At 42.1% G+C, this 72,089-nt stretch overlaps 1 protein-coding gene across 1 annotated transcript; it reads right to left on the bottom strand.

The window, feature by feature from the left end:
• Positions 1-31,487: 31,487 nt before the first annotated feature.
• LOC148435844 (homeobox protein EMX1-like) lies at positions 31,488-67,129 on the bottom strand. The gene is made up of 3 exons (XM_088465443.1): positions 66,376-67,129; positions 34,553-34,737; positions 31,488-32,138 (listed from the first exon to the last, which is right to left on the bottom strand). The coding sequence occupies exons 1-3, from the start codon at positions 66,662-66,664 to the stop codon at positions 31,971-31,973; spliced, it is 642 nt and encodes a 213-aa protein (XP_088321569.1). The 5' UTR covers positions 66,665-67,129; the 3' UTR covers positions 31,488-31,970.
• Positions 67,130-72,089: the final 4,960 nt, after the last annotated feature.

The following is a 72,089-nucleotide window of genomic DNA, read 5'->3' as shown; positions in this document are numbered from 1 at the left end:
ATATACTCTGGCACCATTATCCCATTGTCACATAATATATACAGGTACCATTCTCCCCTTGTCACATAATATACACCGTTACCATTCTCCCCTTGTCACATATACTCTGGTACCATTCTCCCCTTGTCACATATACTCTGGTACCATTCTCCCCTTGTCACATATACTCTGGGACCATTCTCCCCTTGTCACATATACTCTGGCACCATTCTCCACTTGTCACCTAATATACACCTGTACCATTCTCCTCTTGTCACATATACACCGGTACCATTCTCCCCTTGTAACATAATATACATCGTTACCATTCTCCCCTTGTCACATATACTCTGGTACCATTCTCCCCTTGTCACATATGCTCTACTATCAATCTCCCCTTGTCACATAATATATATTGGTATCAATCTCTACTTCTTACATATACTCTGGCACCATTCTCCCCTTGTCACATAAAATACACCGTTACCATTCTCCCCTTGTCACAAATACTGTACTCTGGTACCATTTTCCCCTTGTCACATATACTCTGGCACCATTTTCCTCTTGTCACATATACACCTGTACCATTCTCCCCTTGTCACATAATATACACCTGTACCATTCTCCACTTGTCACATATACACCGGTACCATTCTCCCCTTGTCACATAATATACACCGTTACCATTCTCCCCTTGTCACATATACTCTGGCACCATTCTCCCTTGTCACATAATATGCTCCGGTACCATTCTCCCCTTGTCACATATACACATGTACCATTCTCCCCTTGTCACACAATATGCACCGTTACCATTCTCCCCTTGTCAAATATACTCTGGAACCATTCTCCCCTTGTCACATAATGTACACCGGTATCATTCTCCCCTTGTTACATAATATACTCTGGCACCATTCTCCCCTTGTCACATATACACCGGTACCATTCTCCCCTTGTCACATAATATACACTGTTACCATTCTCCCCTTGTCACAAATACTCTGGTACCATTCTCCCCTTGTCACATATACTCTGGCACCATTCTCTCCTTGTCACATAATATACACCTGTACCATTCTCCCCTTGTCGCATATACTCTGGCACCATTCTCCTCTTGTCACATATATACCACTACCATTCTCCCCTTGTCACATAATATACATCGGTACTATTTTCCCTTCTCATGTAAACTCTGGTACCATTCTCCCCTTCTCACATATACTCAACTATCAATCTCCCCTTGTCACATAATATATATTGGTATCAATCTCTCCTTCTCACATATACTCTGGCACCATTCTCCGTTTGTCACATAGTATACCACGTTACCATTCTCCCCTTGTCACATATACTCTGGTACCATTCGCCCCTTGTCACATATACTCTGGCACCATTCTCCCCTTGTCACATATACACCGTTACCTTTCTCCCCTTGTCACATAATATACACCGTTACCATTCTCCCCTTGTCACATATACTCTAGTACCATTCTCCCCTTGTCACATAAAATACACCTGTACCATTCTCCCCTTGTCACATATACTCTGGCACCATTCTCCCCTTGTCACATAATATACACCGGTACCATTCTCCCCTTGTCACATAATATACACCGTTACCATTCTCCCCTTGTCACATATATTCTGGTACCATTCTCCCCTTGTCACATATACTCTGGCACCATTCTCCCCTTGTCATTTAATATACACGTGTACCATTCTCCCCTTGTCACATATACACCGGTACCATTCATCCCTTGACACATAATATACACCGTTACCATTCTCCCCTTGTCACATATACTCTGGCACCATTCTCCCCTTGTCTCATAATATACATCGGTACCATTCTCCCCTTGTCACATATACTCTGGCACCATTATCCCCTTGTCACATAATATACACCGGTACCATTCTCCCCTTGTCACATATACTCTGGCACCATTCTCCCATTGTCACATATACACCGGTACCATTCTCCCCTTGTCACATAATATACACTGTTACCATTCTCCCCTTGTCACATATACTCTGGTACCATTCTCCCCTTGTCACATATACTTTGGTACCATTCTGCCCTTATCACATAATATACACCGGTACCATTCTCCTCTTGTCACATATACTGTGGCACCATTCTCCCATTGTCACATATACACCTGTACCATTCTCCCCTTGTCACATAATATGCACCGTTACCATTGCCCCCTTGTCACATATACTCTGGTACCATTCTCCCCTTGTCACATATACTCTGGCACCATTCTCCCCTTGTCACATAATATACACCTGTATCATTCTACCCTTGTCACATATACTCTGGCACCATTCTCCCCTTGTCACATATACACCGGTACAATTCTCCCCTTGTCACATAATATACACCGTTACCATTCTCTCCTTGTCACATATACTCTGGCACCATTCTCCCCTTGTCACATAATATACACCAGTACCATTCTCCCCTTGTCACATAATATACACCGTTACCATTCTCCCCTTGTCACATATACTCTGGCACCATTCTCCCCTTGTCCCATAATATACACCTGTATCATTCTCCTCTTGTCACATATACTCTGGCACCATTCTCCCCTTGTCACATATACACAGGGACCATTCTCCCCTTGTCACATAATATACACCGGTACCAATCTCCCCTTATCACATATACTCTGGTACCATTCTCCCCTTGTCACATATACTCTGGTACCATTCTCCACTTGTCACATAATATACACCGATACCATTCTCCCCTTGTCACGTATACTCTGGTACCATTCTCCCCTTGTCACATATACTCTGGTACCATTCTCCCCCTGTCACATAATATACACCGTTACCATTCTCCCCTTTTCACAAGTACTCTGGTACTACTCTCCCTGTCACATAATATACACCGGTACCATTCTCCCCTTGTCACATATACTCTGGCACCATTCTCCCATTGTCACATTTACACTGGTACCATTCTCCCCTTGTCACATAATATACACCGTTACCATTCTCCCCTTGTCACATATACTCTGGTACCATTCTCCCCTTGTCACATATACTCTGGCACCATTCTCCCTTGTCATATAATATACACTTGTACCATTCTCCCCTTGTCACATATACACCGGTACCATTCTCCCCTTGTCACATAATATACACCGTTACCATTCTCCCCTTGTCACATATACTCTGGCACCATTCTCCCTTGTCATATAATATACACTTGTACCATTCTCCCCTTGTCACATATACACCGGTACCATTCTCCCCTTGTCACATAATATACACCGTTACCATTCTCCCCTTGTCACATAATATACACCGTTACCATTCTCCCCTTCTCACATATACTCTGGCACCATTCTCCCCTTGTCACATAATATACACCGGTACCATTCTCCCCTTGTCACATATACTCTGGCACCATTCTCCCCTTGTCACATAATATACACCGTTACCATTCTTCCCTTGTCACATATACTCTGGCACCATTCTCCCCTTGTCGCATAATATACACCGGTACCATTCTCCCCTTTTCACATATACTCTGGCACCATTCTCCCCTTGTCACATAATATACACCGGTACCATTCTCCCCTTGTCACATATACTCTGGTACCATTCTCCCCCTGTCACATATACTCTGGAACCATTCTGCCCTTGTCACATAATATACACCGGTACCATTCTCCTCTTGTCACATATACTCTGGCACCATTCTCCCCTTGTCACATATACACCTGTACCATTCTCCCCTTGTCACATAATATGCACCGTTACAATTCTCCCCTTGTCACATATACTCTGGTACCATTCTCCCCTTGTCACATACACTCTGGCATTATTCTCCCCTGTCACATAATATACACCTGTATCATTCTCCCCTTGTCACAAATACTCTGGCACCATTCTCCCCTTGTCACATATACTCTGGCACCATTCTCCCATTGTCACATATACACCGGTACCATTCTCCCCTTGTCACATAATATACACCGTTACCATTCTCCCCTTGTCACATATACTCTGGCACCATTCTCCCCTTGTCCCATAATATACACCTGTATCATTCTCCTCTTGTCACATATACTCTGGCACCATTCTCCCCTTGTCACATATACACAGGGACCATTCTCCCCTTGTCACATAATATACACCGGTACCAATCTCCCCTTATCACATATACTCTGGTACCATTCTCCCCTTGTCACATATACTCTGGTACCATTCTCCCCTTGTCACATATACTCTGGCACCATTCTCCCTTGTCATATAATATACACTTGTACCATTCTCCCCTTGTCACATATACACCGGTACCATTCTCCCCTTGTCACATAATATACACCGTTACCATTCTCCCCTTGTCACATATACTCTGGCACCATTCTCCCTTGTCATATAATATACACTTGTACCATTCTCCCCTTGTCACATATACACCGGTACCATTCTCCCCTTGTCACATAATATACACCGTTACCATTCTCCCCTTGTCACATAATATACACCGTTACCATTCTCCCCTTCTCACATATACTCTGGCACCATTCTCCCCTTGTCACATAATATACACCGGTACCATTCTCCCCTTGTCACATATACTCTGGCACCATTCTCCCCTTGTCACATAATATACACCGTTACCATTCTTCCCTTGTCACATATACTCTGGCACCATTCTCCCCTTGTCGCATAATATACACCGGTACCATTCTCCCCTTGTCACATATACTCTGGCACCATTCTCCCCTTGTCACATAATATACACCGGTACCATTCTCCCCTTGTCACATATACTCTGGTACCATTCTCCCCCTGTCACATATACTCTGGAACCATTCTGCCCTTGTCACATAATATACACCGGTACCATTCTCCTCTTGTCACATATACTCTGGCACCATTCTCCCCTTGTCACATATACACCTGTACCATTCTCCCCTTGTCACATAATATGCACCGTTACAATTCTCCCCTTGTCACATATACTCTGGTACCATTCTCCCCTTGTCACATACACTCTGGCATTATTCTCCCCTGTCACATAATATACACCTGTATCATTCTCCCCTTGTCACAAATACTCTGGCACCATTCTCCCCTTGTCACATATACTCTGGCACCATTCTCCCATTGTCACATATACACCGGTACCATTCTCCCCTTGTCACATAATATACACCGTTACCATTCTCCCCTTGTCACATATACTCTGGTACCATTCTCCCCTTGTCACATATACTCTGGCACCATTCTCCCTTGTCATATAATATACACTTGTACCATTCTCCCCTTGTCACATATACACCGGTACCATTCTCCCCTTGTCACATAATATACACCGTTACCATTCTCCCCTTGTCACATAATATACACCGTTACCATTCTCCCCTTCTCACATATACTCTGGCACCATTCTCCCCTTGTCGCATAATATACACCGGTACCATTCTCCCCTTGTCACATATACTCTGGCACCATTCTCCCCTTGTCACATAATATACACCGGTACCATTCTCCCCTTGTCACATATACTCTGGTACCATTCTCCCCCTGTCACATATACTCTGGAACCATTCTGCCCTTGTCACATAATATACACCGGTACCATTCTCCTCTTGTCACATATACTCTGGCACCATTCTCCCCTTGTCACATATACACCTGTACCATTCTCCCCTTGTCACATAATATGCACCGTTACAATTCTCCCCTTGTCACATATACTCTGGTACCATTCTCCCCTTGTCACATACACTCTGGCATTATTCTCCCCTGTCACATAATATACACCTGTATCATTCTCCCCTTGTCACAAATACTCTGGCACCATTCTCCCCTTGTCACATATACACCGGTACAATTCTCCCCTTGTCACATAATATACACCGTTACCATTCTCCCCATGTCACATATACTCTGGTACCATTCCACCCTTGTCACATATACTCTGGCACCATTCTCCCCTTGTCACATAATATACACCGGTACCATTCTCCCCTTGTCACATATACTCTGGCACCATTCTCCCCTTGTCACATAATATACACCGGTACCATTCTCCCTTTGACACATAATATACACCGTTACCATTCTCCCCTTGTCACATATACTCTGGCACCATTCTCCCCTTGTCACATAATATACACCTGTATCATTCTCCTCTTGTCACATATACTCTGGCACCATTCTCCCCTTGTCACATAAACACAGGGACCATTCTCCCCTTGTCACATAATATACACCGGTACCATTCTCCCCTTGTCACATATACTCTGGTACAATCCTCCCCTTGTCACATAATATAAACCGATACCATTCTCCCCTTGTCACATATACTCTGGTACCATTCTCCCCTTGTCACATATACTCTGGTACCATTCTCCCCCTGTCACATAATATACACCGTTACCATTCTCCCCTTGTCACATATACTCTGGTACCATTCTCCCCTTGTCACATATACTCTGGCACCATTCTCCCCTTGTCATTTAATATACACCATTACCATTCTCCCCTTGTCACATATACTCTGGCACCATTCTCCCCTTGTCACATATACACAGGGACCATTCTCCCCTTGTCACATAATATACACTGGTACCATTCTCCCCTTGTCACATATACTCTGGTACAATTCTCCCCTTTTCACATATACTCTGGCACCATTCTCCCCTTGTCACAAAATATACACCGTTACCATTTTCCCCTTGTCACATATACTCTGGCACCATTCTCCCCTTGTCACATAATATACACCGGTACCATTCTCCCTTTGTCACATATACTCTGGCACCATTCTCCCCTTGTCACATAATATACACCGGTACCATTCTCCCTTTGTCACATTATATACACCGTTACCATTCTACCCTTGTCACATATACTCTAGTACCATTCTCCCCTTGTCACATATACTCTGGTACCATTCTCCGCTTGTCACATAATATACACCGGTACCATTCTCCTCTTGTCACATATACTCTGGCACCATTCTCCCCATGTCAAATATACCCTGGCATCATTCTCCCCTTCTCACATATACACCTGTACCATTCTCCCCTTGTTACATAATATGCACCGTTACCATTCTCCCCTTGTCACATTTACTCTGGGACCATTCTCCCCTTTTCACATAATATACATCGGTACCATTTTCCCTTCTCATGTATACTCTGGTACCATTCTCCCCTTGTCACATATACTCTGGTACCATTCTCCCTTTGTCACATATAAACCATTACCATTCTCCCCTTGTCACATATACTCTGGCACCATTCTCCCCTTGTCACATATACACCAGTACCATTCTCCCCATGTCACATAATACACACCGTTACCATTCTCCACTTGTCACATATACTCTGGCACCATTCTCTCCCTGTCACATATGCACCATTACCATTCTCCCCTTGTCACATATACTCTGGCACCATTCTCCCCTTGTCACATATACACCGGTACCATTCTCCCCTTGTCACATAATATACACCGTTACCATTCTCCTCTTGTCACATATACACCGGTACCATTCTCCCCTTGTCACATAATATACACCAGTACCATTCTCCCCTTGTCACATATACTCTGGTACCATTCTCCACTTGTCACATAATATACACCGATACCATTCTCCCCTTGTCACGTATACTCTGGTACCATTCTCCCCTTGTCACATATACTCTGGTACCATTCTCCCCCTGTCACATAATATACACCGTTACCATTCTCCCCTTTTCACAAGTACTCTGGTACTACTCTCCCTGTCACATAATATACACCGGTACCATTCTCCCCTTGTCACATATACTCTGGCACCATTCTCCCATTGTCACATTTACACTGGTACCATTCTCCCCTTGTCACATAATATACACCGTTACCATTCTCCCCTTGTCACATATACTCTGGTACCATTCTCCCCTTGTCACATATACTCTAGCACCATTCTCCCTTGTCATATAATATACACTTGTACCATTCTCCCCTTGTCACATATACACCGGTACCATTCTCCCCTTGTCACATAATATACACCGTTACCATTCTCCCCTTGTCACATATACTCTGGCACCATTCTCCCTTGTCATATAATATACACTTGTACCATTCTCCCCTTGTCACATATACACCGGTACCATTCTCCCCTTGTCACATAATATACACCGTTACCATTCTCCCCTTGTCACATAATATACACCGTTACCATTCTCCCCTTCTCACATATACTCTGGCACCATTCTCCCCTTGTCACATAATATACACCGGTACCATTCTCCCCTTGTCACATATACTCTGGCACCATTCTCCCCTTGTCACATAATATACACCGTTACCATTCTTCCCTTGTCACATATACTCTGGCACCATTCTCCCCTTGTCGCATAATATACACCGGTACCATTCTCCCCTTTTCACATATACTCTGGCACCATTCTCCCCTTGTCACATAATATACACCGGTACCATTCTCCCCTTGTCACATATACTCTGGTACCATTCTCCCCCTGTCACATATACTCTGGAACCATTCTGCCCTTGTCACATAATATACACCGGTACCATTCTCCTCTTGTCACATATACTCTGGCACCATTCTCCCCTTGTCACATATACACCTGTACCATTCTCCCCTTGTCACATAATATGCACCGTTACAATTCTCCCCTTGTCACATATACTCTGGTACCATTCTCCCCTTGTCACATACACTCTGGCATTATTCTCCCCTGTCACATAATATACACCTGTATCATTCTCCCCTTGTCACAAATACTCTGGCACCATTCTCCCCTTGTCACATATACTCTGGCACCATTCTCCCATTGTCACATATACACCGGTACCATTCTCCCCTTGTCACATAATATACACCGTTACCATTCTCCCCTTGTCACATATACTCTGGCACCATTCTCCCCTTGTCCCATAATATACACCTGTATCATTCTCCTCTTGTCACATATACTCTGGCACCATTCTCCCCTTGTCACATATACACAGGGACCATTCTCCCCTTGTCACATAATATACACCGGTACCAATCTCCCCTTATCACATATACTCTGGTACCATTCTCCCCTTGTCACATATACTCTGGTACCATTCTCCCCTTGTCACATATACTCTGGCACCATTCTCCCTTGTCATATAATATACACTTGTACCATTCTCCCCTTGTCACATATACACCGGTACCATTCTCCCCTTGTCACATAATATACACCGTTACCATTCTCCCCTTGTCACATATACTCTGGCACCATTCTCCCTTGTCATATAATATACACTTGTACCATTCTCCCCTTGTCACATATACACCGGTACCATTCTCCCCTTGTCACATAATATACACCGTTACCATTCTCCCCTTGTCACATAATATACACCGTTACCATTCTCCCCTTCTCACATATACTCTGGCACCATTCTCCCCTTGTCACATAATATACACCGGTACCATTCTCCCCTTGTCACATATACTCTGGCACCATTCTCCCCTTGTCACATAATATACACCGTTACCATTCTTCCCTTGTCACATATACTCTGGCACCATTCTCCCCTTGTCGCATAATATACACCGGTACCATTCTCCCCTTGTCACATATACTCTGGCACCATTCTCCCCTTGTCACATAATATACACCGGTACCATTCTCCCCTTGTCACATATACTCTGGTACCATTCTCCCCCTGTCACATATACTCTGGAACCATTCTGCCCTTGTCACATAATATACACCGGTACCATTCTCCTCTTGTCACATATACTCTGGCACCATTCTCCCCTTGTCACATATACACCTGTACCATTCTCCCCTTGTCACATAATATGCACCGTTACAATTCTCCCCTTGTCACATATACTCTGGTACCATTCTCCCCTTGTCACATACACTCTGGCATTATTCTCCCCTGTCACATAATATACACCTGTATCATTCTCCCCTTGTCACAAATACTCTGGCACCATTCTCCCCTTGTCACATATACTCTGGCACCATTCTCCCATTGTCACATATACACCGGTACCATTCTCCCCTTGTCACATAATATACACCGTTACCATTCTCCCCTTGTCACATATACTCTGGTACCATTCTCCCCTTGTCACATATACTCTGGCACCATTCTCCCTTGTCATATAATATACACTTGTACCATTCTCCCCTTGTCACATATACACCGGTACCATTCTCCCCTTGTCACATAATATACACCGTTACCATTCTCCCCTTGTCACATAATATACACCGTTACCATTCTCCCCTTCTCACATATACTCTGGCACCATTCTCCCCTTGTCGCATAATATACACCGGTACCATTCTCCCCTTGTCACATATACTCTGGCACCATTCTCCCCTTGTCACATAATATACACCGGTACCATTCTCCCCTTGTCACATATACTCTGGTACCATTCTCCCCCTGTCACATATACTCTGGAACCATTCTGCCCTTGTCACATAATATACACCGGTACCATTCTCCTCTTGTCACATATACTCTGGCACCATTCTCCCCTTGTCACATATACACCTGTACCATTCTCCCCTTGTCACATAATATGCACCGTTACAATTCTCCCCTTGTCACATATACTCTGGTACCATTCTCCCCTTGTCACATACACTCTGGCATTATTCTCCCCTGTCACATAATATACACCTGTATCATTCTCCCCTTGTCACAAATACTCTGGCACCATTCTCCCCTTGTCACATATACACCGGTACAATTCTCCCCTTGTCACATAATATACACCGTTACCATTCTCCCCATGTCACATATACTCTGGTACCATTCCACCCTTGTCACATATACTCTGGCACCATTCTCCCCTTGTCACATAATATACACCGGTACCATTCTCCCCTTGTCACATATACTCTGGCACCATTCTCCCCTTGTCACATAATATACACCGGTACCATTCTCCCTTTGACACATAATATACACCGTTACCATTCTCCCCTTGTCACATATACTCTGGCACCATTCTCCCCTTGTCACATAATATACACCTGTATCATTCTCCTCTTGTCACATATACTCTGGCACCATTCTCCCCTTGTCACATAAACACAGGGACCATTCTCCCCTTGTCACATAATATACACCGGTACCATTCTCCCCTTGTCACATATACTCTGGTACAATCCTCCCCTTGTCACATAATATAAACCGATACCATTCTCCCCTTGTCACATATACTCTGGTACCATTCTCCCCTTGTCACATATACTCTGGTACCATTCTCCCCCTGTCACATAATATACACCGTTACCATTCTCCCCTTGTCACATATACTCTGGTACCATTCTCCCCTTGTCACATATACTCTGGCACCATTCTCCCCTTGTCATTTAATATACACCATTACCATTCTCCCCTTGTCACATATACTCTGGCACCATTCTCCCCTTGTCACATATACACAGGGACCATTCTCCCCTTGTCACATAATATACACTGGTACCATTCTCCCCTTGTCACATATACTCTGGTACAATTCTCCCCTTTTCACATATACTCTGGCACCATTCTCCCCTTGTCACAAAATATACACCGTTACCATTTTCCCCTTGTCACATATACTCTGGCACCATTCTCCCCTTGTCACATAATATACACCGGTACCATTCTCCCTTTGTCACATATACTCTGGCACCATTCTCCCCTTGTCACATAATATACACCGGTACCATTCTCCCTTTGTCACATTATATACACCGTTACCATTCTACCCTTGTCACATATACTCTAGTACCATTCTCCCCTTGTCACATATACTCTGGTACCATTCTCCGCTTGTCACATAATATACACCGGTACCATTCTCCTCTTGTCACATATACTCTGGCACCATTCTCCCCATGTCAAATATACCCTGGCATCATTCTCCCCTTCTCACATATACACCTGTACCATTCTCCCCTTGTTACATAATATGCACCGTTACCATTCTCCCCTTGTCACATTTACTCTGGGACCATTCTCCCCTTTTCACATAATATACATCGGTACCATTTTCCCTTCTCATGTATACTCTGGTACCATTCTCCCCTTGTCACATATACTCTGGTACCATTCTCCCTTTGTCACATATAAACCATTACCATTCTCCCCTTGTCACATATACTCTGGCACCATTCTCCCCTTGTCACATATACACCAGTACCATTCTCCCCATGTCACATAATACACACCGTTACCATTCTCCACTTGTCACATATACTCTGGCACCATTCTCTCCCTGTCACATATGCACCATTACCATTCTCCCCTTGTCACATATACTCTGGCACCATTCTCCCCTTGTCACATATACACCGGTACCATTCTCCCCTTGTCACATAATATACACCGTTACCATTCTCCTCTTGTCACATATACACCGGTACCATTCTCCCCTTGTCACATAATATACACCAGTACCATTCTCCCCTTGTCACATATACTCTGGCACCATTCTCCCCTTGTCACATAATATACACCTGTACCATTCTCCCCTTGTCATATAAACACCGGTAGCATTCTCCCCTTGTCACATAATATACACCGGTACCACTCTCCCCTTGTCACATAATATACACCGTTACCATTCACCCCTTGTCACATATACTCTGGTACCATTCTCCCCTTGTCTCGTATACTCTGGTACCATTCTCCCCTTGTCACATATACTCTGGTACCATTCTCCCTTTGTCACGTATACACCGTTACCATTCTCCCCTTGTCACATAATATACACCGTTACCATTCTCCCCTTGTCACGTATACTCTGGCACCATTCTCCCCCTGTCACATATACACCGGTACCATTCTCCCCTAATATAATATACACCATTACCATAATATACACCATTACCATTCTCACCTTGTCACATATACTCTGGTACCATTCTCCCTTTGTCATATATACAGTGTTGCCATTCTCTCCTTGTCACATAATATACATCGGTACCATTCTCCCCTTGTCACATATACTCTGGCACCATTCTCCCCTTGTCACATATACACCGGTACCATTCTCCCCTTGTCACATAATATCACAGTTACCATTCTCCCCTTGTCACATATACTCTGGTACCATTCTCCCCTTGTCACATATACTCTGGTACCATTCTCCCTTTGTCTCATATACACCGTTACCATTCTCCCCTTGTCACATAATATACATCATTACCATTCTCCCCTTGTCACATATACTCTGGCACCATTCTCCCCTTGTCACATATACACCGGTACCATTCTCCCCTTGTCACATAATATACACCGTTACCATTCTACCCTTGTCACATATACTCTGGCACCATTCTCCCCCTGTCACATATACACCAGTACCATTCTCCCCTTGTCACATGTACACCTGTACCATTCTCCCCTTGTCACATATACTCTGGTACCATTCTCCCCTTGTCACATATACACCGGTACCATTCTCCCCTTGTCACATATACACCAGTACCATTCTCCCCTTGTCACATGTACACCTGTACTATTCTCCCCTTGTCACATATACTCTGGTACCATTCTCCCCTTGTCACATATACACCGGTACCATTCTCCCCTTGTCACATATACTCTGGTACCATTCTCCCCTTGTCACATATACACCGGTACCATTCTCCCCTTGTCACATATACTCTGGCACCATTCTCCCCTTGTCACATATACTCTAGTACCATTCTCCCCTTCTCGTGTATACTCTGCTATCAATCTCCCCTTGTCACATAATATACATCGGTACCATTCTCCCCTTCTAACGCATACTTTGTACCATTCTCCCCTTCTCACATATACTCCGGTACCATTATGCCCTTTGTCACATGTTCTCCGGCTGGGCCATAACCAGGGTGGTGCGGCCGGTGCACCACACAGAGTACACATGCCTATGGGCGGAACTGATCACCTCCATTCGTGATCATGGCCACTACCTTCACTACTGCCCACTAAAATGTATAATAGGAGCGGTGTGCCCAGCTCTTTATCTGCCGGGCTCACCGCTACTAATACACATTACAGTGCTGCAGCTGCCTGCCCCTGTGGTCCGCCCCCTCCCTATCTCCGGTAGTATCACATTCTTCAAGGAGGGACTGGGAGAGACGTAATGACGTCTATCCCTATCCATTCCTGCAGCACCTTGTGCCGAGGTGCCGCTGCCATTCCTCCTACTGGCGAATACAGAGACTGGGGCTTCCCCTTCCCCCCAGCTCCCACAGTGACCTGCTGATGCTGAGATACTTTGTTATACTTTGCTACTGTGGGAATATTGTGTAATGGGCATTACTACTGTGTGGCTTCATCTGTAACGGACATTACTACTGTGTGGTCATAATATGTAATAGGCATTACTACTGTGGGCATAATGTGTAATTGGCATTACTACTGTGTGGTGTAATCTATAAGGGGCACTACTACTATGTGCTCATAATGTGTAAGGTGCATTACTACTGTGGGCATAATGTGTAGGGGGCATTACTATTCTGTGGTCATAATATGTAATGGGCATTACTACTGTGGGCATAATATGTAATTGGCATTACTACTGTGGGCATAATATGTAATGGGCATTACTACTGTGGGCATAATATGTAATTGGCATTACTAATTGTGTGGTGTAACCTGTAAGAGGCCAGTGGCAAACGTAGGATTTCTAGAGGGGGGTTTCCAAATGCCTGATTTTAGAGCGAGTGTGGCCAGTCCATGAAGAGGGCAGAATTAGTACTTATCCAGCTTTAATATGTTACACACAAAGTATATTGTGTTGCATAATTCCAGCATATACAGGACCAGGGATCACAGTAAGCCATTATATGTGGCAGTAGGGCCATCCTGTCTGAGCTGAATGTTTTTATTTCAGATGTGGGCATCATTCCAGAGCATTGGAGCAAGTCTGGGAGTCTGGGGGAGCGGCAGAAGAACCTAGCACTGCCCTGGACATATATGTACATATTGGACTCCTTATGTACTGGATAGTGTATTATTATACAGTATTAATAATTTACCCTATTGATGCTCTATAGCAGTGCACCCCTAACAGTGCATGTTTTTCACATCTCCTAGTTTGTGCACAGGTATATTTATTACTGGCTGACACATTTTAAAAGATCCACAGGTGGTGCTAATCATTTCATTTGTGAGACTGAGAAGAACATGCAGCGCTAGTAACAGTCTATTATATTAATATTTCTATTATGGTCATGGTGTGTGTTGGGGAGGGGGGTTTCCATGCAGACGGAAACCCCCCCTGCATTTGCCTATGGAGGCCAGGGCCGGCCCGAGCCTAATTTTTCGTGGTAAGCGAAGATAGATTTTGGCGCCCCTTGGTGGACTTTGTGCGTACCAAAGGCACGAGCCCGAAAAAGGAAAATAGTGTGGTCTCGTGGGAAAAGCTGTACCCACAAGCCATACATTTAATATCTTTAACTAGTGGGGACAGCGCACAGTCCGCAAAGGGGCATGGCCTTGTGGCAGGGGAATGGTCTTGTTGTAGGGGCATGGCCTTGTTGCACACCACCGTTCGTCAATCTGGGGCACCCGACAGAGCAATTCAATTGTTGCTCCAATCGGGCCCCCATTACTTTTCACTCCCCCAAAAGTATCGGGTTTAGCCACACAAAGCGGCTAAACCCGACTAAAGTCCTGGCTGCACAGCGAAAAGTGCCGTTTGTCCCTAGTGTGAGTGTGTGGTAGGGAAACTAGATTGTAAGCTCCACTGGGGCAGGGACTGACGTGAATGCCCAAATATTCTCTGTAAAAGCGCTGCAGAATATATGTGCACTATATGGGATGGGTACGTGATGCCGGCGCTTGGAATCCTGACAGGGTTAGAATACCATGGTCAGAATATTGGCCACATTCCGCGAATATATAAATAACTATTAATAAATATATTGCCCTCCTAGAAAACATACAGAAAATAAACTATTTGAAGTAAAGTATTTATGATACAAATACATAGATACTGTACTCACTTCCATTTCAAATTGATAAATAACAAACACTAATAATATATATATATATATTATAATCATTAGTTCAATTAATTGCTTAAAATAAATGTTTAATTTATACAGTAGGCAAATAAGATATATATGTATATTACATAACTCCCAACAGCTGTTTTCCAATGAACATGGTAATGCCTGCACTTTATACACACACACACATTGTAAATATACTAGACACATTTGGGAGTTTTAAAAAAACCCCTACTGAATTATTAAACTAATGCCCCCCCCCCCCCCCCCACCTTCCAGGCTGCAACAACCCCCTGGCTCCAAGACAGTGGCAGGCAGCCTGTCAGGTGGGTGATCACTGCTCACCTTCCACCTTCATTAAAGAAAAAATGTGGGCGTCCTATGAGGAGCACTTCAGCGTAGCTCCTCATCACAAGCAGCAGTCACAGTGGTGAAGCAGCAGACAAGCAGTCCGGGCAGATGGGTGGGAGGGCGCATGTGTGTGGCGCCGGGCGACGTTATGACGCCACGTTGAGCTGCTCTGCTTGCACAGCGTGCCTACATAAAATAGATGAAGGCAGGGCAAGGGGAGACGGAGCGTGCCTGTGGCCATGCCAGAAACTGAATTGCAGGCCGGTTGCTTAGCAGCGCCCTCTGCCGGCTGGCGCCGTACGCGACTGCGTAGTCGGCGTAACGGGTGGACCGGCCCTGATGGAGGCACTACTACTACGTGGTCATAATGTGTGGGGCATTACTACTGTGTAGCGTAACGTGTATAAGGGACACTACTATATAGTGTAATGTGAATAAGGGGCACTACCGTGTCTCGTAATGTGAATTAGGGGTACTATAGTGTGGCCACACCCTTTCCCTACAATACCATGCCCTTTTTCACTGCTGATTCAGGCCCTTGATCGACATAACATTACACAGAAATGCAACCAACACACGTCAGTCCAAAGCTCATAGATACTTGTATAGGATGATAGTCATATGAGAACATGAATTCTGTTTAGCATAAAACAAGATCAGTCACATTTAATTCTTTGTTGTAAGACCATTATAGCGAATGCTACAGAGTTACAAATGCTGGTATTTGCTTCATAGTTTTAAATGAAATGTATAGATGGGTGTAGAAACAGATGTTTCTGTCTCTGCTGTCACCACCTCTAAAAGAAAAAATGTGCTGAAATTGTCAGATCACTCCTCCAGCTCCTGGGTCCATTTCCCAAGTTGTCAGGGATTCTGATAACATTAAAAAAAATGTTGAAATGAAATAAATTATGATTTTACATGATTTTTGAAATAACACAGATTTTTTTTTTTTTAAACTAAAAGTATGAAAATAATTGCAGAATAGTATCAGAGGGCTGACATCATTTAATCAAGTTATTAAAAGGATAAAAGAGAATTCAGAGGGAGCCTTGATTTATTTTTAATACTCTGGAGCAGCTTGCCTTTGGGTATGTAGAACATATTATCATACTGTCAGTACAAAAACTGATATAAAAATAGATGTTTGCAGATCAGTGGCGGCATCAGACAGCAGGGACCTGTGTACAGCAACAGTGCTTTGACCCCTTGTCACCTCCAGCACTTATCCCCCATCCATAGCTGAGGGTGTATTTGCATCATGTTAGAGGTCAGAGGTAATGCCATTTAACTTTGTGAGTGCTGAGAACTTGTAATTAAGGGAGCATGGCAAATTGTTAAGATTTTAATTCTCTGAAGGCAAAAGTTATTCTCCTTAAGTCATTATTTCTTACTGATCTAAGGGCTCGATTCAGACCTGCTCGTTGATGCGTACGCTCGTTCCCATCGTATGCAAATTCGGCACACACTCAGCAAGGCAGGCGATCGCACGGCAAGGCATAAGCATGCCCACTATGTTGTGGCGTGTGATCGCTTTGTGTATGCAGACGCCCACCAGCCTGTCTTAAGGCGCCCACTTGCGCACGTTATCTCCAGGAAGTGTATGTAACCCTCAGTACATTGGGTACCATCGGATGCATTCGCAGTGCTTGAGGTAGACTATACCCTACCGCAAGCACTTCAGTGTGAAATTCAACCAGGTGACTTGTACTATGACGCTGCCAGTTAATTATGCACACCTTTGAAACGGCGTTAAGATGCTCTGGCACACCTGCGTTCGCACCTCCATTTCCCCGTTTCTAGTGGCCTGCCCCTGTTACCACCCACAAACGGCTTGTCCTGTCACTCATTCAGCTGGGCTGTCTATGCTCGGCGAGCATACGCTTCCCGATCGATCGGACTAGTTTGCACACGCGCACTGCGATACATATGCATGTGCACAATGCAAACCATCGCAGCTATGAGCGAACGCTTCCTAGCGAACGTATCTGAATCGGGCCCTACGTTCTCTCTGGCTCACAAAATCTAAGACAATATCAATACATATAAGTCACAGATTGAGAAGTAATAATAATAACTTCATTACTGATGGTATTAATTTTCCCAAAGAATTTCATGACACCAAGTAATCCTCCTGCACGAGCTGAAGACACGTGCGGCTGAAAAGGGGGCGCATCTCTGGCGACGTGCTCAGCACTCCCAGAGATGCCGGGCTGCCCCCAGGGACTTGCCACAAATGCAGAATTTAAGGGGCCCATCTATTAATGATCACATTTGCAATGCGATCTGGGTATGACATTACCACCCATGATCGCATTGCAAGATGCGATCATATCATCGGAATGTAACATCCGGCACATGCAGGGATAGGGGCTCCAAAAGGAGCCTTCCTTGTGATGTGCCCGTAGAGAGCTGCCGGGACATGCTGACTGCATATGCACAGCCTCTATTGCCGGAGAGGGTTCCAGAGGAACCCTCCACCGGCTAATTATGCGCCGTGTAGCCCATATGCTACAGCGCCTAATGCCATCTTCAGATGACGTTAGCTGCGGGGGCCAATATCTGGAATGCTATGGGGGATGCAGCTGCCAGCCGGAATGGAGGGATCGCAACCGGTATCGGCGATATCTGCTGTGGGCCCTCCTTCATACATCCAGTAGAAACTTAATATTTGCGGTTAACCCCCGAAAATGGGTGTTTTCAGAGATATATTTGCAAATTCAGAGGCGCTCGCAAAATGTGAGCGCTTGCTCTGAATGAGGGCGGCCGCATCTATTTTCTAATCCGGCCTCCTGGCCGCTCGCTAGGCTGTGGGTGACCACCCACAGTTTTAGCGAGTGGCCAGGTTGATGGTCGCGATGGTCAAGACCATCGCAACCATCGGGGCTTGCGACGAGACCCTTGTGGTAGGGTCTCGTCTGCCGCAAGTCCAAGTGAGCTTTCCTCTCTATTAGAGCCGGAAACTCACCACTGACATCACACTGACATCACGAGTGATGTCAGTGGGGCCGCCCCCAAACGGCAGGCGTTCTGTCGGTAACGCCTCCATTTGGCAAGCCACCCCCCCCCTGCCCCACCTACAAACCGGTGCGAGCTGTCAATCACCATCGACAGCGCCCCTTTTGTAGTAAGCCCAGGAGCGAGATAATGTTCTTTCTTGCTCCAGGGCTTGCGCACGCTTACAATGATACTGTTGAGTTACTGTACAATTTTAAAAAAGGAACATGGAAATCCATTAGATCAAGTAGAGGAAGGCATGTCTATAATATGGAACTTGGTGTGTTCATGCTTGGATGTTTATAATCTTGGGTGTAGTTCTAAGTTTGCAGTGGGATTTACAATAAAATATTTAATAACCCTTTATTGTCATTTTCTTTCCATCTATTGAACATCCCCTACTTATAGTATAATTTACTCCTAACTCCCTACAACGGCACCTACCACCTGGTTGCTCATGTCCTGCTGCTTGTGTTTTGCAGCTGAGTTTATAACCTTGTCCTTGTCCTGCATTGTTTTGTATTACTATTAACTGTTTTTCTTGTGTGCTCATTTATGTACTGTGTAAGGCGCTGCGGAACCTTTGTGGCGCCATATAAATAAAGGATAATAATAATAATAATAATAATAATAATAATAATAATCCATGGATGGCAGCAAAAAATAAAGGTGGCCAATTAAACCTGAGTTTGTATGGCTGGCCGGTGCATTATGTATAAGTGGGAATTCAGCTATATGGAAATTGTTGCATATTATTGTATTAGGGATCCCATTAGTATTTATGCTATGCTTTTCCCTAACTTGTATTGCAATGAGTAATATCATTAAGTTTTTGTCTGTAGTTATAAATGTAAGTCAGAGTATTATTTAGGGTCATCTAATGGACATTTCTATATATTGGATATGGTAGGAGGCATCCATACTCTATAGGACGCTATCCAATTTTCAATATAAAAAGCACATACTGAGCCACACTGAAAAATGTATAATCATTCTGTTGAAGCTGGAGAGTGCTACTGTGCATACTCCATTTTGTCTCTTTTAGAGAGGATTTAATACCTAACAAAGATGGTCACCATCTTGTGGTTCTTCACTGAGTTAGAGTGCTGCAGTAGTGCAGTGGGGCATGGACTTGTCCTATTTAGCTCCAGAGAGACCCTGCTAGATCTATCTTGTCTGATACAGCTAAAACCGTACAGCGCGACAATTATAGGGCCTGATTCAGCAAGAATCGCAAGTGCAAAAACGCACACACCCGGTTGATTGTTGCATTCTGCGCATGCGTATGCATCGCAGTGCGAGTGTGCGAAACAGCCACTGCGATCGGAACTGCGATCGCAATGACTACACAGACCCATCACAGAGTGATTGACAGGAAGTACCATTCGGGTGTGGTGACGGAGGCGGTGGCCAGAGAAAAGCAGGCGGGTCAGTGCGTTTCAACACCGTTACAGGGGCATGTATAATTAAGCACCTGCGACGGCATACGCAGCCTGAGCTCTAAATACCAACAGGAAGTTTAGCAGTTTAGCAGTTTGTGAGTGAGGCCTGACCTGCCTTAATTGTGCGTGAGGCTCCGATGATACTCGATGGTACCGATGTATTCGCAGACTTGCAAGGTATTACGGATGGAGTAAAGGGAAGTGGGCGTCTTTATGTTGTGCTGCAGCAGAATTGCGATCGCAGTCAGTTGCATAATTTCGCAGCAGAACTGCGTACGCGCTTGCTGACGCGATCGCATCAGCCTTGCTGAGTCAGGCCCATACACTGGCTGGTGATCTGAATACTCTTCACAAGCTCCGCAAAATTAATGAAAAAAATAAATGTATACTTATTTGGTAAATTGTAGAATATAAGTCCTGTACGGTTAACACTGTAACTATCATACAAAAGGTCTAATAATAATAACAATGAAAAAAGGCACCAGCAACCTTTACTAAACCCTCGACCATAGGCTAAACGTGGATATAGCACTTCCAAAGGAATTACCAATGAGCGGACAAGCCTCTACTACCAAGGCGATTTGTTCAAATATTCAGTAATGTAGGAAGACACAGTCTTTGATGTTTAGAAAAAAGGATATATCTATAATTTGTTTTCCTGAGGGGACAAAATACTGCATTTTCCTCTTGTCAGAGAGCTGAGGACAGATGAGAAGTGACTGCCATTATGGACAGCCCTAGCAGGATTAGCAGACATCATCACAGTGGAGTGAGAAGCGCAGGTATGTGTCATCACCAGACACGTTACTGAGACATAAAAAGAGAATAAAATTATGATATTGCTGCAGGCCAGTATAACACATTTTTTTAGCTCCTGACTTTTTACGTTAAAAGCATTCTGAGGTTTGTAATTGTCTTTACTAACAAGAACAAAGAACAGGTCAGATTCCCTGAACTGAACCATCAAGTTTTCTTCGTGAGTAAGAACTGGAGAATGAAGATAAAGTTCACACAGTTGGTGCATTATCTGATAAAGTGTCTGGTGGTGATGTACTTTATTTTCATGGCTTCCACCTGGGAGTCTACGATGTAAGACTACATTTCTGTTACATTCTGAGAGTTGATGTATTTTGAATGTATGTGTATATTAACATCTTTTTACTGAGGTGTCAATGTATGAATAGGATATGCTATGTAAAGGTAAAGTACGACAGATATCACTGATGACAAGAACACACAAGCCAGTAAAAATAGTGATTTGTGTTTTCTATAGTCCTGTAACTTCCACATGCGTAGGGCAGTTGTCTAGGATCTTTTATTTAGTGGTGGGACAGGAGAAATCTGTAATAAAAAAGAGACCTCCTGCAGTAAGTAAGTATATATTCTCCTTCTAACCTACATATGTATATCTGCCTGAATCTCATAGTTCCTCTTTTTTAGAACATCAAGTTTGTTTTATTTTAAATAATAATTTGATGAACATTTTCTTAGTGACATCTCTATAGAACATTGTCCTCCTTTAAGCAGGAATTGACAGTGGAATATTAAATATTGCAGATAGTATTTATTAGTAGGAATCAGGAATAGTTAATTCCTTGCAACACTTACATCTTAACTTTCCATTGTACCTGCTGTGATTGAAGTTGGACGTTTAATGCATTTGATTTGGTCCTTGTGGATTAAAACTACATTGGGGCACACTAACTTACCTCTTGTAGCTATTTTGTATCCTGCTTTATAACCGTTTATATTAAACCACAATAACATTCACTCTCCCAGGATATATAGTTTAGACTTATGGAGCATACACACGGTCAGATTTGTCAGACCTGTCAGATTTGTCAGATGAACGACTGAACGATTGAACGATTTTACCAAAGTTTTGAACGATTTGAACGATTTGAACAATTGAACGATTTTTGACTGCATTAAAATGAATGGAATCGTCCAAGTCTGACTGCAAACCCATCAGATGTCAGATATCGTTATCTGACAAACGGGAACGCGCATCGTTGATCGTCCATCGTTCAGGCATGTCAGATATGAACGATTTTCCTTCAGATATGAACGACTGAACGATTTTTAAATCGTTATCGTTCATATCTGAAGGAAAAATCTGATCGTGTGTATGCACCATTATACCCTTTTCAGACATATGGGTCGACCTAGGAAATTGCCTAAGTGTGACAGGGTCCAATCTGGGTCAGTTGTATCATATCCAAGACCCTTTTCGCTACCAGGGTCGTCTATAGTGTGAGTAGTGCGACCTGAGTGTTTAGACCCAGGTCACGCTGAAAAGAGTTGGTTGGCTGTTCGGGGCGCTGGCAGATGACCTCATCAGGAGGCGGCAGAGCAGACAGCATGGCTCACTGGAGTGAAGAGGAGGTGTGCGAGCTGCTAGCTGTCAATTGCGCCCTTCTCCTTCTGAAATAACACAGGGCCTGATTCAGAGCCGCTCGTAAGCGGCCGTTCGCTCGCTCCGAGCGATGTTCGCACATCAGCGCATGCGTATGGGTTGTAATGCGCCTGCGTCAACCAGTCATTGCGGTCGGAAATCTTGCGCTCGCAAAACAGGGAGGGCCTGCTAATTTGAGTGACAGAATGAGGTGTTTGTGGGTGGTAACAGGGGAAGGTGCTTGAAAATGGGGAGTGGAGATCCGAACGCAGGCGTGCCAAACGGTCAAAACGGGCGTTTAATGGGAGTGCATAATTAACAAAGCAGCATCATCGACCACGTCACTTGGTTGTCTTTTAGCCTGAACTGCTCGCAGTGATTGCGGGAAGTAAAACCTACCACAAGCACTGCGAGCAGTTCAGATGCCTTTCGATATACTCGATTAATCGAATAAATAGCGGAGATGACGTATGGTGCGAACGGCCAGGGGGCGCCTTTCGCTCAGACATAGAGGCGTCAACAGACCGCAAAGAGCGAGAACTCAATTTAAATAGCCGGCCCCTTATTCTGCACGACCGTTTGCAAATAGCGTCCGGCTCTGAATCAGGCCCACTGTGCAATATAGCAGCGTAAGCAGCTACATCAAGCTCTCATTTGCTGTGTGAAACAGCAAAAAAACACAATAACTCAGGAACTCCAGACTACACAGTAGTAACTCATCAGCCATGATTAAAGCAATGAAGTCTCCACCCACCACCCAAGTTACCACCCACTTTTCATGACCTCATTTTTGTGAGACAAAAAAGGGTTCACCTTAATGACTCAGACTGAATGCCAGGGCAGACATGGCTTAAGTGTGAAAGGAGTCAACCCGGGAATAACTTGAGTCCAAGGAGTAGTGTGAAAGGAGGTCTCCAAGCTGTGGCATGGGTTGAATCTGTGTTAAAAAACCTGGGTCAGAGCCCCGTCTTATGTCTGAAGAGGGTTTTAGAATGTGTGAGTGGATGGGAGGAGGGGAGGGTCATTGTTTTTGTTACACTACTAGGGATAAATTTACTAAAGTGAGAGTTTTTAGAAGTGGAGATGTTGCCCATAGTAACTAGGGATGTGCAGGCTCGGATAGGTTCGAGTTTGCACGCCGAGTTCGGATTTTTCCCTCCAAAAAAACGGAACTCAGAAAGAGGCTAAACGTCATCTTGCATGGACAAACATCATCATTCCTTGACAGACTTTTCATGCAATATCTTTTAGTCTTTGGACTGAACCACATACTATTGAAGAGCTGGAAGCTCACTATTATAAAATTCCTGATCACACACACAGTAAAATTAGCCATTACATGTGTGGCAAACACTCATGTTAAAAGAGTGATTTTTACACTGAGATGAGTTGTGTCAGTCAGTGTGACCATCAACACATTCATGAGATACTTCTCTTTAAATCTAACAATATATGCCGTTATTATAATATATTTGCATACCATCCACATCTATTTAATAAGTGAGAAAGTGTGTGTGTGTGTCTTTCTGTTTGCCTTTTATGTACGGCCACAGTTGTGTACCTAGCTTCATCAAATTTGCAATGGTGGTGTTGTTTGACCAGGATTAGGCTATGTGTCACAAACTCACGGAACGATAGTGGACACAAGCCTGTACCTTAGGATAGACAAGACCCAGTACAGAAGCGCAGAGTCTAATGTGCCGGCGGTATTCACCAGGGCCCCCCGAAGGAGGTTTGGACCCCTCTGACTTGGTTCCCTAGTACAGTTACCGGTATATATACTGGAGTGTAGCGTAGTATGTCAAATGGCGTACAAGCGTGGTCGACAAGCCGGGTCAGAACCAGAAGGACAGTGTGGTACCAGGGATCAGACGAAAACAAGCCAGGAGCGAAGCCAAGGTCAGAAATAAGGTTTAGGAACCTATATTCAGATTTTTTTTGTAGGAGGAGTTTCCAAAGGGTACCTAATTTATTTATCATTTGTAGTGTCTGGCCCTTTAAGTCCTGCACAGAGCGGTGCGCATGGCCCTTTGGGAGCCACCTGTGCAGTCTGACCAGTAATCAGCCAGTGAGGAGGGAAAGAGCACAGGTGAGCCTGCAGCAGCTGATGGTCACCAGGACTCACTGCCGCATACACCAGCACTTCCCGACCACTGCCCTGCCATGGTTCCTAGAGCTGCTGGACTCAGTAAATAAGTAGACGACAGGGTCTGGTATGCTGTGACACTATGTTTGACGTTCGTCAGGGCCATGGAGGGCTACATGGTGCCCACCAAGTAGGCCACGGAGTCTCTGACTTGAAATTTTGGTTTTAGCAAGTTCACTCAGGATGTCTTCCAGTGCACTGATCTGAAGGCACAGACTGATTTGTACCAGTGGGGGGCAAGCAGAGCTCCAATGGAAGAGCAACGGAAGAGGATCAACTGTCACACTGCACCTGCACTGACAGTTACTTATTTCCTCTAAACACATTGTCATATGCCATGGTCTCCAATGTTGGCCTGCAATGAAAAAAAAAAATTAAGGCTGCAGATGTACTTCAGGGTCCATTCTTAAATCTGGGCAACGCCGGGTATCACAGCTAGTTTTCTAATACTGTTTAAATGAAAACCACAACTAAATGTACAAATTGTAGGTTAATTGGCTTCCAACAAAAAAACTTAAACCTAGTGTATGTGTGTGAGCATGTGATAGGGAATATATAGATTGTAAGCTCCAATGGGGCAGGGACTGATATGAATGGCCAAATATTCTCTGTAAAGCGCTGTGGAATATGTGTGCACTATACGAATAACTGGTAATACATAAATATCAATCTAATGTGTAAATAGATTCAGTATAATACAGATGAAACTCATCCATTTGAATTGAAATATGCAATGGTCAGTCGTGATACTGTGGGATCCTTTTGGGCTGTCAGGAAGTATTCCAGCAACATAGTAGCAGAGCTGTGGGACAACTCACCTTCAACAACACTTCTGCAGGTCTCTTGGCTGCATTAACACCACAGAGATTTGAAACCCAAACTGCACTCTTTATAACACAGGCATTGACTGAACAGCACCATGGTTTATATAGAGTATATATTCAACATTTTCAGGAACATTTGATAATAGGTGGCACTGCTCTATTATCACTTTTCATTTTTCCCAGTAAAGGTAATATGCCAGATCTTATGATGCGTACAGACGGGACGATTGACAACGATAACGATATCGTTGTTCAACCTCCCGGGTGTGCTGGGTGATCGATATCGATCATCCAGCACACCACCTACTCACCAACGACCATAACGACCCGCAATCAACAATCGCGGGTCCCTATAGTAACCTGGTCGATATCGTCCAGGTTGGTCTGTATGCATGGGCGATGGGCGATATCGATCATACGTGCCCGAGCATCGCAGGTCATTGTGCACCAAAAATGGACGATATGAACGATATGATCGATATCGTTATCGTTCATATCGTCCATTTTAATCGTACCGTGTGTACGCACCTTAACTCATAAGAATATATAACTAACGTGCATTTATTTATGCAGAATAATGATTTACAGAGCATTTACAGAGAAGTAAATTGGAATAGACCCCATCTATGAATGAGCTACGCTTTCCTATTTAGGACCTTATTCAGAGACAGACGGAAACAAAGTAGCAAAATGGGTTTAAAAAAACTGAAGATCCTAAAAATCACAATACACAATGGAGGCACAGTACAGTTAATGGCCAGATAGAGAAGATACAAATTATCCAAGCGATTGGACCATCAGAAATACAAATAGAACCTGACGCAAATAAGGATTTTTTAATTTATTTTTAATGATAATACTTAAGAATATATGTGCAGATTTCTCCTTCCCCAACTGAGTAGGATACATTCTTTATTCTTTATTTGTGCAAAATGAACGTGCACTGCAGCGTAAAGTGACTTAAATCACAGTAGTAGCAGTTTGTGTTTTTTCATATATGAATGTGTTTTCATCAAGTGCGACCAATCAGGTGCATTCATCATCATCATCCTTGTGTATCTTACACCAGTGTTCCCAATCACAATGATTTGTGTATGTTTCAGCCAAACTCGCAGCTCTGGAGGTGAGTGTTTAAAACTTCAATTTGGCACAGAGTTTGCAGGCATCTCACCCGAGATTGTCTCGATTCTTGGTAAATTTGTGAGCTGTATCTTTTAGGTGAAAAGTACTTCCGAGTTTGCCCGATGGTGAGTTGATTCGAGTTTGCTATCTCACCCGAGTTTTACGAGTGAGAAGAGAGAAATCTCTCTCTAACTCACCCGACTTTGCCTTTAGTAAATTTGCGAGTTGAAAATCATGCCTAAACTTTCCTGAGATTGGCATCTCGACCAAATTCCTGGCTGCAGGGCCAGTCCTGGTTTTAAATATAGGGGGAAAATATTGCGTAGGGGTCCCCCTATATTTAAAACCAGCACCAGACCCAAAATGACCGAGGTGTAATGCCACAGACAGGAGACCCTATTACCGGGTCTCCAAGGCCAAGGCATTATCACCCCAAGTCGGTCAGGCCAAGCCGGGGATCTCAGGGTAGGTGGGGACCCCCGTAAAAGTGGTTCCCCCTGTCCCAAAACCCCAGGCTTCCTCTGAAGCCCAGGGCTCTTCCCCGCGCCTCAGGGCTTCAGGGGTAATAATGTGTAATATTAAAGAAAACTATTGTATTTTACAGTGGAACTACAGGAGCCAGCATGCTTGCCCTTTGGCACTTGTGGAACTACAAGTGCCAGTAGGTGGCCGGCACCCGTACCTCCACTGTAAAATAAATAGTTAAATAAAGCCATAACACACACACCTTGGATAGCACAAGTTTAATACACACATACCTCAATCACGCATACTTATCTGTACCAGCCAGTTTGTCCACTTGTCCCAAGTCAAAATTTGTGTGCATGGCCCTGCAAAAAATATCCTATACTCACCTACATCCTGGCGCTGCTCTCCGTAGCATCCACGATCTTGTTAAAACAAAAAAACAACTTACTCGAACCAAGCCGGACAGATGTAAGTATATGCTGTTACTTACACCTCGCGAAATGACAGATGACCGAATTCATCTGAAATTTCTCACGGGCCGCTAGCCAATCAGTGGCCGCTTTACATGTAGCGGCCGCTCATTGCCTGGTTCCATATGGGTCCCAGCTAATGAGCGGCCGCTACCCCTAAGACTCACAGGAGAAGCAGATGGGTCAGCATGGCCCTAGCAGTATAGGGCCAAAACATAATAGAGTCCAAGTTCTAAAAATGAATGAGTTTGCTGCTAGAAACATGCAAATTTGCATGAAACTTAAATCAAAGTTTCTTGGCCCAGCAAAACACACCATCCAGATGTTGCCCATGTTAAATATACCACTGGGACAATAGGTTGCGAGTTGTAAATTTGCACAAAACTAATAAAAAAAAAACTTGCAAAAAAAAATAGACTGATTTAAGTTTAGCCTCAGCAGCAGGGTATTTAGTCAGAAGCCTGCTCAGATCAATGAGATTCCTGTGTTAAAAGGGAATAAAAGTGTAAAAAAACTAAACAAATGAAGTGGGGTTCCCCCACAAAAGCATAACCAGCACCAAACTCCGTGAGCTGGTCCTGGTTGTGAAAATACTGGGGGAGAATATGTAGGGGTCCCCCTTATTTTCGTTAACCAGCACTAGGCTCTGTGAGCCGGTCCTGATTGTGGAACTACGGGGAACAAAGTGAGTAGGGTTCCCCATATTATCCACAACTGGCAACAGGCTGTAATTAGCAGGGGTATAATGCCACAGCAGGGGGACCATATAGAATGTGCATAGGCCCCCAGCTCCCCACTTCCCAAAGAATTCCCAGCCTGGGCTGTCTACTGTGGAGTTGTAAATTATTTAGCAGGGGGGCTTCATCAAGTATGTCCCCCTGTTGTGACATTACACTCCCGCTGGTTAGAGGCCGATGCTGGTTGTGGATAATAAGGAGGACCCCTATATATTTCATCCCCTGTGGCATAACCAGGGGGAGGTCAAGCAGGGTACGTGCCCTGGGCACCATGGCAGGCCCAGCAAAGGGGGAGCGATGCTGACCAGGGCATTGTACCCACACCGCCCACCCACCACCATTGCACCACAGCCATCCAGCCTGCCAGCCCATTCACATTGCGCCACCAAGCAAGATCCGTGGTGCTCGGCGGCATTACTGCAGCAGACAGCAGCAGCGCACACTTTATTAGGGCTGCTGCCAGAAGCGTGACCGCGACACCAACATCACACTTCCAGAGCTTCTGCCTGCTGCCTGGTCTCACCATCCCTACTGGCTCCTGACTCCTAGCTGAAGGTGAGGAGAGGGGGGGAGGGGGGAGAGACACACAGAGACATAGAATAGAGGGGGAAGACACATAAAGACATAGAATGAAGGGGTGGAAGAGACACACAGAGATATATAATGAAGAGGGTAGAGACACACAGAGACATAGAATTAAGGGGGGGACACAAAGAGACATAGAATGAAGAGAGGGAGACACACAGAGAGGCATAGAATAAAGGGGGAGAGACATAGAATGAAGGGGGAGACGACGCAGGGAGGGTGATGACTTTTGTGCTGAGAGATGATGCAGGTATGGAGATGATGGTGTGCTGCGAGATGACGCAGGGGGGAGATGATGATGTGCTGAGAGACAATGCAGGGGGAGGCGATGGTGTGCTGAGAGATGACACAGTGGGGAGGTGATGGTGTGCTGAGAGATGATGCAGGTGGAGATGGTGTGGCTGAAAGACACAGAGGGAAAGAAGTTACACAGGGGGCACGAGTCTGGTTGAACCACTTGTATGTTGATGACCTTGTTAATATACCTACACAAACAGGCATCTTCCGAACGATGTGACGTACATTAATAGTAAATACCGACTGAAGATGCTGTTTTCCCAAGGAGGATACATTTCTTCAGAGGTTCCACATTGTGAGAAACCACCATATAGGTAAGATGCATATGGAAAGGAATGTTCCCAAAGTGACGAGAACTGAGTGGCATGTCATGTTGGCACGCCCCATTTTCAGTGACCATGCCCCTTCCAGTATGTGGTCATGCCTATTTTTTGCCGCACACCTTCGGCGCACACATGTACTTTAGTGTGTGCGTGTGTGTGGGGGGGGCGCCATTTTTCATCTTGCCCTGAGTGCCGAAGACCATAGTTACGCCTCTGTTTGTCCCACATATTTCCACAATAAGGACTGGTGCTGGTTGATGAATATATGGGGGCCCCCTATTGGGTTTATTTGTAATTTTTTCACAGCCAAGATCGGCTCACAGAGCCCGTGCTGGTTATGCTTTTGGGGGGGGAACCCACAACATTTTTCATTCTCTTTTAATACACAAAAGCCTGTATGGATCTCACTGATCTATCAAACACGCTGCTGTTAATGGTTATATTGACTAACTCGCTACTTGTAATGAAACTTGCATTACAGTTTGTGAGTTTTCCCGCAGTAACAATAGCATAAAAACCGCATGAACTCGCATTTCACAAAAACTTGCACCTTCCAACTCGCAGGATATTGCATACTGCAAGTTTTGGAACAAGCTTGCATTATACTTGCAGCGAGACTATGGGAGTACATACTCGCACAGAAAATCAGAACCTAAGAAATTTACCCCCAAGAGTCAGGAGATCATGTCACTGGCAGTGTAAGTGTCAGAGAAGATTCTGATGGGTCACAATGGCACTGGCAGGATAAGAGTCACAGGATAATCTGGTGGGTCACCATGGCACTAGCAATGTAAGTGTCACAGAAGATTCTGGTTTGTAACTATGGCACTAGTGGTATAAGAGTCAGTGTAATGTGTGTCAGCTGTGTAGGGCTTTCCATGCATAATGGCACGCACACTTGTTCTCTATTTAATGCTATGGAATATGCAACTGCACCATAATGTTCTCATTTCTTAACAAGTGTGTAACAACCGATATTCTTAGAGTGCATTATTCAAGCAAGATGATTTATATAAGACTTGTCAGACGTGTGGTACACAATTATGAGGCATTTCCAGATAGGCACACGCATTTCTACATAATTAGGTGACACTGCTCATTCTGTAGTGAAATGTCCTACAAAGGAATATTACCCTCTTTTATCTTTCTAAGTTTTGATCACTGTGGTTATGTTACCTGCTAATACCCATTAATTGCATGCTGCAGTGGGTTTAAACATGCTCTGTACTACTTCCCTAATAAGAAGCCATTGTGAAACTATGAATAGAGGTAGGGGGAATTTATAACCATATAGGGGAACGTTACAACAGAAGACAAAGTAGGGAATCTATAATGAAGTATTCATTTTTTCATGCCTTTTAATAGCTACTTTAGTATGCATTCCTGAGGAATATGTATGTATAACAATAAATAATCTTAGTAACAACTGTGTCCATGTTTAATATCAATTTATCCCCTTAAATTGCCACATCTTTCATGTTTAAATATATATTTAAATTTTTTCTATCTAGTACACAATGTGGATTCCTGAGGTAAAAGTATTGTTGTATTGCTATCATCTTCTGATTGACAGTTCTTAGACGTTTCCATCTGGTTCACTTTCTATTGAATATAAGTGTAGGCAATACCAATGTATCTACACAGCCATAAAGCATCATGTTAGAAGAACACAAATGATTGGCCAGAATGTCCAGGGAAGTGTCATTAAGTGAAATTACAAACTTTGACACAAGTGCATTGTCCATTGTTCCTACTACAAGCTGGGTAAATGACTGAGCTCATTTACTGCAGATAACATCTGACCACACAATATGATAGTCCATTTTCATGTAATATGTGATATCAGTCATCTGATGTGACATCAATGTCCTTGGGGCTGTTCTGACATGTTGCCACCCTCCATCTACTAACATGCTGGCTACTTTTCCTCTTTTGCTGAGTATCTGGACTTTCCTCTTCTAATTTCTGCCGCTTGTGCTTTGTCCTTCTGTTCTGAAACCACACTTTTACCTACAAAAAAAAAAACAGTTGTCAAATTAAAAAAAATCTCTTGCAGTGGAAACATTTTCACTAAATTAAATCATATTGATACTTATTTGCCAGTTCCCTCTAAAAATGCTTTGCAAACTTAAATCACTTCAACCAGAAAGAACATTTTGCAGTATTTATTGGTGTAATAGTCTCCATACAATGACCAAAATGTACAAATGAATATATTTATGTATAAAAATACTCTACAGAAAATAGGTGTGCTATCCATAGACTGTTAATAGAAGAGAATACTGCCATCTACAGATTGTTAATAAAAGAGTGAAGTAGCATCCCTAGACTGTGATTAGAGGAGAATAATGCCAACTCTAGACTGTTAAAAGAAAAGAGAAGTACCATCCCTAGACTGTTTTTTGAAGAGAGTAGTGGAGAGTAGTACCATTCTTGACTGTTAATAGAAGAGAAGACTGCCACTTATAGATTAACATCCCCAGGCTGTTAATATAAGAGAAGAGTGCCATCTATAGACTGGTAAAAGAAGAGAGAAATACCATCTAGACCATTTTTAGAAGAGAACAGTCCCACTGCCAACCCTAGACTGTTACTGTTAATAGAAGAGAGGAGTTCCATCCCAAGACTGTTATTGTTAATGGAACAGATGAGTGCCATCCCTAGACTATTATTGTTAATAGAAAAGAGGAGTGCCATCCCTAGACTGTTACTGTTAATAGAAGAGAGGAGTTCCATCCCTAGACTCTTATTGTTAATAGTAGAGAGGAGTTCCATCCCTAGACTGTTATTGTCAATAGAAGAGAGGAGTGCCGTCCCTAGACTGTTATTGTTAATAGAAGAGAGGAGTGTTATCCCTAGACTATTATTGTTAGTAGAAGAGAGGAGTGCCATTCCTAGACTGTTACTGTTAATAGAAGAGAGGAGTGTTATCCCTAGACTGTTATTGTAAATAGAATAGAGGAGTGCCATCCCTAGACTCTTATTGTTAATAGAAGAGAGGAGTGTTATCCCTAGACTGTTATTGTTAATAGAATAGAGGAGTGCCATCCCTAGACTGTTATTGTTAATAGAAGAGAGGAGTGTTATCCCTAGACTGTTATTACTGTTAATATAAGAGAGGAGTGCCATCCCCAGACTATTATTGTTAGTAGAAGAGAGGAGTGCCATTCCTAGACTGTTATTGTTAATAGAAGAGAGGAGTGTTATCCCTAGACTCTTATTGTTAATAGAATAGAGGAGTGCCACCCCTAGACTGTTATTGTTAATAGAAGAGAGGAGTGTTATCCCTAGACTGTTATTACTGTTAATAGAAGAGAGGAGTGCCATCCCTAGACTCTAATTGTTAGTAGAAGAGAAGAGTGCCATCCCTAGACTCTTATTGTTAATAGAGAGGAGTGCCACCCCTAGACTGTTACTGTTAATAAAAGAGAGAAGTGCCATCCCTAGACACTCAGGGGTAAATTTAGAAGTTTTTAGAAGTGGAGATGTTGCCCATAGCAACCAATCAGCTTCTAGCTATTATCTTCTAGAAGGTGCTATTTAAATGCTAAGTAGAATCTGATTGGTTGCTATGGGCAACATCTCCACTGCTAAAACTCTCACTTTAGTAAATGTACCCCTTATTGTTAATAGAAGAGAGGAGTGTCATCCCTAGACTCTTATTATTAATAAAAGAGAGGAGTTGGAGATATGGTTCTCCCTGCAGCTGCCTCCGGGGGGTTTCACACACAGGGGACACACAGACACTCACATGCACACACAATTACTTACACACACTCACACATACTTACACACACTCACACATTACTACACACACTCACAAAACATACTAACACACACCGCTGCTGCAGGAGACCGGGTCCTGACACTGGAGGGAGAAGACGCCAATTTGGAAGGTGTGTAATTACTGACTAGTTAAGCTAATTGGAAACTTTCAATTGCTTAATTAATCATTAGGAGGGGTGCCACTGGGGTCTCAGAGCATTTTCCCACAATTTTTCCTAAAAACGTGGATTTTATGAAAAATTGGTCGTGCGCTAGAAGTAATAAAAGAAAAAACAACCTCCCAGTGCTCAAAAACAGCAAAAATCCAGCTCCTGCAGGAACAACACCACAGGTGTGGGATTTTTGCTATTTTCACATCGAATTGAATACCCCCCATAAAGTTGTGGCTAATCTTTCTATTTATGTTTGTGCTGGACTAGTCAGTCCATATGTGCCAAGTGAAGATATTTAAGCTGTTCTCTAACAGTCATCATCCTCGTGTATTCAATGTAGAAAGATGGCAGGCAGCCGCAACTACTGCTTTTTATTTTGTGGCAAAAAATGTTGCTGCTATGTAGAACACAATTCATATTAAGAGTAGTATAGTGATGTTTATAGACAGTAAAGTACAGTAGGGCTTACTGTGACTCCTGCTTTACCTGGGTCTCTGTGAGGCACAGGCTGTTTGCTAGCTGTTTCCTTTCTGTGCCCACTACATAATGGTTTTTCTCAAAGGCTCCTTCCAGGCGCAGAAGTTGTGAGGGAGAGAAAGCAGTTCGTATCCTTTTGGGTTTTCTTGAAAAAGGTCCCTGGAGCAAATAGTTGTCTGGAGTATTTTCCTCTCCTTGGAAAAAGAAATGTGATTAGTATTTATACAGTCTGAAAGATAGAGGTGAATATACTGTATACTGAAAACGCATGGGAGTAACAGAGCTTTCCCTAAACATAAAGCTAGATAGTACATCCCCATCTGCAAACTAGTAATACAAAAATTAAAACATTGGAACATTAAATAGCAATAGTTCATATATAGTCTGATGAGTCGGATGAGAGAGTTCTTTCTCTTTAGTACACTCCTCCATTGGGTGTTTCGGTGGCAGCTTATATGCCTCAATATCCTAATTAGGCAGATCAACGATGTATTGCGATTTTTGAACTATGTTTTCTGACATTGACCCTGACACTGTTTATATATATCTGTACTATTATTGTATTGTTTCGACAATTCATTAATAATAATAAATACATTTCACACAAATTAGGCAGATCAGTCAGGAAAATCTAAAATGGTACAGAAAAAACACGCACCTATTGGTGTAATATTCATGAGCGTAAAAGTGGTTACACTATGTATATGATATTGCTTGTACCAAAAGGAAAAATTTGTGATGCTTATTTGTCAAGGGATTCCTGGATTAGTAAATACCCTTCAATGGTTTGTCTGGCATTTGTCTTATTTGGACCTGGATGATGTCATCATGGATGCGGTATAACAATAAGGGCCGAATTCAATTAGGTGCAAAAAGTCACGATCGGCGAAAAGCGATCGCATGGCGAAGTTATCGCCACATTCGCCAGTTTTGATGCAATCTTTTAGCGTACTTTCTCAATGCGCGCTTCCACTAATATGATAATATGGACTGCCAGGAGGGGTTGACTGAATCTTTATGTATTTTGGGAACTGAATACAGTACAGGTACAATCAGGTGTTGTTGTTAACAACAATCTCAAAGACACTACCTCACTTCTTAATATTTTGGCTGACCTTAAAGCATACTTGCCTACTTTTGAAAAAGCATTTCAGGGAGATTGTGAAAGCACCACCTATGAACGTGGCGGTAAAGTGGGCGTGTACTGATACATCTGAGAGGCGTGTCATAAAATTAATTTACATCCACATGTAAATGAGCCCCAAAGCAGTTAGTAAGATCTACTTGTTGATGAAAACACACTGATACTTCTCAGAAAATACATGTAACCATAGGGATCATTGTGCCTTATAACCAATGCAGGGAAATTATACTAATGATCCCATTTCAATGTATATATCTCTGTTTTTTCTTTTATATAACAGTGTAATAATGGGGGTAAGGTGAAATGAGGGAGATTGGTAGACTCTTCAGGGAGACAGGGAGATTGCTGCTATTTCAGGAAGTCTCCCTGACAATGAGGGAGAGTTGGCAAGTATGCCTTAAGGACATTCCTTCAAACACCATACCATGTACTGTGGACATTAAAAGTTTATCTATCCCTCACAATCAGGGTTTATGTGCAATGACAAGGTACTTGGAATGCGCTAATATCATACGCCAATATCTTTATGTTTGCCTTTCAGAAGTTAATATTTTTGTTTCTGACAATATTTGTCTAGGATGTTGTTGTATATTAGATACTGTACATCAATGACCTCCTGATTCTTTGGAGGGGGGATATAGAATCTTTTACCAACATTATAGTCAACATAAATACAATGGAGCCTCCTATTAAATAAACTTACAACTGTACTAAGGTGACTATGGGCCATATTCAATTTGTAGCGAAAAGCCATTATCGGCGAATATATTTAGCCGATGACATAATTTTCACCGTTTTCACTTTTCCCCGTATTCAATTTAAAAGACTTTTTGCAAAAATCCAGGGATAAGATTTCACCATAGAATAAGTGGCGAAAAAAAGTGCAGAATTGGGGTTTTGGGGTACAAACTAAAATAAACTACCCTGCACCCGTTGGACTTTCCCCCAAAGGTATTCTGTGTCCAAAAAAATAAAAAAAAAGTTCCACAGAACACCCCCAAAAAATGTACTTTCGTTTTGGGGGCAACAAAAAAAAATTGGGGGACAAACTTTTAAAATAGCGAAATAGACTGTGGGGGGGTCCCCAAGTATGCCCCAGGTGTTTTTTTTATTGCGGTTGGTTGCGGCAGGTGGATTTTTAATGATTTATAAAGTTCACTTTAGGGACTTAAAAATATGCTTGCACCCATTTTCATGTACCCCAAATTTGATGGGACTAGTTATTTTTCCCAAAAAATTTTGATAAATGCTATTCTCCACCACTTTGTCAAAGACACATAAAAGCACCTATAGAGACCGTTTAAAGACCCCAAATACCTTTAGCAGGGCTATTGAGGGGTACCCATAGTTATCCCCCATGTCAGTGCATATTTTGGGGGTGACAGGCTGATTTCCCCAAAAATGACAGGACTTTTCGCCAATTACCTTTTCGCTGGGTCTATTTAAAATTGAATACAGGGATACGCGGGCACGCGCCCAATACTTTTTTGCCCAGAAAAGCTCCGATGATGGCGAAAAAGTCCGGCAACTGACTTTTCGCCTCAAATTGAATATGGCCCTATATATCATTTGGCTGTTGTTATTAAAGTGTTATATAACGAGATTGTCACCCCAGTATATAATAAAGATACACACAGAAATATTCTGTTGTCAGCCGAAAGCCATCTTCCATCAGTGTTAAAAAAAGGCTTAGCTAGGTAGCAAATGTTATGGATTGTTCGTATCACCAGTAACATTGAAGAGCTTAATGCTGAACTTACTAAAATAGTGAAAAAAAAATGTAAATGGGAATTCCCCCTTAAGTTACTTGGACAACAAAAACAAGAGGTCCTTAAGTTACCTAGATAACAATTGTTAGAAAGCAACAACAACATATACAATTCCATGGGTCAGCCAATGTACCCTGGCCATCCCTGTAGAGCAGTGAGGCACTATGGACATTTGGCCTATTATATCTACTGACAAGGACTTACCTAGCTTCAACAACAAACTATGGAGTGTTCTAGTTGGGCTAAGAACCTACATGACAATCTAGTACACACAGATATGTCTTGCTTTGGAACAAAATGCAACAGCAATTGGCTTACTAAACCCATAGGGCTGCTACCAGTGTTTGGGTTGTGTAACATGTAAGTACTTAAGTTACAACACACCTTTAAACACAGCCACTTAAATAAAATATACAAGATTTGAAAGTGGTCAAAACAATTTTGTGCTCTATTTCTTTATATGCCCCTGTGGGCTATTTTATGTGGGAAAGACAACAAGATGTTTCAAAGAACAGATGGAAGTCCACCATTCTACTATAGAACTAGGGATGAGCGGGTTCGGATTTCTGAAATCCGAAACCCCCGAGTCCACCAATTAGAGCCGGATCCGAGTCAGGTTCGAGTTTTCCCGCCTGACTCGGATCTGAAATCGAGGCAAAATTTCATCATCCCGCCTTCCGGATCTTGCGGGTTTTGGATTCAATAAAAAGTCCCTGCATCGTCAGCCATTTTTCACTCCGGCTGTGGACAGTGAAACAGGAGGGTGGGAGTTGTGCTTCTGTTGTCGTCCATAGGGGCTGTGTCCACTCCAAAGTCTATAGGGGCTGGCTGGGCTGTGTTGTGCAGTGTCCCTTAAAGGCTGTAGTCCTAAAGGGGTGCTGTAGTGTTGTCCAGGGGGTGCTCTGTCCATCAGGGGTGCTCCCCCAAGTGCAAAAAAAAAATATTTTCTGTTTGTGTACGCTGTAGCCACACGTGTGCCTGTGTCATAAGTGAAGGGCCGGCTGGCTCGTCTGTTGAAGGGTGGTGTAACCCCCATAGTGCCTGGAAAAAAAAAATCTCTGTTTGTGACTTGTGTGCGCTGTAGCCGTATGTGCATCAACAAAGTAGTGCCAAGCGTGCGCCTGTGTCATAAGTAAAGGGCCGGCTGGCTCGTCTGTAACCCCCAAAGTGCGCTCCAAAAAAAAAAAAAATGTTTTTTGTGTTTGTGATTTGTGTGCGCTGTACCGCACATGCATCAACAAAGTAGCGCCAAGCGTGCACCTGTGTCTTAAGTAAAGGGCTGGCTGGCTCGTCTGTTGAAGGGTGGTGTAACCCCCAAAGTGCCTGAAAAAAAAAAATCTTTTTCTGTGTTTGTGACTTGTGTGCGCTGTAGCCACACGTGCATCAACAAAGTAGCACCAACAGTGGAACGTGACCACAGTGACATCACGTGATCCAGGAAGCAGGTATGGCTGTGCAGCGTGATATTAGGAACATTTGGCTTCATACTCTGACCGGAGACTTGCTGTTGTGATCGGAGACTTGCTGTTCATGCGCTGTTTGTGAAATTTACATATATCACATTGTCCTGTGTGAGTGGTTCTATTTTTTAAGTAAAGTTTTCTGCTTTTAAAACATAATTCACTGTCTGTGCGCCTCCATTTCTTCTATTTCATGCGCATATTTCTGCCTTTTGGGGAAGGGGTTAATATGGAGAGCTGCAACACAGAAAGAATGGAGTTTTCCTGGATGTTTATTTAATATGGACATTGGTTTCTTAATGCACATACACAACACATTGCACTATAAGGGAATTTCTGTGGTGTATATATATATATATATATATATATATATAAATATACATATATATATATATAAATATACATATTGTATATATATATAGTTTTGCTACTCTATGTCACATTAGTTATGTATTTTATAGCTGGGAGGGTAATGATTCATCATTGCTTTTTGTACGCCTAGCAGTGAACACCTAGAAGAAGACCTGCCTCTCGTAACTGCAGATTACTATGTTATTACAGCCTTTTCCTCCCTTCCCTCAATAATCGGCCATGGTTTGGAGATTCAACAGTGTAGTCTGGGAATGGCCATCATCCTGCATTTATGGGCAGGTAATGAGGCATTCTGTTAGAACTTCATTTCTCCAGTTCTGTAATGCACAACATTTAATTTGGACCATTTTGACTTCTATCACGAACACCAGTGTTGGGAGATTTCTGTTATATATGAAATAACACATTCTAAACACTTGAGAAACTGATGGAAATGCTTAAAAACAGAAGCCATCAGATGCTTTTATAAAACCCTAGAATATGAGATGAGTCACATGGCATATTTATTTAGAAATGATTTCAAATACAGGGAACACTTAGTAGACAATTAAAAGTTCCATCTTCAGACCTTTAGGTTAAGGAGCTTCAACGTAAAGGAGAGCAACTTTTCATGTTAATTTAATATAGCAGCAAAGACTTTATAGACCAAAAATAATTTCCTGGATGAAAAATTATATATTTAAGTTTTATTTTCATAATTATCAGAATCCAAAACACTTGGGGGGTATATTTACTAAAGGTCACTTTTATTCAGTTTAAAATCGATAAAAATCATACACATGTTGTGTCTCTGGCACTTTATCACACACTAATTAATACTTTAAAAAAAACAAATAAAAAATTGTCTGTTAGTGAATTTGTAATTTAACCCCAGAAAATTAATTTAAATCGACATTTAGTAGACATGCTCCTTGGAATTATTTACAGATGATTTCTTTTATGTTGTTGTTGTTGAGCCAGGTATGGTGACTTTCACATAATTATAAGATTAACTGCAATTATGCAGAAAAGGCATATTATTTAAATTAGTTTAATTGTTAATTAAATTCACTTATTAATGTAGTGCTAAAGTCCTGGTTTTGCACCATTTGCTTATTTTACCTGGCTTAAAATTATGCCATATAATAACAGTCCAATAAAAGGCGCAGTTAATGCCACCTCTCTGGTGGTGCTAAAATCATAACCACCTTGAAAAAGCTATGTGCTGTTTTAGGTGCTTTCAAATGTTCCCTGCCCCTATCTCATGAGCATAAAGAAATATTGTGTTTAGGGTTCAATGCTCTAGACCAGGGATTGGAAACCTGTTTTCTGCCGAGGGCCATTTTGATATATTTAAAATTATTTGCGGGCCCGATGCAGGCCATGCTCCCTCCATGTGACGCAACACGGGGCGGGTCCACAATCGCCGTTCACTATAGCAATGCCCGAAGCATCCTGAGGATGCTCCGGGGTGCTGTAAGGGCAGCGGTGTGACCATCTGAAGCGTCATAAGGACACTCCTGGTGGCACTGCAGCATAGATTCTGGCTGCAGGGTGCTATTCTGGGCACCCTGCTAGCCAGATGAGGCTAGCAGAGAAAAGCTCCGAGGGCCAGACCAAATGACTCCAAGGGCCTTATACAGCCCCCGGGTCTGAGGTTCCCCATGCCTGCTCTAGACCCATAGCAAAATTGTGATGGCGTCCTTTGCACACCAACATGAAGGCGTCATACTCAACACAAGATCTGCTCTTAAAATGTTGAGAGCTGCAAGCATGTGTCTATGTCAGTAACAATAAGACAGATAACTAATTACATTAGTAGCAATCCTGTTAATTGCTCTAAATTATATTCTGTCATTTTATTGTTACTTTTCAAATTATTTATCCAAATCACACAATTGCCACGTACAGATACAGTTTTCTACATAGACACCGACTCACAGCTCTCATCATGTCAGGTGATGGAAAAGGGTGTGAGGGGGGGGGGGGAGGAATTATGGGGTTTATTTATGAAAGTTCAGTTTTGCACCTGATTTTATGTTTGATTAAACTCACTGTCAAAATCCCACATTTACAAAGATTCAATTTTGAATTAAGTTTCTAAATCAATATGTGTCGATTTTGAATAGTGTTTTCTTAAAAATCTTCAAAATCGAAAATAAATTCACCTATAGAATTGAACATAAAATCGAATGAAATAGAATTACAAAATAAAAAAAAAAACTTTTTTATGTATTCCTATTGGACAAAACATATCACATGCATGAAGCTGCTGTGGTTCCTCTAATTCTGGTTTGCGTACATGTCCTTTGCATGCTCAGGATCCGTGGAGGCTCCAGAGGTGGGGCTGCAGTGCAGTCCAAAAGTCAAATAGGGGAGCTACACCAACTGTCATTTCACACACTGCCCAACATCACTGGCTGGGACTCACTGGCAGTTGGTGTGGCTCCCCTATTTGAATTTTGCACTGTGCTGCAGTCTCCACTTCTGGAGCCTCCACTGCTCAGGACCCCTTCTATGCATGTGTAGAACAGGTCCTGCGTCGTCGCACACGGTGCCCCCTAAGCCTCAACCTGTCACCATTTGGGGTTGGGGAACCCAAAGACGCAGGAGCAATGTGCACTGCGTCCATCTTTGAATGAGGCCCATACTTCCTACAGCCACAGTGAACCATGTTTGGGTTCCTTTTTCTTAGAGAAAATCCTCAATTGTTTCTTGATTTATTTTTAAATTGATGAAAACATCTAAATTCACGTATTTTGTACCTGTCACATAGAGCCTTTGCAGTATTATTAATATATGGCCTGATTCATTGACGTACGCTATGGCGATAGCTATAGCTGCAATTGTGCACGTTGAGGATGTGCAAAATTATTTAAAAAAAACAGCAGCCCTGAAAAGTACAGAGACGCCCGCGGAGCAATCGCACAGGCACAACAACTACGTACACATTCCCAGCCCACAAGCACATCCTTCAATAACCATCAGCTCAATTAAATCAACAGACATGTGGTATGGCAGCCTGAACAGAGACACCGGAGGTACACTGCTTGAGTACGGATTTGCAGGCACACCCAGTGACACTCCCCAAAACCGGCCACGACACATTGCATTTTTGCCACAGCTCATCCGTCAATGGCCAGAAACGGTGCCTGTTTGTCAATCACTCTGCACTATGGTAAGCATTAATAGCAGCATCGCTTTTAGATTTTGGTGCATGCACAGTGCGAATAATATGCATGCGCAATTTTCCAATAATTGCGCAATTGCAAAAACATCTGCATAGCATCCATCATCACTATGTTTATAGGCATCATAATGAAGGTTTAAATAATAGAATGTTGTTTAGAAGCTAAAATCGCCTCTCTGCTATTAGTCTATTATTTTGGGGATTTTCTGTTCGATTTTGTGTTTGATTTGTGTTCGATTTTTTATTCGAATCTTAGTAAATCAGGCGATCCTGTGTCCACCTATGTAAAAGTACCGATGTTTTAACGATATTAGATTTTGAATCCGATTCAGGGCCTGATTCATTACGGATCGCAATAAAGCGTACGCACGCAGTTCAACTGTGATAGTATGCTAATCCAGAGCGATCACAATGCCGCCGCACCACTATGTTAGGACGCCCACTTCAACTACACGCACATCTGTAATGGTTAGCACGACTGCAAAACATCGGTACAATCAAGTACCATCGCTGCCTCATGCACAGTTAAGGCAGGTCAGACCTTACTCAGGAATTGCTTACTTCAGCGCACGCTATGAGGCTTCAGGCTGCAGATGGCATCGCAGTGGCTAAAATATGCACGCCCCTGCAACGCCGTTGAAACACACTGACACGCCTGTGTTTGGCCGACCAGCCCTCATCACCACCCCCAAATGGCACTTCCTGTCAATCACTCTGCGATGAGTCTGCGTAGCCTCTGCGATTGCAGTCCCAATTGCAATAGCAATAATAACATGTCCATGTATATAATGTCCTTCACTGTACTGTAAATTACTTGGTTTTTTTTTTGTTCACTTATTAGTTTTATGTACTATGTAAGGCGCTGTGGAACACTTGTGGCGCCATATAAATAAAGGATAATAATAATAATAATATGCATACGCCAAATGCAACAATCGGCCGATTGCGTTATAAGTAATGGGCAACATCGAATTAAAATCGAATTCAAAGTCAAACACACTGCAAATCCAAAATTGAACATTAGTAAGTATACCCCGAAATCTCAGTGAGGACTGAGCTCAGAGGAGTGTCACAATCATCTCTGCTCATTGTGCCATGTGACTGTGGTTGCTATGGTAGCCTCATAACGGCTCAGTGCGCCCTGTGCCACTGCCGCCCCCTCCGCCTTAACGCATACCATCATAAGGCTGTTCCCCAAGGGCAGGGCAGCAGGACCACGACCGGAGCAGTGCACACTAGCCCGAGCCTCCTAAGTATGCTCAGAGCAGTGGCACAGGTTGCAGGATTTGTGGCCGGAGCATCCGAAGCACCAAAATCGACTATCCAGATACAGTGGTTGAGGGGCTGTGATGGTAATGCCCCCAGGGCGCTCCACCCTTTGTGACGGCACTGGCTGCACTGCCCTCGTTGCGGCCCTGATTTAATAGCAGCTTAAAGAAGAAAACAAGGGAATTGGTAAATACTAACATGTTTCTTATATTCTGCTACATAGATTAATGTTTAAAAAGAGAAAAAACAAAAACTATTTCTTGAGCTTGCAGCTTTATGGAACATATTTATTTCACCTGGAATATGTCCCCAGTGCTGCCAAACCCCATAACAGTCAAAGGAAGTGCTATCGCTATAGCTACACCCCTGCCTGTGTTTGTATTTTAAAATTTCGATATGCGCCAAATGTAACGAGAATGTTTTTTTTTCCTCTCTCAACTTGAAGTACTTCACAAAACCATGCCGGTCAGGAAAACAAATTCAAAACAGTACAAGATTAATGATGTTGCAATAGACTACTTTTGTACAGAAAAGTACGTACTTTGATGTCCTTCCATTGTGACTGAAGCGAACACTCATTTTGGATTGCGGTAATCATTTAGAGTATGCTTCTGGTGCTCTGGCAGTAAAATAGTTATCTTGCTCATCATGTGTCAGAGTGGTAATGTGCAACAGGCCAATTGACAATCAATTTAGAGCTGGTCGGCAAAGTATTCAGATGTCAGATAGCCCTCAGGTGCACTGCAATTGGCCTTCAAAGCTCACCTCCTAGCTATAAGAATTAAGTCGACCTCAAGACCTTAATTGTACAAACTTGAATGATTAAGAGCTGTTGCAATGATAAAGCTTTTTCATATATATATATATATATATATATATATATATATATATATATATATATATATATACATACATGCTGTATCAAGATAATGTTACCGGAAAAAAACAGCACTCCAAAGGTTAATGCAAAAATTTTTTTTAATGTAATTAATTCTCTTGAATGATGCATCAATAAATCACAAATCAAGAAAGTGCAATGTGCCAAGCATTAGCAGCAGTAATAAAATACTTGCGAATTAGTAGCATTCTAGGGCTGCACTGACAATATATCCTCATGTACTTGGGCTCCTAGAATGCTACTAATTCGCAAGTATTTTATTACTGCTGCTAATGCTTGGCACATTGCACTTTATTGATTTGTGACTGAAAACTACTATAAATGTGATTGTCATTCCGGAGTCCATCTTGAGATGATATGCATCATTCAAGAGAATTAATTACATAAATTTTTTTTTTTTTTGCATTAACCTTTGGAGTGCTGTTTTTTTCCGGTATCATTATCTTGATACAGCATGTATGTTGATCCATTATGACTTAGCACCCTCCATTGATTTCATGATTTTGGGAGTGTGCAGGATTTGTTTATTATTGTGTATATATATATATATATATATATATATATATACATATACATACACACATACGGTGAATAGGGTGAATCATACAGGGAATGAGCGTTTAAGGTTTAATACGGTAATCTTAAGTCTTAGTGCATACAATCTTAGATTAGATCTACAGTTTTGACTATGTATTATTGATGTAAAACATATTATTAATGTACTGGACTTGCCCGTTCATTTGGTAGCATTGCGCGTCCATTCAATAGTAATTTCTACACCTCTCCTGTTTTTTAGTTGTCAAATTCTAACTATTCCTTCAATCTTTAAGCCAAAAATGTATTTTAAAAGTATACATAGTAATAGTATTTATGTTGTATCTTCCATACAGAGGCGTCACTGAGTCTGGTGACACCCAGTGCGCACTCTGGATACCCCCGGGCGCGGAGGCATATACACACATGCAATAACTAGTACATACTGTCCGTGAAAAGTGGAGTGAATGATAAAGGAGAGACTACCAACGAGAGCTTTCAAATTGCACAAGTTAAAGCCTATTTTTCTTACAGGTACATACTAATGCCATGATCAGCAATGGAAGTGGCGCTGCTCCAGTCCTTACACAAGCTAATGCAAACATATGCTTTCTATTGTAGTATCCCATAAAAGCCAAACAATGTAACTGAAATCAATATTAGAACTACCAACAATGTAGATACTATCAGTTTAGACTGCGACATAGATGCCAGGTTTTAATGATTCCTCTCAAATTTTCTTTTCTCATTGTTTCTATTTCAAAAACTGTTTTTCGATAACCGTACACCGGCACAGCGCCATTCTCTATGACATGATGAAAATAGAAATCACACATATACTCTGTACTATAAAACTACATATTATGAAAACATTAACTATCAAAAAATACTAGTTCTCCATCTGTTTTCTGCTTTCCTATAAATGTTCAAATTACAGTGTGAAGCAGTTTGTTTCGCTTATGTCACATACTAACCACACCTTAAAACGTACATTTATTTCTCGCAAATATGGACTCAAAAAATTACCTCAGGTAACATTCGGAAGAAGTATGTATGGTGGTATGTATGTATGTATGTATGTATGGTGGTATGTATGTATGTATGTATGTATTCGGAAGAAGTATGTATGGTGGTATGTATGTATTCAGAAGAAGTATGTATGATGGTATGTATGGTGGTATGTATGGTGGTATGTATGTATTCAGAAGTATGTATGGTGGTATGTATGGTGGTATGTATGTATTCAGAAGAAGTATGTATGGTGGTATGTATGGTGGTATGTATGGTGGTATGTATGTATTCAGAAGTATGTATGGTGGTATGTATGGTGGTATGTATGTATTCAGAAGAAGTATGTATGGTGGTATGTATGGTGGTATGTATGTATTCAGAAGAAGTATGTATGGTGGTGTAACACAGCAGGCTGAAAAATCAGTTTCATTTTTTACAAGGCAGAAGTGCATACAAATGTATAGGTAGGGATAATTTATTTAATCCTGCTTGCTGAATAAACCTTGTTACACACACACACACACACACACACTTGTTGTGCGTCTGCAACAATACTGCTGAAATTGTAGGTTTTCATTAGACATAATAACTAATGCTAGGCAAGCACTGCCAGATAAAATGCCTGTCAGACCTGCAGATATTTTATCCGGCAGCCTGACACCCTGCAGATATCGCGGGCATATACTGTGAGATATTGTATTTGCCCCGAGATCTGCGCTCCTGCCCTGGGAAGGAGACATTTCCCTGTTCTTACCCTGTGAAGGAACGGGGGAAATGTCAGTCTGTCAGCCACGGCTGGGCATACACTGCCTGATGTGGCCAACTTTTAACTTACAAAATATGGCATCGGACGGACATACTGGCGTGCCTGACTAATCGATATTTTATCATCGGTCAGCCGCACACACAGTACAATTATTGGGGCCATCCGCCGATTTTGAGCGTATCGACCCGATAATTGTATAGTGTATGCCCAGCATAAGTAATACTGTCTTATAGGTAAAGTACTTTTCTGTTTACGGCGACTAAATAGGATTCATAGGGAACCATATGGAGGAAGTCTTTTCTTGAAAGTTGTAAAATATGATTATAGAGCCAAATGATTGAGGGCCTGATTCAGACCCGCTCGAGAGCGCACAGGGTCTCCTCGCAAACCCGATGGTCGCGATAATCGCGACCTCTGCCAGGCCCCTCACAAAAGAAAACAATAAATGATAGTATAAAATGCAAGTCAGTATGTTGTGTGGATTATTTTGATGTAATTAATGCATATATAATAGTTTAAATTAAAAAAAATCTATATATTTTTTTTCACTGTGAACATACAAAAGGCAAATTACATTTCCATGTCTGAGTCATATTATATGAATAACTATTTTACGTTACTTTCTGGATAATGCAAAGTGCAGCTAAACAATCACTATGGCTATGGGGGAACCTACTAAAGTGTGGTTTTCCGAAACCAGGAGCAAATGCAAAATTTCAAAAGGAGGGTTTCCAAATGCAGCGTTCATGGACAAAGCAGGCAAAGGGGTTTTTTTTAGTAAAAGGGATTGACCCCACCCCACCACTAACTAAATGCTCACCTACACCTTACGTTATATCATCAATGCAACCTCAATCTAGAATCATACAATGCAGCCCTACATACAATATGCAGCATATCACATGGTGCCTCTAAATCTCTGCAGCATATCACACAACTTTCTATGTACACCACACTAATCATACAATTGCATAATCTTTTGCACAGGATGATGGGACACAGTCACGCATAGGCCTGACTTTTTGTACTTGGACCTGAATTCAATTTAATAACAGGTCCACAGACTGTACCGCATCTAACTGCCCCACATGTTTGTACTGCAGCACTGCCAGCACAATACAAAGATAAACCATACGCTGAATAACTTTTCACAATATTCTCAGTTTTTACTGCAGCACATCACACCATACTCTTTGCAGCACGCAACACCATGCCCCATGCACTCTGCAGGATATCACACAACTTAAATGTATAGCAGAAACAGCATGCAGTTTGTACTCCCTCGTCTGTCAGAGCTGGGGGGGTTTCTGGAGGATTGATGTGCGGTTTGGCCTAAACTGCAAGCTATTTACCCCAGGCCGCACCCACATGCAATTCGAGACAAAATTCCACACTTTGCGTGAGAACTTGAGTCTTCATCTCCCATTTTGCTGGATCGTAAAGCCAGCGGTTTAATTGTAAAAACACATTCAGTATGTGTGGCATATTGCAAACTACAAACACCCTGCTTAGTAAATACGTACAATCTAAGACTGCTGACTGGAGACTGCCATGATGAGGTCTCTTTGAGCAGCTAATTAACAATGTTAGAAATTGATTGTGGGGTAAGCAAAATGTATGTAATTCTGTCATAAACACCTCTGAATAACTGCCAATGTGCTATGTAGCTCAGATTCTCATGCTGCGGTAAGAGCCATCATTTCCCTATCTGTTAACTGTAGATCACATCCAGCTCTCAAAAGCTATGGAACTAAATAACAAATATTTGCAGTCCTTGTTTGAACATAGCACAAATCTCATAAAACAAACATGTGCATAGTGAATGTGCAGTTACATCATGTTAGCATTGGAAATATCGATAGAATAATCACGTTCAAAATGAGTCGCTCAAAATATTAATATATATTTCCCCTCGCTTGCTGAACCCTGTATGACATATCCTAGCTGAATCAACATATATTGAAAATGGAGCCATTGTTAGCTTAATGCAACTTAAATACTGTATTTTGTTGGGTTTTTGTAAAATATATCTTAATTCTACTTACACCTGTATAACTGTAAGCACTTTGGGCTGATAGACATGCAATCCGCATGGAAAACCGATGTTCATGTAGTTGAGTGATTTTTAGCAACTGTACGTGCCCACAAGTGTATCAAATCCCCTACGGCCCATGCATTACACTAGACTACATAAGGATGCCCACTTTACCTTACACACATCCATAATGTTTAGCAAGACTGCGAAACCATCGGCACCATCGCAGCCTCACGCACACTTGCACAAGCTCTGACCCTTACTCAGGAATTTGTAACCTCATCTCACGCTATAAGTCACCAGGCTGTGTATGGCATCGCAGTGGCTATTTTACGTAACGCCCTGGCATGCCTGCGTTTCACCCGTCACCACCCCCAAACGGCACTTCCTGTCAAACACTTTGCGATGGGTGAGCGCAGTCACTGAGATCACAGTCCCGATCATAGTGACTGGTTTGCGGACTGCGATGCATACGCATGTGCAGAACGCAACTATCGGCCGCAGTCAATCAGGCCCACAACCTTATACTGCAGCTTAGTAATGTAAGTTAGGGATACGGCGCATGTTAGCTCAACTAGTAATAGGTCTAGCCTAGTGACACACTGCAGCTTAGTAATGTGAGTTAGGGATATGGCGCATGTTAGCTCACCTAGTAATAGGTCTAGCCTAGTGACACAGCGTACACTGCAGCTTAGTAATGTGAGTTAGGGATATGGCGCATGTTAGCTCAACTAGTAATAGGTCTAGCCTAGTGACACAGCGTACACTGCAGCTTAGTAATGTCAGTTAGGGATATGGCGCATGTTAGCTCACCTAGTAATAGGTCTAGCCTAGTGACACAGCGTACACTGCAGCTTAGTAATGTGAGTTAGGGATATGGCGCATGTTAGCACAACTAGTAATAGGTCTAGCCTAGTGACACAGCGTACACTGCAGCTTAGTAATGTGAGTTAGGGATATGGCGCATGTTAGCTCACCTAGTAATAGGTCTAGCCTAGTGACACAGCGTACACTGCAGCTTAGTAATGTGAGTTAGGGATATGGCGCCTGTTAGCTCACCTAGTAATAGGTCTAGCCTAGTGACACAGCGCACACTGCAGCTTAGTAATGTGAGTTAGGGATATGGCGCCTGTTAGCTCACCTAGTAATAGGTCTAGCCTAGTGACACACCGTACACTGCAGCTTAGTAATGTGAGTTAGGGATATGGCGCATGTTAGCTCACCTAGTAATAGGTCTAGCCCTAGTGACACAGCGTACACTGCAGCTTAGTAATGTCAGTTAGGGATATGGCGCATGTTAGCTCACCTAGTAATAAGTCTAGCCTAGTGACACAGCGTACACTGCAGCTTAGTAATGTGAGTTAGGGATATGGCGCTTGTTAGCTCAACTAGTAATAGGTCTAGCCTAGTGACACAGCGTACACTGCAGCTTAGTAATGTGAGTTAGGGATATGGCGCCTGTTAGCTCACCTAGTAATAGGTCTAGCCTAGTGACACAGCGCACACTGCAGCTTAGTAATGTGAGTTAGGGATATGGCGCATGTTAGCTCACCTAGTAATAGGTCTAGCCTAGTGACAAACCGTACACTGCAGCTTAGTAATGTGAGTTAGGGATATGGCGCATGTTAGCTCACCTAGTAATAGGTCTAGCCCTAGTGACACAGCGTACACTGCAGCTTAGTAATGTGAGTTAGGGATATGGCGCCTGTTAGCTCACCTAGTAATAGGTCTAGCCTAGTGACACACCGTACACTGCAGCTTAGTAATGTGAGTTAGGGATATGGCGCTTGTTAGCTCAACTAGTAATAGGTCTAGCCTAGTGACACAGCGTACACTGCAGCTTAGTAATGTGAGTTAGGGATATGGCGCCTGTTAGCTCACCTAGTAATAGGTCTAGCCTAGTGACACAGCGCACACTGCAGCTTAGTAATGTGAGTTAGGGATATGGCGCATGTTAGCTCACCTAGTAATAGGTCTAGCCTAGTGACACACCGTACACTGCAGCTTAGTAATGTGAGTTAGGGATATGGCGCATGTTAGCTCACCTAGTAATAGGTCTAGCCCTAGTGACACAGCGTACACTGCAGCTTAGTAATGTCAGTTAGGGATATGGCGCATGTTAGCTCACCTAGTAATAAGTCTAGCCTAGTGACACAGCGTACACTGCAGCTTAGTAATGTGAGTTAGGGATATGGCGCCTGTTAGCTCACCTAGTAATAGGTCTAGCCTAGTGACACACCGTACACTGCAGCTTAGTAATGTGAGTTAGGGATATGGCGCCTGTTAGCTCAACTAGTAATAGGTCTAGCCTAGTGACACAGTGTACACTGCAGCTTAGTAATGTGAGTTAGGGATATGGCGCATGTTAGCTCAACTAGTAATAGGTCTAGCCTAGTGACACAGCGTACACTGCAGCTTAGTAATGTGAGTTAGGTATATGGCGCATGTTACCTCACCTAGTAATAGGTCTAGCCCTAGTGACACAGCGTACACTGCAGCTTAGTAATGTGAGTTAGGGATATGGCGCATGTTAGCTCACCTAGTAATAGGTCTAGCCTAGTGACACAGCGCACACTGCAGCTTAGTAATGTGAGTTAGGGATATGGCGCTTGTTAGCTCAACTAGTAATAAGAAGTAAAAAAAATACAAAAAAAGGTGCCAATGCTGTGTAGTACTGAGTGCAATCAGATTAAAGCACTGATTATTATTATTTATTAAGCATACAGTATGGGCAGGATATTAGATGACAAAGCCTTTCTTCTAACTGTGTTTTTTTCAACAAAGAAGCATTTCCTGCTGATAGGTCCCTGACAACTGAACTCTTGCATCAATTTGTGTATGCCATATGTAGGGCTCCAATCATTTTTAAATTAAAAACCTGTACCGCATGTGACCTTAAGTTGGGTAAGGTAATACAATCCATCCCATACTTATTTTTTGGTTCTAAATAAAATAAAACATTCCTATTATTCATTTATAGCCAGCATTCAACACCACACTTTACAATTGGAACCTATTCCATAGTTGCTGACTTTTTTTGGTTTAAGGGCATCGCGTAGATGACGTAACTGAGAGTGATTCATATCATCGCAGAACATCCATCCCACTGCAGAAGTGGGGGCATCTGGCAGAGACTCCTTGATATTCCGGGAAAGTAAGTACATCTGTTTGGATTTATTATGGGAAAATCATTGAGAGTTAATGATTTGGGGTGAAAAAGAGGACTGTTCTGTGAAGACTTGGACAATGGGAGCCGAGGCCTAACATAACTGTCATTTCTCTAGTTGAATATTGATGTCTCTCAATGTGTCATTATGACAGATTGTTTTAGTGTAACGTTTAAATCAAAAGAAAATAAGCAAACCAATCTAAAGCAAATCTTTTTACAGCATGATGACTTCTGCTACTGTGGTGCAAGTGGAGAGAGGAGAGTGGAGAGATAGTCCTTCCCATTCTGCCATACTCCACTGTGTTACACGGATTTAGATGTTTTTTTTTTGCTAATTCCAAGTGCAGGGAACGTTTTTCTTATGTTTTATATAGTCATATTTCCCAATGTTTTCCCGTCACCTGGCACATGGATAAACTATGCCATTTTGACCAGCAGTCATTTAAATATCATGTTATACTTGTTGGTGTGGATGAATCTGACGATCCAATTAAATATACGATAAAGTTAATACTAATTCAAAAATGTTGCTTTGGATTGTAGTTATAAGAAATGTTGTGTTTGGTCTTGTGCTGATTATTGAAATTAGTAAACAATTATAGTATTAGTATATGCGCCTCCCTTTACCCACAATGCATCATGTGACCCTGTAGAATCAACCTAAGGCACACGGTGTCATGGAGACTTTTTTAAACATAGAGAAAACAACCTGATTTTCCTTCTTGACTCATCTACATCTGCATTGACCACTTTACAGCCAGAGGGGGATGCACACACACCAGGGAATCATCGTTTTATGGTAAATGTACAAGATTGGACATGCCAGCATGACACTACTATAGCACATAACATACTGCAAATGTTGCATATCTCCTTTCACCTCTGCCACTGAGCCTTGTGTAATAGCTGAGTTAAAATTTTAACACACAACTGAAAGAACACATATATTAAATAATTAAGTAATTGTTTTACTGAATTAGGTCATTTCACCAAAGTGCATTTAAACCGTTTTAATAGGTGGTATTGCATAAAAACAAACAAAAAAGTGCATTCATCGTAGATTTCTCAAAAACACAAGTGCTATTAAGCTGCTGGTACAGACGTTGCAGGATTTCTACAAAGATTATATTGTAAATCCTGCTCAAATTATTTAGCTCTGGTGCTGATTGACAGATTGTCACTGAGAAGGAGGCAGAGGAGGTATTGCCTATTGGCATGAATATCACTGCTTCCACTTTGCTGCCTCTTCTGAAATCACAGCCTTTTTACCCCCTTCTCTAGCTGGGAACTTCCTGTCTGAGAACAGAATGAGGCCAGGATTTACAAGCCAAGGAGCTCTTGCTAAATGCTATAGGGTGTGTACCAGAGGTGGCCAGGGGCACCGAGAGTGGGAGGGGCGTGTACAAATTACCTGGGCCCGAGCTTGCTGGAAGGTCCCGGTCGGGGCCCGGGACCGGCACCGCTCACCCCCTCTTACATCACAGCAGCCCAGCACACGCTGCTGTGTGCTGGGCTGCACTGGGAGACTGTTCATGGCTGCTAAGAAGCAGCCACAGCAGGCTCCTATGCCTGTGAGGGGAGCGACTATGTGCCGGGCTGAGGGGGCTCACTGCGTGCCCCTCGCTGCAAAACTGTTATTTTATTTTTTTTACCTAAGGGGCCCGGCACGGCTCTCGATGGGCCTGGGGGCGGCTCCTGAGGTGAGGCTGCAGCGCAGTCCAAAATTCAAATAGGGGAGCCACAAGAACTGCCATCCCAAACACTGCCAAACATCGCCAGCCGGTACTCACTGGCAGTTGGTGTGGCTCCCCTATTTGAATTCTGGACTGCACTGCAGCCCCACCTCTGGAGCCTCCACTGTTGTGTACACAATACAATTCCATAGATATACAATCATCAATTAAAAATGTAATAACGTCTGGGGATCAAAATGATATCTTAGACCAATAGTTGCCTACTTTCCTCCAATGTCCTCGAGACTCACACATTTTTTGAGCTCTCCCTGCATTCCAGCACAGTAGACCAGTCTGCCAGTGAAGTGGGCAATCTGGGGGCTTGATGACGAGATTTGCTATGAATAGTATTATTATTATGCTTTATTTATATGGCACCACAAGTGTTCCGCAGCGCCTTACAAAGTACATAAACAAATAATTTTACAAGTGACTTACAGTACAATATAGGACAAGGACATGGATAATATACATTGCTACATTAGTGACCATAACACCTAGATATGTAACAGAGCGTAAGCAACCAAGTGTTAGGTGCCCTGGTGGGTGGTAAGAACTGGAAGTAGATGAAAGTAGAAGCACAAGAGGATAGAGGCCCTGCTCGTAAGAGCTTACATTCTAAAGTATCATTGTGGACTTGCCCCCTGCGGCCTGATGATGCAAATCGCGTCAATGAGCAGCGGGGGCAAGACCATGATGACATGATTTGCGATATTACGTCCCCTATTTCCCACCTGGGCCTCTACTCAAAAAAGTTTGTATTAAAATAACAGAACATATGTGTTGATGGCTAAAATAAAAAAGGTCTCATTAAAAAATAACACTTAAAATTGAATTAAAACATATGATTTACTAAGCCTATTACAAACAATGCTCAACAACCTGGATCAATAAATGCATTCCCCTGGGACGAATAGACATTTTCTAAGAGAAGGGACATGCTTTATATGCACAGAAAATGAGCAAGTCACAAACAAAAATGCAAATTGCCGTTTTGTACGTAAATGGACACATAGAATTGATAAGTTTTATGTTAACATAAAGTTGCATGCTTTGTACTTGCATTAAAAACACAAGTCAAGTCAGAGACATAATTTTGATGTCAATGGGTAAGAGGCTTAAGTGTTCTGTTCGAACAAAGAGCATAGAGAGCATGTGAGAAGGCAGAGTAAGTACAAGATATGATGATACATACTGTATGATCTGATATAGAGCGGGTATAAAGTGCTCAAAGTAACATTCAAAATATATTATCAAAACCACATTGCCTGTACTAATTTCCATTCAGCACACTGCTTGTACTACTATTTAGTCAGGGGCAAAGTGATTCATTAAACTGAGTTGAACCACCCGGCTAAGCTCAGTGGTGTCTCGAGACACGGCTCTTTGTGCAGACTACTGAGCAGTATAGCAGGGACGCTGCCGACTCAGAGTGAGTCGCTGCCAGCTCCGAACCCCCTCAGCCCTGCACTACTGATCATCCTAATGCAGCGACTCTCCCGAGTCAGTGCACACACCCTGAGTTCCGGCGGTAATGGCGCGACTTAGAGTGAGTCGCTGCCAGCTCCGCCCCCTGCAGCCCCGCACTTCTGATGATCCTTCTGCACGAGTCAGTGCACACACCCTGGGTCCCTGCAGTAACAGCATGAGAGGCTAGAGAGGTGACTGTCTAAAAACAGCAAACAATGAGTGACTCGAATCATTCGAACATCTAAATGATTCGTGTCATTGTGTCGAGACTTTCACTCAGTAGCCATCTCTACTATTATTCATTCACCACACTGGCCGTACTACTTTTCATTCAGCACACTGCCCGTACTACTTTTCATTCAGCACACTGCCTGTGCAACTTTTCACTCAGCACACTGCCCATACTACTATTCATTCAGCACACTGCCTGTGCAACTTTTCATTCAGCACACTGCCCATACTACTATTCATTCACCACACTGGCCGTACTACTTTTCATTCAGCACACTGCCCGTACTACTTTTCACTCAGCACACTGCTTGTACAACTTTTCATTCAGCACGCTGCCCATACTACTATTCATGCAGGGGGGTTTTCCGAGTACCTAGAAACCCCCCCTGTCCGACCTGGTGAGCAGCGCTGCTGCTGAACAAAATATTTTTTTTTCCAAAGATTGACACTGCCTGGGCTGGCTGTAGGGAGAGCTGCTGCGGGCAAGCTCCTCCCAGTCAGTCCCCAGGCCGGGCACCGTGATCCGGATGACTCAGCGCCTCATGCCGCCCTGGACACACTGTCACTGCCAGCCAGGGCCGCCATCAGGGGGGACTGCCGGGCCTAAAGTCCCGGGCCCAGAAGGCAGCACAGTTGATAAGCACCAGCGGCATATTGTAGGATGTGCCGCAAGCCAATCAGGAGCCGCTGCCACGGCGGCTGGCTTCAAATGCAAAATAGTACTGTTACCCGGGCCTCTCTATCCGGGAGAGTGTTTGCGGCAGCAGCGTGCTTAAAGCAGAAGCTGCAGTCTGCAGCCGCCAGCCAGCTGGAAGAGGGCAGCCTGCCGAGAAGACAACAGCCAGGGGAGAGGGAGGAAGAGCAGCAGCGGCGGGGGTGATAGCAAAAGGGAGAAGAATAAGTCTGCATCCGCTGCTGCGCAATTATGAAGACCTCAGAGGAGCAGGAGATGGTGCGGGGGATCCAGCTTCCTTTCCAGCTTTTCCAGTGGTACAGACAGACCAGGTACAGTGCCTTCTGCTTTCCCACCCTCAGTCCCACCTGCTCTCCCACCTTCGCCCTGCTCTCCCACCCTCTCTCCCACCTTCACCCTGCTCTCCCACCTTCACCCTGCTCTCCCACCCTCTCTCCCACCTTCACCCTGCTCTGCCACCCTCTCTCCCACCTTCACCCTCTCTCCCACCTACTCTCCCACCCTCACCCTGCTCTCCCACCTTCACCCGGCTCTCCCACCCTCTCTCCCACCTTCACCCTCTCTCCCACCTGCTCTCCCACCCTCACTCTGCTCTCCCACCCGCTCTCCCACATTCAACCCTCTCTTCCACCCTCTCTCCCACATTCACCCCTCTCTTCCACCCTCTCTCCCACCCTGCTTTCCCATCCTCACCCCGTCCCACACCGCACTCTCACACCTTCACCCTGCTCTATCACCATCACTTCTACTGTATATTATAGATTGACATGTTAACACCCACAGCCTAAACTTTGATATATTTTTTTTAGCTGGTTCACGCACATTACCACAGCAACGCCCCCCCCATCACCCATGGGGGGGCCCTGCTTATTTTGTGAGTCCCGGGCCCAACAATCTCTGATGGCAGCCCTGCTGCCAGCTGCTATGGAGTTACGGAGCTGTCAGTCGCAGGACGTAGGTGGCCGTCGCCGGATGCCGCTCCGCCCGGGGGGGATAATATTTATTGTTTAAGCGGCTGATGACTCAGACTGACTGAGTACTGCTGTATGTCGGGGGAGCACCGGGGGTCTTGCGGGCGTTGTCGGCGGGGGGTGGGGGCTGGGAGTAATATTTTTTGAATGATGGCCATTTTCTGCTGCTCTGTTTATGGAGGAGGGGGGCAGCCAGGAGGGGATTATATGTATTAATATCATTCCATTCGACTGCTCCATGTATTTGCGGTGGGGGGATGGAGGGGGGAGGATACTATTTATTAGATTATGCAGAGCTGTCTGCTGTATGTTATTCCAAGGGTGTGGGGGGATGGGAGGATACTAGTTTTAGATTATGCAGAGCTATCTGCTGTCTGTTATTTCCGGGGCATGGAGGAATGGGAGGAATCCTCCCATCCCCCCACACCCCTGGAATAACATACAGCAGACAGCTCTGCATAATCTAATAAATATTATCCTCCCATCCCACACCCACTGGGAATAGCAGACAGCTGGCATAATCTAATAAATAGTATCCTCCTATTAAAACTCTTGAAGTACACAATTAAGTGTATGTTGGAGGCTTATTCTGGTTAGACGTTTTTGTCATTGGGTCTGTAACCAATTATTTGGAAACCCCCCTTTCAAAATCCTGCGTTTGCCACTGCATTCAGCACACTGCCCGTACTACTATTCATTCAGCACACTGCTCATACTACTTTTTATTCAGCACACTGCTCGTACTACTATTCATTCAGCACACTGCTCATACTACTTTTTATTCAGCACACTGCCAGTACTACTATTTATTCAGCACACTGCTCGTACTACTATTCATTCAGCACACTGCTCGTACTACTATTCATTCAGCACACTGCTCGTACTACTATTCATTCAGCACACTGCTCGTACTACTATTCATTCAGCACACTGCTCGTACTACTATTCATTCAGCACACTGCTCGTACTACTTTTTATTCAGCACACTGCTCGTACTACTTTTTATTCAGCACACTGCCCATACTATTATTTATTCAGCACACTGCCCGTACTACTATTCATTCAGCACACTGCTCGTACTACTTTTTATTCAGCACACTGCTCATACTACTTTTTATTCAGCACACTGCCCGTACTATTATTTATTCAGCACACTGCCCGTACTACTATTCATTCAGCACACTGCTCGTACTACTATTCATTCAGCACACTGCTCGTACTACTATTCATTCAGCACACTGCTCGTACTACTTTTTATTCAGCACACTGCCCGTACTATTATTTATTCAGCATACTGCCCGTACTACTTTTTATTCAGCACACTGCTCGTACTACTTTTTATTCAGCACACTGCTCGTACTACTTTTTATTCAGCACACTGCTCGTACTACTTTTTATTCAGCACACTGCTCGTACTACTTTTTATTCAGCACACTGCCCGTACTATTATTTATTCAGCACACTGCCCGTACTACTATTCATTCCGCACACTGCTCGTACTACTATTCATTCAGCACACTGCCCGTACTACTATTCATTCAGCACACTGCTCGTACTACTTTTCATTCAGCATACTGCTCGTACTACTTTTCATTCAGCACACTGCCAGTACTACTATTCATTCAGCACACTGCTCGTACTACTTTTCATTCAGCATACTGCCCGTACTACTTTTCATTCAGCACACTGCCAGTACTACTATTCATTCAGCACACTGCTCGTACTACTTTTCATTCAGCATACTGCCCGTACTACTATTCATTCAGCACACTGCTCGTACTACTTTTCATTCAGCATACTGCCAGTACTACTATTCATTCAGCACACTGCTCATACTACTTTTTATTCAGTACACTGGGCCTGATTCAGAGCCAGACGCTCTTTGAGAGCGCTCGCTCTGAATCAGGGCGTCCCTGTTTTTTTTAAAGATGGCCTCCTGGCCGCTCGCTAAGCTGTGGGTGACCATCCACAGCTTTAGCGAGAAACCAGGTGATGGTCGCGACCATCGGGGCTTGCGATGAGACCCTTGTGGTAGGGTCTCGTTCCCACAAGCCCCAGTGAGATTTTGGCTCTAATAGAGCTGGAAGCTCACCCACTGACATCACTCGTGATGTCAGTGGGGCCGCCCCCAAATGGCAGGCGTTCCTTCAGGAGCTGTCAATCACAATCTGTCAATCACAATCTGTCAATCACAATCGACAGCTGCCCCGCTTTGGTGCGAGACCCATAGTGAAGGAGCGCCCGTCGCTGGCCGCGTCTTGTGCATGCGCTGTGGGGGACCATCGACCCGCTTGCGAGTGCTGTGCACGCGCGAGCGGGTCTGAGTCAGGCCCACTGTTCATAAAACTATTCATTCAGCACACTGCTCGCAAAAACTATTATGTATACATAATTATATATATATATATATACACACACACAGTTTTTTTTACTCAGTAAGATCCACTTGTCTACTTGTTGATGAAGGTGCACTGATACGTTTCAGGGCTTGGTCATGTATTGCAATTACTCTTACGCGTGGTTCCATATAAGTGGCCACGAGAAACCTTATTTGAAATGTAGCCATAGGAATAATTGTACCTTATAATCAATGCAGGGAAATGACACGGATGATCCCATCTGAATGTATATATGTATGATTTGTTCATCTTTTCCAAGTATATAGCAGTTACATAATGGGATTAAGGTGCAATCAGGGAAATGTTTGACTCTTCAGGGAGATTGCTACTATTTCAGGGAGTTTCCCCGACATTCAGGGAGAGTTGGCAAGTATGGTATATATGTATGTATGTATAATATATGTATGTATGTATGTATGTGTATATATGTATATATAAATATATATATATATATATATATTTGTAGAGTATAATGCACTAACTCACGTTCTATACCTGCTGGGGTGCTAACTGCAAGTCAAACCTTCGGGCTACTCTATATAGCATAATTGAGTGCCTTCTCTCTCTCTCTACTGTCCAAGTAGAAGACGGCACTCAGGTATGTGCAATAAATATAAAGATTTTTTGAATACAAAAGCGACGTTTCGGAGACAAGTGTGCTCCTTTCTCAGGTTGATCCAGCTGAGAAATCCAGGAAAAGGGAGCAGCACACTCACCCTTCCAGCAGTAATGTACAGGAAGGGTAACTTCAATACAGATTCTTACTGCTGGGGGGGGTGAGTATATATATATATATATATATATATATATATATACAAAATATGTAATGCATGGGCCCGCAAATCACAACACAGCACTGCAGTATCTTGGGTAAGAAATTGTTTACTTTAACGTTTCTGGGCTATCAAGCCCCATTGTCTTCCTGATGACGGGGCTTGATAGCCCAGAAACGGTGAAGTAAACAATTTCTTACCCAAGATACTGCAGTGCCGTGTTGTGTTTTACCGGTCCAGGCATTACATATTTTGTGCATTTGATTTCCCCAAGGGCACGCAGGCATTGTGCATAAGGATTGGGGAGTGCCGAACCAATCTGCTTATATATATATATATATATATATATATATACACATACCAAAAGAGGCGGCACTCAGAGTCCTTATAGTGTATAGTGTAACGTAGTGCTGTTTATTCAAACATGCATAACATGCATCGACGTTTCGGGGCCACCTGCCCCTTCTTCAGGATGACAAGAATTTGTTGATGCATGTTATGTATGTTTGAATAAACAGCACTACGTTACACTGCTATAAGGACACTGAGTGCCGCCTCTTTTGGTATGCATGTTGTGGGGACGCCAGTCCCTGTAAAGGAGGGCACCGGAGCAAGCATCATTGACTTCTGTATGTGAGAGCCAGAGCATTATCGGTATATATATTATATATATATATAAATATATATATCCACCAAGCTCGTCACTCAGTTCCATATGTAATACCACTTTCTGGGTGCCCTCCACATAGATAAATATACGATTTGCAGGGCATGGCAGCACTCTCGGTATATGTTGAAATAAAATGATCATAAAAATCTTTTTCACCGTTGAAGGTTCTCTGACCTCTTTATTTCAACTTATACTGAGAGTGCCTTGCAAAACATGTTTATGTTTGTGTATGTATATAATATCCATGTTTTTCCCTTGGCAAACAGGCCTTGATAAGATTAGATTATTTGTTAAATGCAATACATCGGTTGTAGCTTATACACCACCATGGCGTAGTTTGTTAACCTGTAGAACAGGCGCTTGTTCTGGTTTATATTATATTTAGTTGTCTGCCTATCTATAGAAAAACCCTTTTCAGTAAACATCTAGAATAAAATCTACATGCTCTTGGAAATGGCAATATTTCAGTTCACCACGGGAATGTTCAATTAGATAGAACTGTTTGTCCTGTGATATGTAGTGAAGTTTATTTACCTGTGTATTTAAATAAAAAATCAGTAATATAATTTTGGGGGGTTTCATTAAGGCTTTCTCTCTTTCTCCCCATTGTTTAAATAATAAGAAAAGGTTATTTACTGTAAATTATAAGACTGAGATATGATAGGTCCTTAATTGTTTAAGGTTAAGGATTTGATTTTATTGAAGTGGTATTACTATGCAGCGATATCGGTTATCTGAACAATGTTCAGTAAGGTTCCACTTATTCCATTTTGTTGATTAATTGTACACAGGCTTCCAATAGAGGAAAATGAAGTGATGATGTCACTACTCTTGATTATTACAGTATAATAATCGCTGTACAGGAAATGTGACATACATGCCCTGATGATTTCTTTCTACTCCATATGAAAACAGGTCTGAAAGGTGAGAAAATAAAATGTACTTTTAAATATATGTTGATGTCTTTACTTATAAATTTATACTACTGACCTATAATTAAAATGTCTATGCAATATTTTCCTCTCTATTTATTGATCAAGAATCACTGTTTCTGCAGATAGAATGTGTCTAATCCCATGCAGAACCCATTATATCTTCCTATCCTTGTACTTATGGTTTAATAACTCAAATAAGCTTGCGGTTTCTTAGGGTTTAGACATTTGCAGGTGTCTAAACCCTAAGCAGGTGAATCTCTGTCAGATATGTCCATACACTTATATTCACCTGTGTGGGTAAAACCTAAAGATCACACCATCCAGAGCTCGGACTGTGTGACTTAAAGCACTATTAGCACAGCCACATGCATATATGGTCAGACCACATTCACTACCCATCCCAATCAACATTTTATAGATCCCAATAAGATGAGATTGGCAGCACATGCCTATACACATTGTGACTAGTGTCCAATTAGGTTTAAAATGGCCTAACTGGCAGTTAAAGTCACAGCATATTTAGGAACTGTATGTTAAATATGTTATAACGCAGCTATCTATTGTCCTTATTCATTGTGCTAAAACACGATACATTTAGAACAATTGAGAAAAGCTACATAGATAACTTTTGGAGTGTCATCATTTATGAACATATTACAACAAAAGGCTAGTCATTTTTTTATGGTTAGAAAATAATTAATAAAAAAAACTGATGCATTTTAAACACAGACTTTATAAAATTTTTTGCAGATTTCAGACTTTATTTTATAACTACAATCGTCTATGGAGGAACCTGTTGTATATAATGTATATAGACGTGCTGTGTGTGACTGCATAACAGGAAATGGTTCTATTAATACCTGATGTATTAATTGTTCCCCACACCTCTTAGATTGTAATTATTGTAATTTAATTGGTAGGACCATCTTTCAAACTCTAGGAGAGCACCGCCAGACAGATAATTGAAATCATTGATCCATTGGTTAATTAAGATATACCTTCGATAACCTGTGATATCGTTATATTCTGGCTATAGGATATGTTTTTGTATTGCCTGTGCAGAGACACTCTCCCTGTCTCCACTAATTCTGTGTCATTGTATGTAATTTATTTGTGTCATGGTCTCCACAATCTACAATGCTGTCTACGATGTCTGTGCTTTATAAAGGAGAGATGATGATGATCATAATAATAATAGAGTTTATTTGTTGCGTTGTTATATTGTTTTTATCATGCTGCAATGCCTACAAACTGCAAGATATTATCACAAACAGCTTAAATGATTTAAATGATAAATTATACATTTATTTTTATATACAGAATTTTATCCACAAGGTGTATATAAAAATGAGCCCTCCTTAAAACTACTTTTAAGCAAAAATATATAAATAATACAGTGGTTAGCATTACTGCCACACAGAGTTAAGGTCATAAGTTTGATTCCAAACAAGGCCTTATATACAGTATGTGGGTTTTTTTTATATGTTTTCTCCGTGTCTGTGTTGGTTTCTTCCTGAAACTCCGGTTTCCTCCCACAGTCTTATACGATATTGATAGGTTAATTGGCTTCTGACGACACTAACCTTAGTGTATGTACATGGGTAAGGAATTTAGACTGTTAGCGCCAATGGGACAGAGACTGATGTAAATGATTACTTAGATTAGCAACTGAGCGCGCCCAAGATGGCTGCCTTACCCTCTGCAATACAGTAAAGGATTTTGAGTGCTTTTAGGAGAATGAATTATTATTATCATTATTAATTATGATATTTGACATTTAGTTGAAATAAAAACATTGGTAGCATTAACTTGTGTATGTTTTTAGTTCTATGGCATTTATCAATAGCCAAATAAATGCATAAAGAATAGTTTTAGAAACTCAGGTGACACAATCTGTATTACCTAAGGAAATTAGCAATTTGCGTTTAATTTTTTGTTGCGAGTGTGTATGTGTATATATATATATATATATATACACATATATATGCGTGCATATATATATAACTACATACACACATATAATACACACATATATATAATATATATATACATAAATACAGACACATATATAAATGTGTGAGTGTATATAAATATATATATATATATAAATTTACACACAAACATTATGTATATATATATATAAATTTACACACAAACATTATATGTATATATAAATAAATATATATATATATAGATATATATATATATATGTATAGATAGATAGATAGATAGATAGATAGATAGATAGATAGATAGATAGATATCTATATAGATATATCTATATCTATATAGATATATATGGCAAAATATTCTCTGTAAAGCGCTGCGGAATATGTGTGCGCTATATAAATAACTGGTAACAATAATAATGACAGTACACACACACGCACGCACATAGGGCAGGGCGCTCACCAGTTACGATCTATCGGTCCATGCAAGGCTGCTGGTTGGTGATGGAGATGGAGATGTTTTGCCATGATTAAGGTCCCTTGCATGGACTGAAACGACGGCTTTATTTGCTGCTCTGTCAAACTTTATGGAAGAATAAAACTATTTAAAATCGCTACAAGACAGGTGAGTGCCCTGCTCTTTGTGTATATTGGATATTGGCCAGTGGAAGGACGGGAACCTACTTTTGCTACTTCAGGAGCACCCCAGCGGATGTAACTCAGTGGCACGGTATTTTGATGTGTGTGTATATATATATATATATATATATATATATATATATACATATATTAAATGTGTGATGCTCTATACACGATAGAACTGTATAATCTCGATACATTTGTTCCTATTACTTTAGCTGTATAGAATCTGTGCCGTACTCCTATTGTAGAAGCTGTAAGAATGTGGAATTCTGTGTCTGTCACCTCACGCTCCTTTCCTCCAGATTCCCATCGTCTGGAAATAATGAAATCCAAAGTGCGATGTTCATTTTCTGGAGTTTTCCAAGAAAATAATTGTTTTCTGGTTAACCCCTGCAGCACATCAATGCAATTAATATAAACCACAATATGGTGTTTATTCCCGGAAGCTAATTACGTCTAAATTGATTTTTAATTAATGTCTGCTTTTCTGTTTGCATTTGTGGTCCTGTAGACTATTTAAAATACAAAATACTTTATAATATAACTCAGAATGTCATGACACACTAAAGTTTAGGTTATATATAATCATATTTGAATACATATTTGATTTATACGCAATTAAATAAATGCAGGGAGCTAAAAACTGACTCAATATAAAATTTGGCTATAGTTAAAAATAATAGTAAAATAAATAATACATTTAATTACGTTACATATGTGGGTTGTTTAACTTTTACAATGTAACTATTAAATGCTTAAAACAAAAAGACCCTCGTTGGTTGCAAAAGTGCTGTATAATTCGTGGGAAAAGAGCCGTAATTTTTAACGTTCACAACTTTCCATTTTAATTTCGGCTCAAGATTATTAATGTAGAATATATATATATATATATATATAGATAGATAGATAGATAGATAGATAGATAGATAGATAGATAGATAGATAGATATACAGTATGTGCAATTAATTTAGCTTAAATATCTACTACTTTTAGGTAACTACGTATCTGAATGCCTACCCTGCTATATATTTCTATATGGTCCATGAGCTGAGTGACTGTTACACAAACAAGACAAGAGTGGCACGGGACTGCACTACATTACTATGTGACTGACAAGCATAAAATACGGGGTGTACACAACACATCTGTGTTGGGTCTGTTAATCGTTAATGCACGAAAAGTAAAAGTTAAAGACGGATTTGTTGACCCTCTGCATATTATCCTGACAAATAAGCAGTACTGTAATACATGTTCAGAAGCTCCCTGATCCCTGGCAGAAAGCTGATGCTCTGGATAAATGTTGTCAATGTGATGTACATACTCTATCTACATGTATTTCTACACTGCTGGCCCTGGTGTAACAGCTGTGTGATATATATATTACTGATAAGCCAGATGCTGCATGTGGTTCCCTGACATTTAGTGGTATTAGAAATAATGAGCACATTTCAAGCGTGTTAATTAAAAAGTGTGACTGAGGGAAATACGATGCCCCTGGTAGGTTAACTTAATACAGATCTAAAAATCTCAGTTAATTAACACAAGGAACCCGCAGCTGACAAATTGCAGGATAGGATCTGTGAAAGTTGTCATGTGCAGGGAGAGTGTAAGGATTAATGGGACAGACAGCCGGAGACTGGTCACCAGCACACCCAGCGGACACTGTATATGTGCGGGGCGGCTACATTATCAACCACACTCTAATGATACTGTATAATAATATACATCGTATGAATGAGCGAAGCGATTCTGGCAGCTGCCCACTCACCGGGCATCCGGTGTCGCAGGATCCATGGGCAGAAGCTGAGCGGGTCCCGGTGGAGGATGCGGTGCTGTGGGATCCCCAGACCGTGTCCATAAGCATTCGCTGCTGGCTCCGGGAATAGCAACTCTGGGGCCCCCAGGAGCCGGAATCCATGGCGGAGCTGGGCAGGTGGCAGGCCGGGCATAGGCTCTGGGTACTTTATCGCCGTGGGTCTGAGAGGCTCCTCGGGGCTTCGGTCTGGACCTACCAGAGCCTCAATGGAGAAGCCTTTCCTAGTGGGAGGCAGGAACATGGTGCTGCCCCTGGGGCAGGTTAGAGGAGGCAGAGAGTGGACATTACCCACAGGAGACACTGTGCCAGGTGTGGAGTGGGAGATCCTATTCCTGGATGGGTAATCCTCCTGTGTGTGATTTGTTGTGTACCAGCCAGAGAGATGTGACACTGTCCTTCTGTCACACCGGTGACATCACCACCGCTCCGTGCCCCGCAGCCTGGGCCTGGGGTAAGTGCCCTGTACTGAGCGGGCACACCGTGCTTTTCACCCCTCACAGGAGAGCCGTGTGCTGGCGATGGTCAGTTCCTGGCAGCTGCTGGGGATAACCTATCTCCCTGCACCGGGCTACTCAGCTGAGTAGATTGCAGAGGGATCCGGGACTTCTGCTGGGTACAGTCAAAGACCAGCCAGGCAGAGTCACTGCCAGTGTCTGGTAGGTTGAAAGAGCGGCTTGGGGACTGGGAGGAGGCGATGAGTGGGATGTGTAGGAATTGGGCGCAGCACCTGGATGAGTAGCTCTTGTGTGCACAAGGTCCTCCCCCATCACTCCCTTAATCAGCCCTCACCCCCAGCCAATAAGGGGAAAGCTGGGAGGCGCTGCCTCAGGGACCCAGCTACACATGTAACACGCTCAGGAAGATCCACTTCCCCCATCACCTACCTGAAACATGTCCTAAGCACTCACTCACATACACATAGAAGAGGAGGAAACTTTGTTAATAATTGGGGGTGCTCAAGTACCTCCTGCCTATGACCCAAAAATATTATGCATAGCCTTGATGATGGCAACGCAAATATTGGGGGTGCTCAGGTCGCCTTCAGAGCTTGCTTATAGCACATCTAAGTAACATCATCTAAGTATTTGTCCATCTATTCTACATCAACAAGCAGCGGTTTTCATAGGACACCTCATCGGCTTATACTGCTACAGTGCTGTACATTTATTTCACATTACACTGTACAACATTAATAAACAGTTTTACTTTGGTCTAATTAATACAAACAACTATAAGGAAAATACCGAATACAATTTAAGTCAGTGGCTCTCAGGCCTTTCTTCACTTGGGAGGCCAATGGTCAGTGTGACATTATTCCAGGACCCCAGGTGAGGAGGCTCCCAATATATAACCTGCTGCACCTGTGATCATTATTGGAGCCCATATCAGATGGCATGCATCCACAATGAGTTCTAGAGATTTATGCGGAAAACTGAACCCTGTGTAAAATGTATACAGAGCTAAGAATTAAATGATGCTCTTCTGACAGCTATACGTAATGGTACTAAACATTATTAAGGAGTACATAAGCATGGTCAGCAGCCCTATATATTCACTGCCTGCTACGTGCCATCCGCTGCTCTGGGATAGATATTCATTTTTATCTTACGGATTTCTGCTTTTTTACTACAAATAAACATCAGCAATATGTAAGCATGTTAATATTAATTGATTATAGTGTCAAAGAAGAACATTTTAAAAGCTGTAAAAGAATGTACAGCTGACAAACGAAAGATAAATATGTCCATTACATATATATCACATCCTTAATATAATTATAGTTGAGGCATGGTTACATCTTGAGGATTAATAAACACAAGCCATGGCTTCTATTAATTAAAATGATTGAAAATGTATCTTGCTACTCCAAAACATATTAAACATTGAAGAAGTGAGTCTGTTTTATACATCGTTCCATTCGTCTCATTGTCATTAGATGACACATATCACCATAATTAACCAAGTGATGTGTCTGTGTAAACTCATTGACAAATTACCCTTTGTCGTTTCTAATAATCACATAGCTGTAATTATTGTAGCGCTTACCTCGTCTCACTGATGAGCTAGAACTAATGAAATACAAACATGTGCATTATTGGTGTCGCCTACAGTTAGCTCCAACACACACACCCCAACTATAGGGATCCCTGTCCTAAGGAAGAGCTAATATCCGAAACGTCGATGTCACAGAGACACGAGCATACGCTGCCTGTATATGCCGGGGTGCCTGGTAATGGACAGTAATATTTTATTTACTTTTTTATTTTTATTTTTAACTTTGATCGCTTAACAAGTGCAAATCAGATAGCTATCCATTATAGGAGTGTAGAACGAAGTACGATTACAACATCGTAATCGTTCAATCGTTCATTTTTATCGTGTAGTGGATATGCATATGGCATAGATCAGGAAATGTATTGATATTAAATATATATTATCGCCTGTCTACAAAATATATTAGCGATCCTAAAAATGTAATAGTAATATATATAACATGCATATTACATCTATAGCCCCACGATTACAGCACTATTTTGTATGAGTTACATTGGGAAAAAGGAGAACAAGAACATAAAGCAAAAAAAACTGTTCTAATCTGCTGTACAAGCCAGTGTATATATATATATATATATATATATATATATATATATAAATAATATTATTGCTAGCAAATTGAGCAAGCTTATTATCACAAGTATAAAGAACAAGGAGTTCATTCCTAGTACAGGTATATGATAGGGTCTGAATTAGGTCTATGTGAAATTATGCTCTACATTTTCATCAACATCTTGTGGAATAAATATTATTACAATTATAAAATATCAGTAGAGATTTAGAAGGCATGTTTTTCTAAAATAAGATCCAAGAACAAAAAATTATGAAATGATGTTATAGCAAAATGGAATTTCCTTGCAGGAACACACAGAGAAAGCTGGCTTCTCTGATTGTAAATAACCTGGTTTGCAGGAGTTTCAGGGTAAAGCTGAAACACCTATAGGCTGATTTACCTGGTCACATTCTCCAGGTGTAAAATAATACAATTATATATTTTAACTACTGCAAGCACATCTTATGTAAATGGTTGTTTAACAGATGATAGCAAGCATGCAGATATAACTAATGCCCTATAAATTACATTATAACCACTGCACTATGGTCTAATGCTGCCCACATGAGCTTCTCCTGAGTCCTCAATGAGGTTGTATGTTTTTTATTTTCGTATGGGTCTAAAGGCCCCCATACATCAGCAATTGATTGCAGCAATCGTGCAATTTGCAATCGATTGTGTATAAAAATCTTTCCCTTTTTCAGTCAATTGTGGCAATTCTGCAATCTGCAATTGATTGAAAAAGGGTAAGATTTTTATACACAATCGATTGCAAATTGCATGTTTGCTGCAATCAATTGCTAATGTATGGGGGCCTTTATTTGGGTGCTCTGGTGTCCTCCCACAGTCCAAAAACAATTAGAAAATATAACTGGCTTTCAAGTAATATAAGTCATCGCTTGGGTGTAGTAGGAAAAGTAATGTGTTCACTCTACTAGGGTAAGGATGGAGGTGAATGAATGCTATGCGTGCAGTGCCAGGCACTATTATGTATTTTTTTCATATAAATATAAGAATGAAAAAAGAGTTTATGTTTGAATGTCACTTTAACACCCCATTTGTAAATACTATGGGACAGACTCAGTTATGCAAAACAGTATAACTCCATATCTAAATATCATTCGAATGTAAGATAAAATAATATATAATTGGGTTTCCATGTGCCTATTGTTATAAAAACATTTATGCAAACAATTAATTACCAGTAAATGTAATAAAACACTTCAGATTTGATTATCTTATGTGGGGCAATCAAGTCTTCACATAAATTATCAGAAGACAAGCTGGTACCATTTGGAAAACAAACGTGAGTAGAAAGAGATACAACCCATATGCATTTTGGAAAATAAACATATCACAGTAGGAGCTCTGATTAGACAATTATCCCATGCTGTAGAAGCTGAGCCACTACTGAATTGCCTGTGTAACATACAATCTAATTGTAAAGAGTGAAAACTATTGAATACAAATCTTCACTCTATCCTCAAAATTAAAATCAAGTTACAAACTAAACAGACACACAGATATATAGCCAATGTACAGAACACTAAAGAAAAAAATGTTCTAAGAAAAATATTTTTTTTGTTTTGTTGTTTAAAGTCTGATTTTCCACATTAGCAGAGCTACTATACGTATCACCTATGAAGTACAGTAGGTAACCAAAATCAGTGTAGAATTGGATTTTCGTGCATGAAAACAAATCGTTTGTAGATTAATTTAAAGTTGAACATTTGTGAATGTCTCTCTATTACTAGTATTACTATTAAGTTATTTATATAGTGTACACATATTACAAGGCACTTTACAGAGCATATTTCAGTCATTCTCATCAAACCTTGCCCAAATGGCTTACAATCTATGTTCTATATCACATGTACATGCATACACACTAGGGATAATTATATTTGTCAGAAGCCAATAAACTTACTTGTATGTTTATGGAGTGTGAGAGGCAACTCCAAAACAAAGGGAGGAAATCCATGTAAACATGGGAACACATACAAACTCCACACATATCTGGCTTTGTTAGAAACTCATGACCTCAGGGCAGTAAGACAGTAAAGTAAACCACTATACCTAAAGCATCTTCGGTTCTTGTGAGTATAATATGATAAGGAAAAAAAGGGGACAGTGGGTAAGTCGCAGTAGAATTATATTGTTGGGTTGATGTTTTGATCCTGAGGAGCAACAAATACAAATATTAAGATAACAATTGAAATGAGATATTGTACTAAAATACTTGAGAACAAAAAGCTAAGACAGTGATTCCCAAACTTTCTTGAATCATGGTGCCCTAGAGTATCAGCATTTTTTTCAGAATTTCTGAGTAAGTAAATTGTGGTTATATGTCATTCTAATGCTGGCCATACACTAGTACAGTGTTGGCTAACCTTGACACTCCAGCTGTTATGGAACTACATAACCCAGCATGCACTGCTACAGTTTTGCTATTAGGGCATGCTAAAACTGTGGCAGGGCATGCTGGGATATATAGTTCCACAACAGCTGGAGTGGTCAAGGTTAGCCAAAACTGCACTAGTATGACCAGCATAAGATAAGATTCATCTTACAATTTTCCTTGAACTCCCTGGCAGCTCCCTGGCAGTCCCGGTCACACGATTGACACACGATGTACATACGATCTCACGATACGATTGATCTGAAGTTTAGGAGGGAAGGTCATTGAAAGAAAACACACTTCTTCAAAATGTCACTGAAATGACGCCGGTTGGACTCACGATGCATCACATGCACAAATACACTGCAAGATCGGCATACAATAACGATATATATGATGGGCTGCACATCTGATCATACGATACGTTTTAAGAGTGGCGGGAGCGGGCATCGGATCGTATCCTACCTAAAAAATTACACGCTTTCCACACGATTCATCATACGATGCGTTGAAAATCGGGCAATCGGCACAAAATCGCAGTAGGGTATGGTCAGCATTGGTTTCAGTTATGTGGTGGTAGACAAGGTTGTGCTTCTGTTTGTCCACACATTTTATGATTGGCAGCCACCATCACAGGTATTGCCTATCACATTGACCATA

The sequence above is a fragment of the Taudactylus pleione genome, unplaced genomic scaffold (assembly GCF_031769625.1).
Source record: "Taudactylus pleione unplaced genomic scaffold, aTauple2 ptg001990l, whole genome shotgun sequence".
Lineage (NCBI taxonomy): Eukaryota > Metazoa > Chordata > Amphibia > Anura > Myobatrachidae > Taudactylus > Taudactylus pleione.
The sequence above is the reverse complement of the archived record's forward strand: the minus strand, read 5'-3'. Positions and strand labels throughout refer to the sequence as shown.

Excerpts from the sequence above, each read along its gene's own strand:
- LOC148435844 (XM_088465443.1), bottom strand. The coding sequence starts at position 66,664 with ATGTTCCTGCCTCCCACTAGGAAAGGCTTCTCCATTGAGGCTCTGGTA. Across the intron at positions 34,738-66,375 it reads CCTGCGACACCGGATGCCCG|GAGAGGAAAATACTCCAGAC; the intron begins GTGAGTGGGCAG and ends TCTTTTTCCAAG. Across the intron at positions 32,139-34,552 it reads TGTGCCTCACAGAGACCCAG|GTAAAAGTGTGGTTTCAGAA; the intron begins GTAAAGCAGGAG and ends TTTTTTTTGTAG.